The sequence below is a fragment of the Quercus suber genome, unplaced genomic scaffold, assembly GCF_002906115.3.
Source record: "Quercus suber isolate HL8 unplaced genomic scaffold, Cork oak 2.0 scaffold_85, whole genome shotgun sequence".
Taxonomy (NCBI): domain Eukaryota; kingdom Viridiplantae; phylum Streptophyta; class Magnoliopsida; order Fagales; family Fagaceae; genus Quercus; species Quercus suber.
Genome location: NW_027069550.1, coordinates 409,387 through 470,334, shown reverse-complemented (window position 1 = coordinate 470,334; position 60,948 = coordinate 409,387). Strand labels below are relative to the sequence as shown.

Genomic DNA, 60,948 nt, shown 5'->3' with positions numbered 1-60,948 from the left:
TATAAAAAAAAGTACAAAGGGCTACAATTAATCAGCACCTTACGGTGCCGGTTAACACAACCCTATTTGTTATGACATGGAACCTCCAACCCCACCTTTGGTGGCATGGGCACCGAGGTAAACCTTGGATACAGGCAACCACCCTTAAGCCACCTATATTAAGTAAGTGACGAATCAAACACTAGACCTCAAACTTGGTACACCAAGGCTTCACCATTAGAGCTAGCCCTTGCAAAAATTCAACCCTATTTCCACCAATCATGTCCTAAAAAATTACATTTTAAATCCTATACTTGAGGAGTCATTTCAAATTAGACCCTGAAGTTTAAGACTTACAAATTTAACACCGTAGTTTTAATAGTGTGAAATTAAACCTTGAACTTTTAAAATACTAGTCAAGTTCCCGTGCGATGCGCGGATAATGCTTTAAGTTATTATGTGAAAAACTTATATAGATTATCCAAAATATTTTAAAATAATAATATGAAGTAATGTTGCAATAACATGAAGAGATTTTTGTTAAATTAATGATGTAATACAAATTAAGGGGATGGAGAATTTAAACTATAGAGAAAAAGTTACATAAATTAGAAATTAGTTAGTATGTGGTGTAATATCTTCTCAAAAAAAAGAAAAATGTGGTGTAATAAGTTGATTGTTTATTTGATCATTTATTTTTTTGCTGAAATTTTTAATCATAATTTTTGTTTCTACATTGGCTTGGAGTTAGTAGCAAAAATTTGTAATTTCATGTAAATGTTATTTTTTTTATTTTTATTTTTTTGGTTGAGAAAAATGTAAATGTTTAGTTGGTTTATGGAAATATCATCTAAAATTTATGATGTCATGTTTATGTTATTGAAGTATGATAGTGGCAAGTTAAACATTCAGTGAAAATAGTGATATCCTATTAATAGAATTTTATTATAATCCAAATATGTAAAGAATTTGAGGTGTAAAGCTAAATGAAAAATTACTCTTATAATGCACCTCATGACAAAATTGCATGGTCTCTCACGTGATGTTTTTTTTTCTTTCTTAATTTTTTTTTTTAAAAAAAAAACCATATGAAATTCTTATATATATATATATATATATAAAATTAGTGCATACTTATAGATAATTAATGTGTATTAACTTCATTAGCATATTCAATGAATTAAAAGTTTTACATAAATGTAAACTTTGATAAGGTGGAAGCCTAAATGAGAGAAGCTTAACGAATGTGCCACTTGGCAAAACCTCAAGCTCTCTCACATGAGGTCTCTGATTTTATATATATATTTTGATTGATTGATGATTGATTGATTGATTGATGATATCAATTTAAACCCTTAATCAAACCCAAAAGTCCAAAGTTCTATTTGAAACTAGTGAAACTGTAAGGTTTAATCTGTATCAATTTTAAACTTTAAGGTTTAATATTACTTTTGAAATTATAGGGTTTACTTTTGAAATACAAAGGTAATCCCTTTGAAACCTTTGGCTTGTAAGTTGTAAACAACATTCGGGTTTTGTACTGTTAGGTTCAAGAATCAAGATGGAAGAAGAGTTTTGAAGGAATAAAGTCTGTGGCCCTACACACGATTAGTCTTTACAATGGAATATTGAAAATATGTGTTTGTTGGAAGGAATTATTCGAAAGTCGAAAGTCAAAAGTTGTGGAGGAGGCATTATTCACTCTATTGCCTAGCAATCCTTTTGAGTTCCTCGATCATCTTGCAACTCTTCTCTTCATTATAATTAGACCGGAATGTACTGATCTATCCTCCCATTCTTTAGATCTTTGCAACCTTGCTTTCTCCCTCATAGATTGAGATTGCGATGTCTTTCTCTACCAATGAAGGATCCTCCTTTTCTTCTTCCACTTACCACTGGAACTATGATGTCTTCTTGAGTTTTAGAGGCGAAGATACCCACAATGGTTTTGCTGGTCATTTATACAAGATTTTGTATGACAAAAGTTTCAAGATCTTCATTGATAATGATCTCCAAAGAGGTGAAGAAATTTCAATGGAACTTATCAAAGCCATTAAATCGTCAATGATTTCAATTATCATATTCTCTCAAAATTATGCATTTTCCACTTGGTGCTTGGAAGAACTTGCTGAGATTCTTGAGTGTAAGAAAAATGGACAAGTAGTTTTACCTGTTTTTAACAAAGTGAATCCATCTGAAATACGTAAGCAAGAAGGTAATTTTGGAGTAGCACTAACTCAACAAGAAAAAAAATTCAAGAATAACATAAAGAAAGTGCTGAGGTGGAGGGCAGCTCTAAAGGAAGTGGCCAATTTGTCTACATGGCATTATGAAGATGGGTATGTATCATCTAATCACTAATCTTGTGTCTTTTTATAGCTTTCAAACCTCTAAGTTTAGTAATGACTACTACATACCAAATTATGAAAATACAAATATTAAAATACAAATATATTTTTATGACTAAGGTCAATACAAATATATATAAAGAATGTATTAAAATCAAAGTTGTGAATAGAGTATCGGAGTACTGTTTCAAGGTTACATATATTTTTATGACATATACACATTCAAAAACTCAAAAGTGAAAATTAGTTTATATAACTTATCATCGTTATATAAAGAAACAAACTACATCTCAATGCATAAAAAATGAAAAATAAAAACTAATTAAGGTTTCTTAGCGTCAACATAACGTCCTAATTTTCACTACATAGTAAGAGAACAAATAAAATAAATCGAAATAAAAATTAAATAACGTCACTCACAATGAAAATAAAAAATAGGATCTAAGTCAGGACGAGGGAATTCACTCATTCTAACATTTGTCAATTTAATTCAAGATTGTTAGAGATATTGTATATCGGTTTATTGTGTAAGAGCCCCATAGAGGTCAACTTGCAGTGCAATGACTCCTACCTTGATTGTGTAAACACACAGAAGTGGGAGAAAATATCTCTACACATTGAAGGGAGATCACCTCTTATAAACACATCTCATGTGCTTCCTAGGTGATGTGAGACTCTAGGATTGCTTCTTCCTTTATTCCTTCATAATCACTCCCTTATGGGCACACATGTCGCAGTGGGAGAAAATGTCTCTAGACATTAAAGGGAGACCACCCCTTATGAGCACATCCCCTATGCTTCCCTAGGTGATGTGAGACTCAGGATTGCTTCTCCCTTTAGTCTTTCACAATCACCCCCCCTTATGGGCACACACATTATCATTCATGGCTAGCTCTTATAAAATTTGTAACAACCCAAGGAAAGTGCTAACCACATCTACACTATACCTTAAAAGAACTAGTAACAATTGAGACTTATTGTAGCTGTTAATAAAACCCAAATCAACCTAGTATATGCTTGATGTGTGACTCATCACACACCTACACAACATACACTCAATCAATCAATTTGGGGCATCACATTCTCCCCAACTTAAATCCCTAGTGCCTTCATTAGGGCCCACTTTGTAAGGTAGTATCTTTGAACCCAAACGGGGTTACCAGACCTGCATTAATACTATTTGTAACGATCTAATGAAAAACGTGAGTCACATTTGCGTTATATGCCCTATGTGGCACTCTTTACACACCTGCACGATTTACACTCAATCAACTATTTTGGGGCATCACATGTGGTGTAAAGTTCACCTACGCCTAATTGTAATCCCTTAGCATCTATATGTACCCTACTAGGGTCCTATGTATTGTTGTACTTGATCATTTAGTAACAATGTAGCCATCAAGGACTTCCTTCGTGAACTTCTTTCTCTTTCTCTCTCTCATTCTTTCTGCTCACTACAAGTTTCCTACAACTATTTTCTTTTCTCTTTAGATTTCAAAATGGTATCAAAGCCACTTTCCTGTAGTGTTTGATTGTTGTGTTATTTTTCTTGTTTCAAAGACCATGTCTAGCTTTCCGGATCCCGCAATACGCCCAATTGCATCCTCCAAGCCTCACTGGCTTCTTTTGGCAAATTCTCAAAGCTTCCCAAGCTCCAAAACACTCTCTACACTCTGAATAGGTGTGGGTTGTGTTTGGGTACAAATCTCCTCTCAAGGTATGACAATGAGAGAGGGAAGGAGAAGAAGCTACAAAGATTTCTCTCTAAGGATGAGTAGCTCTCTCTCTAAAAGATGGGTGTGTGTTGTAGAAAACCTACCTAGGGTTTTTCTCTCTGAATGGCCTCATTTATATTTGTGGGTAATGAGGGTATATATAGTATGGGTGAAGGGTAAGAAAGTCACTCTCAAAAATCCTCCAGGCAGAATGTTTTGTGACTACCTCACAGGAAGGCCTTACCCGTGAGACACTCACAAAAACGACAGTCTGGCACAACTCTTTAGCTTCCAGTTATGTGCTTCTCACATGCTTTTTTCGTGGGAAGCCTTCTCGCGATCTTCTTGCGAGCTAGTCGTGAAATGCACTGATTCTTCAATTAAGCTTGAGTCTTCACCAACTTAATACTAAACCCAATACAATAAAATCCCACAAAATACAAGGAACAAAATTAAAGCAATTTACAACACTTTTTGTCATGGAATGAAGCCAACATAAAACATAGTTGTAAATCACAACTTTACAGACCGCAATTATTGAATCTTGCTATATTTAATCTTCTTTTTCCTTGAGCTCTTTCTTGTCCTCATCATGGACTAATGTTTGAATTGAAATGCTTTCAAGGGGGTTCCTTATACTAAATCTCCCATACCGATGTGGTCAATATTGGCCCTACCAACCAATATGGAACGTTCACAACTGATTGATTAAAATAATTATAGTCTCAAATCTATGAGTTACATGAACATGTACTTTATTTAAAAAATGTGTCATTGTAAGTCATACAACTAGTCATCTTGAATTATTTTCATTTTAGTATTTATATTTCCTGCTAGTCTAACTCATTATATGTTTCCTCTGCTCTACAATTGGCAGTTATCCTAAATATCAATTTATCCAAGGAATTATCAAAGAGGTATCAAGTACTAAATTAAATCGCACAAGGTTGTTTGTTGCTAAATACCCAATTGGAGTAGACTCTCATGCAAAGGCCGTAGAATTGCTTTTAGATACTAAGTTAAATGGTGTTCACATAGTAGGGATTCATGGACTTGGAGGAGTAGGAAAGACTACAATTGCAAAAGTTGTTTATAATAGAGTTACTGATTATTTTGAAGGAAGTAGCTTCCTAATGAATTTTAGGGAAAACTCAAGAACAATTCGTGGCATTATCAAACTACAAGAGAAATTTCTTTTTGAGATCTTAGGGGACAAACAATCTAAGGTGTGCAATATATCTAAAGGAATCAATGTGATAAAAGAAAGACTTTCTTGTAAAAAGGTTCTTTTGATTCTTGATGATGTAGATAAATTGGACCAAATAGAAAATTTGCTTGGAAAATGTGATTGGCTTGCTAATGGAAGTAGAGTTATTATAACAACAAGAGACAAGCATGTGCTAACCACTCTTGAAAATGATCCTTTAATCTACAAGGTTGTAGACTTAGACCGACATGAAGCTCTCCAACTCTTTAGTAAGCATGCGTTCAGCAATAACGAACCTGAGGCAAATTATATACAACTTACAAATCAGTTCATAAGTTATGCTAGTGGCCTTCCATTAGCTCTACAAGTAATAGGTTCTGATTTGTGTGAAGGAAACATTTGTCAATGGGAAAGTGAATGAGAGACGTACAAGAATATTCCTAACAAAGAAATTCAAAAAACACTTAAAGTAAGTTTTGAAGGATTGGACGAAAATGAACGGGATATTTTCCTTGATATTGCATGTTTCTTCAAAGGATGGTTCGTAAATCATGTTGTGGATATATTATATGCTTGCAATTTATATACGAATTTTGGTATTTCAAAACTTATAGATAAGTGTCTCATAAAGGTTGAATTTAATGAGTTATGGATGCATGACTTGCTTCAACAAATGGGTAGAGAAATTGCTTAACAAGAATCAAAAGTTCCTGGAAAATGTACAAGGCTATGGTGTTATAATGATGCTCTAGAAGTTCTTACAAAAAATATGGTATTACTTCTTTTTCTTCACATTGGTTTTTTAGCCAAACTTTTTTCTTTCTAATGTTGAGGAAAATCTAAGTTTATCATTAACCTATTTTGTTTAAAATTTCAAATCGTTATACTATTGAAAATTTCTTTTGGGTAATGTATTCCACTCAATACTCTATTCAAACAGGGTTCAAATAAAATTCGAGGCATAATGTTGTGCTCCCATAAACCAATAATCATGAAATTGGAAGCTGATGCTTTCAAAAGGATGGAAAATCTCAAATTTCTTATAGTTGACAATGTGCAAATTTGTGAAGAACTCAAATATCTTCCCAACGGAATAATATTGCTTGATTGGAGTTATTATTCATTTCCCTTGCCATCTACTTTTTGCCCTAAAAAACTTGTTGCACTCAAGATGCCATGTAACCACATTAGGTTAGAGAAGTTACTTAAGCAGGTATAGTTATGTCTTTTCCAAATTATGATTTGTTCAAAATTTTAATTTAAAGTTTGGTGAAGATAATTTTTTATTTTTTTATTCAGGAGTTCCAATTCCAGAATTTGAAACGTATTGACGCCAGTGGATGTGAGTCCATTACGAAATTACCTGATTTGTGCACCCTAAACTTGGAGGAATTGGACCTTTCTTATTGTACAAATTTAGTTGAGTTTCATGAGTCCATTGGATCTCTTGATAAGCTTCAAGAATTGCGGCTTATAAATTGTGAAAAAATTCATTATTTTCCAAGCCATCTCATGTGGAAATCTCTCCAAATTTTGGATATTTCATCCTGCTTGAGTCTTGATGATTTTTCTTTCTTATTCCACTGCAACTACAACATTCTTAATGGTTTATACCAATATTGCTGCAAAAATCTTATGGATCTTTCAGATATCATTTATAAATTAAGACTGCCCAAGGCATTATCTATATCTTCTGGCAAATTGAGATCATGCAGAGAGTTTACTTGCTTTAAGGTATATGTGTTTCTAATGTTGGAACAACTAGATTTGAGCAATGTTGGAAATCTAATCGAATTAGATTTTTTGATGAAGCCTGATTATTTCCCTGTATTAGAATATCTTTATTTAAATGAAATCAATATTACTTTTTTTTTTGGTCAACTGGAATTATAAAACAGAGCTAAAGCTCCAACAAAGAAACAGGACAGAGCCTATTCAAGTACAAGCCATTGAGATCAAAATCTAACAAACTAGAAATATCCACAGGAGGACTTTCAAATACAGAAAACTCAGCTTCTTGAAGACCTCCCATCCTGGCTAAGGCATCCGCACAACGGTTTGCTTCTCGGAAACAATGCTTGAAACGAATTTGAGGGATTTGCTGTAACAAGTGTCTACAATCATCCAAAAGAGCAGAAGCACAGATATTAGAATACTTGGGGTTCACAACAGCATCCACGACAGACTTAGCATCCAACTCTACTTCTACTGCTAATATGCTGTGATTAACACAAAGATTAAGACCGTCTCTAAGTGCCCAGAGTTCAGCAAGAAAACTAGTTGTAATTCCTATTTTGCGAGCAAACCCAACCACCCATCCACCCTCTTCATTACGAATCAAACCCCTTCCACTTGCCAAACCCGGGTTTCCAAGGGAAGAACCATCTGTGTTCAATTTCAACCAACTTGCTACAGGTTTAGACCATCGGATTGGCCTAACAATTCTAACGACGGGCTCCTTGGCTGGCGCAGCACAGAAGTTGTACTCAAATGCCCTTTGGACTATTTCCTTTGCCAAATGGGGATTCGGCTCAAGACTCCTGAAGACCTTATGGTTCCTATGCTTCCAAATTAACCAAACAGCAAAAAGAAATTGAATATTCCAAGGAATGTGTAGCTGACCTGTGTGTTTCTTTATTGTACTATTGACTTTTAACCATTCCTGAATATCTCTTTCAAAGAAAAGATTGTCCACATCACACACTCCCAATTGACTCCAGATATGCTTCACAACTTTACAATCCCTTAGCGCATGCAAAATGGACTCATTGGTTGAATGACACAAAGGGCAGGAACTCTCAGGAACAATACCCCTTGAAAAGAGACAATCTTTTACTCCTATACTATTATGCAAGCAAAGCCAAACAAAGGATTGAATCCTGGGCAGAATCTTTACTTTCCAAGTCCAGCTCCCCTCAAACTGAGCACCATGACCCACCCTAGTAGCTACCTTATAGGCAGACCCAATATTGAAAGTACCATGCTCTGAATCTATCCAAGTTAACTTATCCACTCCTCTCGACGCCAAAGCAATAGGAATTGCCTAAAGCTCAAGTTTTGTTGGCTCCGGAAAAACAAAAGGGATTTTTGTCCAGTCCCATCCACCAACAGATACAACTTCCCTCACTCTTAGCTCCATCGCTTCTCGGGTCAGTGGGCCCATCTTAGTCTAGCTATCATTCCAAAGACTAAGATTACTATCCCTTCCAATGGTCCATCTAACTCCTTTTTGAAACACCTCAGCTCCCTTTTTCATTGCAGACCACACCCTAGAGCAAGGCAATCTGTCTCTATTACTTGAACTAATTCTTTTGGTACTACAATATTTACCTTTAAGAACCTGCACCCATAAAGAACTTCCTTCTGTCTGAAATCTCCAGTTAAGTTTTGCTAGAAGGGCCAAATTTCTTCCCTTAGCCGACTGGATCCCTAAGCCACCCTCCTCTTTAGTCTTAGTAACCTTTTCCCAGTTCACCTAATGAGTCTTTTTTGCAGTTTCCGAAGAACCCCAAACAAAATTCCTATTAACTCTATCAATGCCCTCAGAGATTTTACCAGGTAAATAAGCACATTGCATCACATAATTAGGGATAGTAGAGGAAACATGCTTGACCAAAACAGCTCTACCTGCCAAGGAAAGGAGATTTGCCTTCCATCCTGCAAGCTTCTGCTTAACCCGATCCAAAACAAAGTTGAAATCATTAGCTGAAGGGCCAGAATGTTTAATGGGAATGCCAAGATACTTTCCAATATTTGGTGTAGATTGAAACCCCAAAATATTACAAAGAGAACCTCTCATTTCCCTATCCACATTTGGTAGAGATTTTACCAGGTAAATAAGCACATTGCATCACATAATTAGGGATAGTAGAGGAAACATGCTTGACCAAAACAGCTCTACCTGCCAAGGAAAGGAGATTTGCCTTCCATCCTGCAAGCTTCTGCTTAACCCGATCCAAAACAAAGTTGAAATCATTAGCTGAAGGGCCAGAATGTTTAATGGGAATGCCAAGATACTTTCCAATATTTGGTGTAGATTGAAACCCCAAAATATTACAAAGAGAACCTCTCATTTCCCTATCCACATTTGGCGAAAAATATACTCTGGATTTCGCCTCACTCACTGTTTGCCCCGATCGATCACAGAACTCATTCAACACCTCTCGGACAATAGTGCAATTCGCATGGTCAGCTTTAGAAAATAGCACTAAGTCATCCGCAAAGAAGAGGTGAGAGAACGCCAAACCTCCTCTATTTGATTTCACAGGGATCCAGTTTTTAGAAATACACTGTGCTTCAATAAGGTGGCCAAGCAATTCCATACATATAATGAAGATGTACGGAGATAAAGGGTCTCCTTGCCTAATTCCTCTGGAGGGAAGAATTTGATCCAACCTCGCTCCATTTACTAAAATAGAGGTATTTACTGACGAAATACAGCTCATGATAAGCTTTATAAGCCCTTGAGGAAGATTTATTCTGATAAGCATCTCCCTAACAAAGCTCCATTCGAGCTGGTCGTAAGCTTTCTCCAAATCTATTTTGATTTCCATATACCCAACCTTTCCCTTCTTTCTACTCACAGAATGGATAAGTTCTTGGACTAAAATGGCATTGTCCGTACCTCTTCTACCCGGAACAAAAGCAGTCTGAAGAGGAGAGATAAATTGATTAAGCAGCGGTCTCAATCTTGAAACTATTACTTTCGACACAATCTTATACACCGTGTTGCAAAGACTGATTGGGCGGTAGTTGCTTAGGGTTTCCGGGCCAGGAATTTTGGGAATGAGAGATATGAGAGTACTATTTAAGAACTCCGAAACTTCTTTCAACAGGAAAACCTTCTTAACTTCCTTCATTATAGACTTGCCTACTACAAGCCAAAACCAATGGAAGAAGCCAGCGTGGAGGCCATCAGGTCCAGGGGCCTTGAAAGCTTTCAAGGACCAAAGGCCAACTCTAATTTCCTCATCAGTAACATCTGCATCAAGACTGTCCCGGTCCTCATCAGTGATACGAGCATGCTAGGTGCTATCAGGCTGAATATGACGAGGAGCAGAACAAAGAGACATACTATACAACTTAGCAAACCCATTACGGATCACCTCCTTCACCTCGTTCTCATCATGCACCCATTCTCCAGTGTTAGACATGATAGCACTAATAGTGTTTCTCTTCCTTTGTACCAAGGTTGAAATATGGTAGAAGGAAGTGTTACGATCACCGAACATCATCCAGTTCACTCTAGATTTCAAAGCCCAAAGCTCCTCTTCTTGGCTGAGAACACAAGCCAGGTCAGCTTGGAGCTGCCTTTCCAAAATAACAAGATTCTGAGACGGCCTAAGAGCTAAGCTATTCTGGGCTCCATTCAACCTAGCCATAATCCTTCTCTTTTTTGCAAAGATATTACCAAAATGAACTTTATTCCAGTTTGAGGCATCCCGCGAGAATTTAGTAATAGCACCCTGGAGGTGAAGGCCCTGACTCCAAGCTTGCTGGACAATCCTAGGGAAGGAAGGGTCTGAGAGCCAAAAACTCTGGAACATGAAAGACACATTAGGTCTAGACCACTCAGAAGGCTTGGTTTCTAGCAGAACCGGACAGTGGTCCGAGTGACAACGAGTTAGGTGAGTAATTTTAGCTTCAGGGTAGAGAGTGCACCAATTAGGATTTACAAAAAGCCTATCTATTCTTTCTTGGATGAGAATGTGAGCATCTCTACGATTAGCCCAAGTAAACCTTGAACCCGAGAACCCCAGATCAATCATATTGCATCTGTCCAGACAATCCTTTAGAAGAAGAGACCTCTTGATGCTAACATCTCTACCTCCTAACTTATCAGCACTAGAAAGAGGCTCGTTAAAATCCCCTGCAATAACCTAGGGCATGCTATGCAACTCCGCAACATTTATTAGATTATTCCACAAAATAGACCTTTCAGCAAACCTAGGACTAGCATAAATAGCTGAGAATAACCAAGAAAGATTGGAAGTTCGTACCTTGATGGTAACATGAATTTCTTGCTCTGTTTTTTCCATAAGGTTAACTTCTACTTTGTTAGAATTCCATAGAAGCCATAATCCCCCCGTACGGCCAATCGTATCCGTATGAATCGCTCCATCAAAAGGCAATCTGTCTGTAATGCCTTTTGCTCTCTCCCCTCCCAAATGAGTTTCCATAACCACAAACACAGCCGGATCATGAACACGAGCCAACTCCTTAACATGACTTTGAAAATTGGGTTTTAACGCACCCCTACTATTCCAGATGATGAAATTCATTAATAACAAAAACAAGAAAAATCGGACAAGCACCAAGCGGAGAGGGAAACTTATCAACAGGAAATAAAGGCATGACCTTCTTCCTTAAGCTCTATACACTCTGTTTCAGCAACTCCATGCTCTGCCCCTCCCCTGAGCACCACATCACAATCCGTTGACCCAATCCCAACCAGCTCTCTTGCCGATTCCCCAAAAGCTTCACTGCACAACTTATTACCATCGGTGCCTCCATCTAAATTGCTAGACCCACGAATCTTCGAGCTTCCACCCTCACACTCTTCTCCACCACAACTCCCTTTGAACTTAAAACCCACCTCCAGCCAAGGCTTTGTTGATGGCAGCGACTCTCTACCCAGATCTGGCTTGCTCGTGCTATCACCTTGTTGCTGATTTTCCTGAGGAGAACAACTCACGGACTGAATTGAATGGGAAAGGGCTTGGCAGCTACTTGTCTTAGTCTGAGGATTTATTATATAAGCCTTAGCTCGTGCAAGGGCTTTCTTGCTTTTGACCGAAACTTTGTGGTCCACTTTACTCAACGGGCCATCCTTACCTTTGATCCCATCATGAAAGTTTGGGCTTCTTCCCAACGCAACATAGGCCTGGTGAGAAACACTACTACTAGCTTTTAGTTCCACATCTGCTAAATGGGCTTCAGTGGCGGGCTTTGAAGACAACAGCTTCCTTTTAAACTCCCTGGCCGGCCCATCACTAGCCTTAAACTTCCCCACAATGTTGTTGAACCTTGCCTCATTCACATTCCTTCTCAGCTTATGCTTAAGTCGACCGTTATCCAAACCATTGTAGGCCCCTCCACTACCCTGGAGCTTAGTCCCATTCTTCCTGTGTGATACAACAGTCCACGGACCGTATGTACCTGACTATACCTCCTCACGCACACCCTCATGCATGATCTTGCTAGGCTCCACCTCGGGTCCCACATTGTCAGGCACACGCTCATCGCATGGCTGGCTATCCGAGGTCCCATTCTCCTTCTTTCCAGGCGTCGACGACGATGACTCAGCTCGGATTGTATACGGGCAATTTTCTTTACGGTGTCCGATTCTTCCGCAAGAAAAACACAAGCTCTGTAATCCTTCGTAACAGATGGTTTGCTCGCATTTCCCAATTAACACTGCAGTGGGCAGTGGTTTATCCACATCAACTTGAACACATATCCTCGCATATCTACCTCTCGTTTCCATGGCAGTGTGAGAATCTACCCGCAAAACATTTCCAATGGACTTACCAATATGAATGAGAACCTCAGGATTATAGTATTCAATTGGTAGCTCTTTTAGCCGTATCCAAACAGCTATAGATGTGACATTCGCCGACGCTGGCCGAAAGTCTGGTTCCCAAGGTCTAATGGAGAGGAAGTTTTCCCCAATGAACCAAGGGCCTTTTTTAAGAATGGCTTCATAATCGTCTTTAAGAGAAAAACGAGTGAGATAGAAACCATGCTCCAAATCGACGCAGTCCAACCTCCCAGCCAGTTTCCATAAGGAAAGAAGCCTATTATGCAGAAAGTTGAGCCCCACCGATCTGCCGTACACCTTGACTATAAGAGCTTTAGACCATGGCGTTCGAGTACGCTTCTTAAAGTCTCCTGAGAACTTTACAGCGACAAGCCCCTCACGCAGGTTCTCTACTTCATCATCCAAGTCCGCTTCATCTTCCATAAGCTCACAAAAACAGAAAGCCTGCATGAAAGCACCAGGAATTTCTCCAATAAGTTTATCTCTGAATGTAGCCGAACCATTCCATGGCCCCTGACCATGGGTTGGTGATGACGGAGCCGACCCCCTTTCTTCCCTGAAACCAGCATGCTTCACGTCTTTTACTTTTTTATTACTACGAGCTAGCTCATCTTGTTCTTCTTTCGAGAGTGACAGAGAAGGAGAGCAAATATGCATTGCTCTGTTTTTGAAAATCAAATCCCAGAAAGCATCAGTAAGTTTACTAGATTAAAAACACTTGAAATTAAAAGCTGCAAGTATCTTCCGGAAATTCCAAGGCTTCCACAATCTATAAGAGAAGTGTTTATACTAAACTCCCAGTTGCTACATCCACAATCGTCAAATAGATTGTTGAGTCAGGTGTTTCTCTCTTTTTCTCTCTCTGAATGTCAAATAGAGACACTATTTTTACCTTCTCGAAACTTCATTATTAGATTTGTTTAATTTCTTGAACTTGTTTATTGCAAACAGTTTGGAGAATTATGGTACCCGGAATCTGAGATTTCACTCTCACCACAAATTCCACGCAATGTCCTGCATTGTGAACTTATACTACCAGGATCTGAAATTTCAAAGTGGTTCAATCATCGAAGTGTTGGAAATTCCATTTCATTTTGGATTCGTAGGGGTTCTCCAACATTTTGTTGCTGTGTTGTTTTTGAATCAGGGGAACAGAGTGGCGAATATTATCTTGATGTCATCTTCAAATTTAATGGGACAAGGCATCGTATTTTCCAGGGCATATGGGTTGCAGATATGATGTGTAATCATGTATTGTTTTTTCATGTACCTTATGAGCAAGCATCTGGTCTGTTATATTGCTCCAGTCAATGTTATGATCATTATCAGAATCATGTTGAGGTTGTGTTTCAACCCTTTTCTTTCTATCCTGGGTCAAAAACTACTCCTACCATAAGAAGGTGTGGTATACATGTGAAATGCATCTGTCATCTTCAGAGATTTGGTGAAGCAAAGAAGCAGCACCAAGGTCACTCCACTGTCTCGCCTTTACTACCTCTTTTCCCCACCTCTTATGGTTCTGATATGGAAACAGCAAATAATGAGATTGACTCCTTTGAAGGACTTTCATGTTGATGGGAGTGATTTGAGTTTGTCACCATATGCTTATCCCACGGGAAGAAAATATCAGCCTCCACAGGTCCTTGTCCTGATGACGCTAGCCACATTTCTTTGCCATCTAGTATAAAGCTTCCAAATAATATGACATCATATGGGTCCAAATTGCGCTTGGGTCTGCCAGATTTGGGAATTGGCTCAAATGTTAGTGAGGGTTTTCATTTGGGTTCTTCTTCAATGGCCCATAACTTTGTCAATGATGATCATTCTGACTTCAATTTGTATCCACCATCCAAGAAAATGAGAACGTCTTGATTGAACTTGGAAGAAGAAATATGCCTCCATCTGAAAACTACTCAATTTCTTTTGCAATTGATGCCAAGGTATTTCTCGTTTTTTTAGTTGCATTGTTTCATTTTCATCTTTGGATGCTCATTCATTGTTTGGGTACCAACATAATTTGAATTGAAACTCGCACAAAGAAAATGCACAATTAATGAAAGAAATTAGTCATGTGATTTGTTGCTAAATTATTCTATAAAAAAACAATTAATTTGTAAAAGGCAGTAGAAAAGTAAAATATCGCTGCTAGTAACCATACAAAGATTCGGATCTGGGCCGAAAATGTTAATGTTAAAAAAGAAACCAATGGGTTACAGACCAAATGGAACCTCCTTCCACATAATTACAATATGGAAGATGAGGTCATGGTTCAAGATATGTGTGAATGTGGCAATATTTATCTTCAAAAAAGATTATAACTTTCAAAAAGAAAAGTCAGAGAATATTAGTACGCTGAAAAACCTCTTTCAATTGTTAGAAAAATTATAAAAATAAGCACTTACATGTTCATTGCATAATCTCTCTCTAATAATGAAGTTACTCATACTTCTTGATGGATTTAAACTTTTAGTTCTAATCTTTACTCCATTTTTGGAGGCTGTATTATTTAATTTTGACATAATATGTGAATATTAGGATTTTGTTCTATTAATCTATTAGGGGTTAAGCTACCTACCAATCACCTCTTTAGACCCTGTGAAAGTGGGAACTTTGTGCCCTAGTTACCAGTCAGCACCAATTCTGAAAATTCAAACTTCAGTAAGCATGACCATATGCTTATGTATCCTCAATTCCATAAAGCAGGAAGTTTTGAAATGGATTTGACTTTTCCAATAGTCATAGGTTCAAGGTCTTTGAACGTACCATTACAATTTAAATGCTTTCTTTTTCTTAATTTGTTGCTGATAGACTGTCTCAAACTTCATAATCTTGTAGAAATGTTGAGAATTTCAGATATTATCTAGTTTGCCATGAATGATCTCCTCTCCACTATGGTTGGATTTGATGGAAAACATATCTTAATCTAAAGAGTGCATGGAAAGGAGGATGATGTTACCTTCTAGATTGGTCAATCTGTGGATTTAGTACTTAGGAATGAATAGGGAGGTATCTAATCAAGGTGGCAACAACAATTTAACTTGTTAGGCTTATTCGTTATAATGTTCTGGATAAAGTTCTTTTTTTTTCCTCCTCACTTGGACATGTTATTTTGTAGCTTTGACTATGAATGAAATGTGTCTTTGCTATTGATTGTTGGACTGCAGTGGTGATTGAAAAAATTAATGAGTAGAACCAAGCTAAGTTACTGTGCGAAATCCTCCTAACAAGGTTCATTCTATCACTTAGAGTTGGACTCAACCTATGTCATAGTGGAATACTTTCTAGCATGCAAAAGTATGCCGATGCTTTTTTCCCATAAGTTAATGCAACTCATTATGTTTTAAATTTCAATTGAATTATGTTTGGTGTCTTTGGAAGTTGATTTAATTGTTTTCTTTATCAAGGTTTATAGGATTTTTATAAAAATTGATAACAAGACCCTATGATTTTAGTAGTTTTCTGACCATCTTAAGAAGTAAAGAATTTGATCATGCATATCATAGAGTTATCAGATTTGTTAGTTTTGTCCTGGACATATTATTGCAGGAATTCGCCAAAAAGATTTTTCTTTTGGGTGAGAGCTTTCTGATTAACCAATTCGTTGAGTCAATGTTCCAATTCAAGAATGGCCTTGTTAATTATGCCTTTGGATCTGCACTCAGGGCACTGCTTTTGGTAGTTTCTCTGTGTTGTAAGTCTTGTGATTATTCATTGTCAGTTTGTTATTGACGCAAGTGTGTTTAATTTAATTTGCAACTGAAAATTTGAAATGTCATTGTTGTTGCCATCTATTTTTTTGCTGTTGAATTATTATAGGTTTAAACAGCCAAGTTTGACCCCAATTTATATATATATATATATATTTATCGATATCTTCCAACATAGAAAATTAATGACATGCAAAATACACCATTAACGGAATTCAATTTGTAAAACAAAATTTTACATGGGAGAAAGGAAGAATGACAATAAAGAATAAAATGGAGTCCCTTAACATGTTTAAGTACTAATTAGAGAAACAAACAACAAAACCAAGACATGTATAACTTCCATTTCACTTATGGTTTCTACACAAGATTTGAAATGATCATAAGTGTATAGAACATCCTTCTTTCAATGCAATCCTACATCTACCTACTAAGCAGTTGCATTTGGTTGTGGATGGATATCATATCAACACAAATTGCTCAGTTACTTACTAGTGTTTGAAGTAGATAATAGGAAAATTTCTATCAATGAGAAATTTACTATTTCGGTCACATTGGGATGTTTTGATATGAACCTTTCAAGTCCATGAAATTTTAGGGTATTTTCTTTTCCTGGAACAATACTCCATTAGGTTAGTTGCTCATTTAAGACTTGCAGGCCAAAAATTAAGTTACTTCCATTCCTAAATGCCTTTGGATTGGATTTGTGGAAGAAATTAATTCATACTTTATCCCCTTTTTTTAATTTGGTGTCTTTTTCCCAAAAATGATCATTCTGTTCTGTAGGATAACCTGCTCTGTTATTATGTACTGAAGAATTTCACACTTGACGCAATTGAGTAGAGATGCTAGTCTTTTCTTTGGTATTTGATGCCCTTATTTTGTAGATATTAGAATAAATTTCTATACGGAAAAACAAAGGTTCTAACAGTATCTGCAACCATGAACAAGTCTTCTATCCCTTTGAAGACTATAGCTTTGTAACCATTTCTGTGAATAAATTAATAGGATTATCTCCAATTTTGTTTTGAAGATGGAATTTTTGAGGGTTCTTTGCCACCCTCTTACTGATTTCACATTGAGTTGCTGATTTATAGAAATACAATATTAAAAAAAATATTTTGTAATTACAAAATAGTAGCACCTTGACAATTAACCTTATTATTGGAATGCTTTGTAGTTGTAGTTGTAGATAAAAGTAAGCAATGTTTATGAGCAAATAGTTATGCTTTTATATCCTGTTCCAACAATATACATGTCTTTAACTGTCTTATACATAAAAATATTGCGGAGAAGATGTCACTTTTTTCATTTCCTTTCCCTTTTTGTTAATTTTGCACCTGTTGTAATCAGTGATTAAGTTAAAATATCAATTACATGCTAAGCAAAAAGAAAATATCTAGTCCATATCAGCTGAAGTTATGCTGACCAGTGATATTTTTTGAATGATTTGAATGAGGACATTATTGGGTTCTTTATCTGTTTGAGAAAATGCCTCAGAGAGTGTGATAATGTTGTGTTTTCGATTATTTTAAAGGCGTGTTGTGAATTGAGGAATATTAATGAGGGGAGGAAGGTACATTGTGAGATTATTAAGGTTGGGAGCCCTGATAGTTTTGTGTTGACGGCTCTTGTGGATATGTATGCAAAATGTGGAGAGGTTGGGAGTTATTGAGAGGTGTTTGATGAAATTCTTGATAGAAATGTAGTTTCGTGGATGTCAATGATTGTGGGGTATGTGCAGAACAATTGTCTGGAAGAAGGGTTGGTCTTGTTTAATAGAATGAGAAAAGGGTTAGTTGAAGGAAACGAGTTTACCTTAGGGAGCTTAGTCAATGCGTGTACAAAGTTAAGAGCTTTGCATCAGGGGAAGTGGGTTCATGGGTATGTGATTAAAAACAGTATTGAATTTAATTCTTTCTTGGTGACTGAACTTCTAGACATGTATGTTAAGTGTGGGGATGTTAGAGATGCTCATTCCGTCTTTGGCGAGCTTTCTGTTATTGATCTTGTTTCAAGGACAGCTATGATTGTTGGGTGCACACAGTGTGGTCATCCCAGTGAGGCAATAAAGTTGTTTATGGATGAGGAGTGGGATGATATATTACCGAATTTGGTTACAGCTTCAAGTGTGCTTTCAGCATGTGGGCAGCTAGGCAATTTGGATTTGGTAAGGTCAGTTCATGATCTTGGGATTAAGCTTGGGTTAGGTGATCCTACAGTGAGACATACTCATACAGATATGTATGCAAAATGCCATGCTGTCAGAGATGCTCGTTATATATTTGAAGCAGTTATGGTCAAGGATGTGATTACTTGGAACTCAATTATTTCAGGGTATTCCCAAGTTGGTTCTGCATATGAAGCTTTTGAACTCTTTCATCAAATGAGATCAGATTCTATCTCACCTGATGCGGTCACACTTGTTAGTGTTCTCTCAGCTTGTGCTTCCCTTAGTGCTCTTGGAGTCAGTTCTTCACTTCATGCTTTCTCCGTAAAGGGGGGCTTACAATCATCTAGTGTCTATGTGGGCACTGCACTTCTAAACTTCTATGGCAAGTGTGGGGATGTGAAGTCTGCTCGTATAGTCTTTGATGGGATGGTAGAGCAGAACAGGATAACATGGAGTGCAATGATTGGTGGTTATGAAATGCAGGGGGATGGTAGTGGGTCCCTTGCACTTATCAGTGATATTTTGAAAGAAAATTTAGAGCCGAATGAAGTGATCTTTACAACTATATTATCAGCCTGTAGCCAATGGGGAGGGCTGGAGGTGTTTCAATTTGATGAACCGGGACTATAATTTTGTTCCTTCCATGAAGCATTATGCATGTGTGGTAGATCTATTAGCTCATGCTGGCAGACTTGAAGAAGCCTTGGATTTTAATGAGAATATGCCAATTCAACCATAAGTTAGTTTATTTGGATCTTTTCTCCATGGAAGGTTTGATCTTGGAGAAGTGGCAATCCGTAAAATGCTATTACATCCTGATGAAGCTTGTTACTATGTACTCGTGTAACTTGTATGCTTCAGATGGAAGATGGAGTCAGGTTAAGCAGGTGAGGGAGCTGATGAAGCAAAGAGGATTGAGGAAGTCCCCTGGGCGTAGCCAAGTGGAGATGGATATCAGTGATGATATCTCACTTCCCAAAGTTGCATTGCTCTGGTAGTTATATGCTTCATCATAAATGCGCAACATAAGATGATAAGGAGTTTTCCAAACTGCGAGGCTCATTGTCACCAACTTGAATGCAATTTTGTGGGGTTGTAAAGGTTTAGTACTTTCAGAAACTGACATTGGACTGTTGCCAACTTCCTTGCTTCACTATTGTTGAAAATTATCTAAGGGATGGCTTGGAACAGTTACTTTACGATGCTCTAAAATGTACATACTTGATACTACTAACACCATGATGTGATAAAGCACAGGAACTCAAGGCACGGGTATCTATCTAAGAAATCCATTTTTTTGGCTGGGTATTAAATTATCAATGAAATTATTTATTAAAATTGTAATGATTGTAGGCTTTATATATATATATATATATTTTTTTTTAATTCTAATTTATAGATAATATGAGTAGATCCAGGACCTTGATGGGATGGTAAGTGTCCTCCCAAGTGATATGTTGTGTAAAAGCAACTACCTTTGAGAATTAGCTTCTTCAGAAATGGGGATGAATATGCCTACCAACTACCTTTCTTAGACCCCATAAAAGCAGGAGTTTCATGCACATTTTCTTAAGGTAACAAGGGTATCTTCTCTTGTAGGTGAGGCCATTTTCCTGGACACGTGGAAGCACATCTACCTACACGTGCCAAGTATACTTGTGAAGTCCTTCGGGGCTGGCTGTGATGGCCTGATGGGAGAAGTCGAGCTCGGGACCTCTGCTTTATTAGTTGGCTAAGTGTCAAATTCTTGTTGTGAAGACTCTTCCTGGTTTCTGCAACCTCAACATATAATAACCCTGGATATAACTTTCTGAGAGTCTTGAGCTTTTACAATACATGCATAACATGACTATGAAGAATGATACGTTTATTTCACAATACATCCATGGAAGTGTATATTAATTTGTGTAGAGGTGACAGTCAAGCCTTCAATGTCAGTGGTGACTTCAATGTGATATTGTGAGCCATTGTTCAAGAAGGGTAACACAGAATTGGCATTAGATGGTGGTAAGAGTTGACGGAAAATATCTATTTATGTGGAAACCTTTGTTTATTGAATAAGACTGGGCACAAACATTTTCCTCTTTGTTTGTTTTTTTTTGGAAATGTTCTAGGCATATTGTATCCCATACAATGATTAATTTAGGACTTTATAAATTGTATCTATTTGCTAATCCGTATTGCACATTAAATATATTTCTTATCAAGTTGTTTTCTCATTGAAAATGATTAAATTAGTAGGAAATTTATTTACATTGTACAGGATGTCTAGAAGAGAGTTCACTGACTTCTTAGCAACTCTGTCAAGAATTTTATGATTAAGTGGTTTTGTTCGATTTTCTCAATAATGAAAATTTGCAACATGTTTATGTACACAAATAATTTCACAAAAAAATTGACACTGCCTAGGTGGTAAGCTATTAATGGTAGGTATAAAAGTATTGTTAGTGGTGAGCCTAAATGAAAATCAATAAAAACTCGCTAATTTAATTGTCATGAAAAAGGTGGTAAAAATTGTTGGGCTTGTAGCATTGTGTAGAAAATTTGGATTTGAATCCCCCTCCTCCCACTTATAAAAACATTTTAAAAAATCATTGAGAACTCCTAAACAAAAACAAAAAGTAAGAGAATCAATATACGTCGGACAATCTTGTCAAGCTTTACCCAGCAAGTAGAAGTATTGGCTTCCTAAACATTATGCATGCGGAGGGATGCTCAGGAAAGAATAACATGTTTTAGATTTTGACTCTGGTACAATTCAAATAGTGAAAAATGTATATTCATACATGTCAGAATGATGTTAATATCAATCTTTTTCCTAAAACTATAAATTTGTATCATATGTAAAAAAGCATGAACTCTTTGAGACAAAAATTGTTTAACGAAACTTAAAAAATTAAGGAGCATGGAAAAAAAGGGATAGGAGAGCAAAAGAAAGGCAAAGGAAAAGTTAAATTCATTCTTCTTTGGAGGAATTGGTGAGAAAGGAACATGTTTTATAAATTCCAAAATACTTAAACAATTGAAACACTATTTCTTTCTTCCTTTCATTTCCTCCCAGATTCGGAGTAAGCAAAATGTATACAGTGCTCTATACATAAAACTAGCCTGTTTAATGTATTAATTTGTAAAAGAGCAACCATTTTACATGAAAAAAATGAAAGCAAATCAAGTTTTGTGAGATAGTCTCTCTGCCTTTGACTTGGCACAATGTTGATGAAAGAATGACTTTCTACAAACATTAGGGTTCTTTAAAATCTAGTGTTGTTCCTGGAGTGATATTGATTTATTCCAAATTCAATTGCTAACTTTGCATTGTGAACTGTAAAAAATACCTTGGAGAAAGATTAGATATTGATCTTATCTATATTCTTCATCACATCCTTGTTCAAGAGCCAAAGTTGGAAAATTATCCAAAATCCTGTATATTTCATTGGTTTGCAAATGAGAAGTGTCTCCAGCTCCAAATCTGTAGACTCTCTTATCGAGTTCAATTGTACTCCACCCAGGAACCTTTGTTAGACCTTTCATCATTGACCTCACCTTCCCAAATTCATCCCAGTCTCCCCCTTCTCCATATATATTAGATAACAAGGTGTAGTATCCAGTATCATCTGTCCTAATATCTACAAGGTCACTTTCAATGCTTTTAATCATGTCCATTCTCCTGTAGATTCGACACCCATTTAGCAGAGCACTCCAGATGCTAGCATCCACATGAAATGGCATTGATCTGATAATTTCATATGCACCACTGAGATCACCGGCTCGGCTCAGAAGGTCAACTACACTAGCAAAATGTTCTGTATTAGGCTTGATGCCAAAATCCCTCATTGAGCTAAAATATAACTTACCTTCTTCCACAGATCCTACATGACTACAAGCTGATATTATATTCATGAAGGTGACTTCATTTGGTTTTATTCCTGAATCTACCATCTGATTGAAGAGTGAGATGGCAGCATTGATCTGACCATGTATTCCATAGCCAGCAATCATGGCACTCCATGAAACCACGCTTCGCTCTGAGATGCTATCAAAAACTCCTTGGGCTGCTTGAAGATCTCCACACTTGGCATACATGTCAGTTAAAGCTGTATCTACATAAAGTGCTCGGCTCAGAAGGTCAACTACACTAGCAAAATGTTCTGTATTAGGCTTGATGCCAAAATCCCTCATTGAGCTAAAATATAACTTACCTTCTTCCACAGATCCTACATGACTACAAGCTGATATTATATTCATGAAGGTGACTTCATTTGGTTTTATTCCTGAATCTACCATCTGATTGAAGAGTGAGATGGCAGCATTGATCTGACCATGTATTCCATAGCCAGCAATCATGGCACTCCATGAAACCACGCTTCGCTCTGAGATGCTATCAAAAACTCCTTGGGCTGCTTGAAGATCTCCACACTTGGCATACATGTCAGTTAAAGCTGTATCTACATAAAGATCTTTCTTCAAACCACCAGTAATGAGCTTGTGGTGAACCCATTTTCCTTTTTCTAGATGACCCAAATGGGAGCATGCTTGAATTACACTTAAGAAAGTCACTTCATTCATCTCAATTCCACTCATATACATTTGATCAAACAACCTGATTGCCTCTTCTGAATTACCATTCTGAGAAAATCCACAAACCATAGAACTCCAAGTTATCACACTTCTCTGTTCAATTCTTTCAAATATCTTGTAGCCACAATTCACAAGGCCACATTTCGAGTACATGTCAATTAGTGAATTCTGGACAAACTCATCCAAAATACCCCTTTTGATAACATGACCATGAATCTGATATCCAAGCTGTATTGAACCCACACTTCCACAAGCTGAAAGAGAACTTGCCAGGCCATATGAATCTGGCATCAGTCCCTGTGTCTGCATCTGCACAAATGCCACTAATGCCTGCTTCAACAATCCTTTCCGAGCATAAAGAGATATTAGCATGTTCCATGAGACAATATTTCTCTCCCCAATTACACGAAGAACCTCCTCACAATAATTTAGTTTTCCACATTCAGCATATAATTCTATTAATGCTGGCCCAACAAAATCAAGGTCAGCATCTAACGCTTTTCTTGTTACAAAACAATGAACCGACTTCCCTTCTCTAAGCAAACCTAACCTAGCACAAGAACATATGACAACCATCATGGTTACTGAATTGGGTTCCACTTTAGACTCTTGCATCTCAAGAAAAACACCTATTGCTTCTTGGAAGCAACCAGTTTGGTTGTAGCATGTAATCATTGCAGTCCATGAAGCAGTATGCCGTTGAGTAACATTTTGAAAGATCTTCTCTGCACTATGTAAATCACCACATTTAGTATACATTACAATTAAAGAATTATCCAAAGACCCTTCACTTTTAATTGACCTTGTCACAACTTGACCATGAACTAACCTTGCTAGTCTTAGAAAACCTAAGTCACCACAAGCCTCAGCTACACTAAGCATTGTCACCGAATCTGCTTCAACACCTTGACAAATCATCCTATGAAACAAATCCAATCCCTCACTTGCCTCTTCATACTCAACATAACACGATATAATCGAACTCCACAAAACCACATCTTTCATCGGCATTCCATCGAATATCTTGCGCGCATTATATAAGCATCCCATTTCCCCATACATACTAAGCAATGAAGTTTCAACAATAGCATCAGTATCAAACCCACATTTGATTATCCTCCCATGGACCTTCCCACCAATACCCAGATCACCAAAACCAGAACAAGCCCTCAGAATGTTAGGATATATAAATCCATTGACATGGACTTGATGATACAACATTTTATGATACAATGAAATGGACTCTTCAAAGAAGTGGTTCCAAACATGACACTTAATAAGTACACCCCACATGAAAGAATCTGGGGAAGGGAAGGTCTCAAAGACAAGTCTTGAAGTTTGGAGGTCACCCATTTGAGAATAAGACTCAACCAGTTTGGTGGTGGCAAGAGGGTCTCTATGGAGGCCAGTGACAAAGAGATGGGCATGGAGTTGGGTTAGTGTTCTTAAAGTGGTACAAGACCTGAATAGAGGCATATAGAGTGTCATTATTCTTGTGTTTGAACAGCTTAAGAAGGTGTACTTATTTAGTTCTAGAGTCTAGTTGAACTTTTAACTCAATGTCGGAGCATGGAAGTGATGGGACAACAAAAAAGGGGTTTTAGGGAGATGGGTAGTGCACTGGAGACATAGGTAAAGAAAGAGAGAGAGAGAGATATGTTGTTAATCCAATCTCTCTATCTTTTGATCGTGCAATAAGCTGGCTTCGCAGGCTACTGCGGACCGTCTCAAAGCCATTTTTCTTCATCTGAGACACAGATGAGAGCCCTCGATAAAATAAAAGAAAGGGTTTGAATTTAGACCAAAAACGTTAACAAAATCTGAATGAAATAGGATTCAGAAACACAAAAACAAAAACAAAACAAAAACACTTTTCATTAAAAAGAAGGCCAAAACTTATATAATAAAACTCGTTTTTTATTTTTTATTATTTTATTCGCTGAATATAATAACTCGTGCTTGATTTTTATTAACGGGTTTGTTATACAACAACTACCCTTTATTCTCTTTTGGGGCTTGAATGGAGGGAAGTTGAATTGGGCTTGAAATATGGAAAGATTATACGGCCCACAAAACCTTTTTTATTCTTTGGTTTTGTATGGGCTGAAGTATTTTTGAAGTAGTGAACCAAAATTATATGCCTTCTATGGTATATTTAGGGTATTAGCAATAATTATATATAACCGCCCTAATTGACCGCCCCTTCTTAGCCTTGCGACACAAGCCGGACCCTTATATATATACATAGATTTTCTAAGTTTCTAACTTGTTCCTGAAAAAAAAGTTTCTAAACCTAATTCTGAGTTTGAGACTTCTTGCATTCATCAAAAAGTCTCATTAAAACTTTCTTACTTTCATCAAACAGTTTGAGACTATCAAACATTCATAAAAAAGTTCATAGAAAATTCTTTGAAACAATGGAGATGGTGGGGTTTCGATATGATCCTACAGATGAGGAGTTGATGAAGATTTTAATGAAGAAGGTCAACGATGTTGAACAAACTCACCTAAATCATCATTTTGATTATATTGTGAATGACTGTGAGATATATGGCAAAATTCCTCCATGGGAAATATATGATTCTCATGCTCACTATCATTTACACACTTTCCGCCGCAAACTCTACGTCTTCACCGACCTCAAAACAACAACCGGCAATCGTGTGTGCAGGGCTGCCGCTTGCGGAACCTGGCTTGAAAAAAGCAAGCCCAAAAGAATGTATGATTCTCAGGGCAATGTTATTGGGATCAACAGGATGCTCTCTTTTAAGGCCAAGGATCTCCAGTCGAGCAAATTCAATAAAACTAATTGGATAATGCACGAGTTCTCCTTGACAAAACAGGAATTTGGAAGAATAAACACAGTCCTCTGTGTCATCTATAAACTAAATAAAGGGTCAGGGTCAGATTGTGAGGAGACCAACGGAAGAGGTCTCAAAAGAGCTTTTTCTTCTACTACTGCTGGTGAAGAGTTCTCATGCTTCAATACAACTGCTGCTGCTATGATTTCACTTGAGCCTGAGCCTGAGCCTGAGCCTGAGCCTGAGATGCCTAGTGCTGATGATGAAGAGTTTGCTGCATGGGTTTATGGATGTTTTTCTTCTACTGCCGCTGTAGCTCAAGAGGACTCAACCTTCAATACAACTGGTGTGATGTCACATGGACAAGAAGATGACCAAGCCCAGGAACACAAAAAAAGACGGTTGGATGCTGTTGCTGATGCTGATGCTTCTACGGATAAAGAGTTTGCTGCATTGATAGCTGATCCCACATTCCCAGATGAACCATTGAGTCAAATATTTTCTGACCTACCACCCCTGGTTGAAGTATGCAGTCAATCCAAATCAGACCCTGTTGCTGATGCTGATTTTGATGCATTAATTACTTCATTAATTTCTGATCCAACACAATCCGATGAAGCATGGTGTAAAATCTTTTGTATATGAGAATTCTTTTTCTTCTCTTTTAGTCTTGCACAGATTTTTTGTTCTTCTCTTTGTCAGTTTATTGTTAGCATGTCTATAGTTAGAACTCTGGCAAATGGGTTGTTAGCAATGTAGCTATAGAATTGAAGGATTGTACAGAAAATTGTTTTGATGGTGAAGGAGCTATTTGTCAACTCAAAGTTATAAACTTCTTATGCTTTCTTCTCTTATTTGCAATCTTTATGTTTTGATATGTAAATGTGATGTGAAGGTTTAGATAGTGTGACTCATTATTTCTTGTTTTCATTTATCACATTTTTTTCATTCTCTTTCCCTCTCAGCAATACTTGGATGCTATTGGTTATTTATTTATTTATTTTTCAATGATTGATTTTAAGGTGCAATTCCAATTTCCCTTGTAACTAAAGATGATTTCTGGTCACTCTAAGCACCTTGTCAATTGAATGAATACATATGGAAGCTTGAAATTTAAACATTTTATGATTACATAATTATCTTGTTTGTGCTGCAATTTCTCATTGTTGGTGAAATCTCCATGTTTGACTTAAAAAAAGAAACATTATAAAATAAATTTAGAGAATTTCTAAAATATGATGCTTTATTATCTGTAAATATTTACTCTTTCGGGAATTATTTTAAAATCTACTCATAGTTTCATTGCCTAATAGTAGCTAGAAGAAGTTTCATAGCATGGGTATTATTCTAGAACTGTTTATGAAGGTTGCTCATAATTGTTTCAACATTATCATCATCATAGCATCATATTATGTGGCATTGTGAGTATTCTAGGGAATTATGGTATATGGGTTTGTGCCTATTTGGCGTGCAATGGGTTATGCCTTGCCGTGTAGTGGACTTGCTGGCTGGTTGGACAGGTCGGCGTGGTAAGTTCAGCAGGGGAGGCAATTGCTGGAAGGCCATTCCTTTGTGCCTTATGTGGATCATTTTGTGTGAACGGAACAATCGGGCTTTTGAAGGAATTAGAACAGAACGCAGAACAATGGAGCTCAAGATTCTTTTAAGATCTTTGTTTTGACTGGATGGCTGAAACATCTATGTACTTGAGATCCATTTTTTATTTATTTTCTAGACTTTTGTAATATGTCATAATTCTGCAGATCCAGTACGCAGCTTGTGTACTGGAGGTGCATTTCTTCATTCTAATTAATTTTCTTATTTACCTATAAAAAAAAAAAAAAAAAATTGGAATCTCCTTCCCTTTTTGTCTGTGTGTGCGCGCGCGTGATGAAAAAAATTATTTATGGTCTCTATAGTATCCGATGCTCTCTCACTCTTTTCTTCCTCAACTTCAGTCATGATGTTTATGAGAATCCTCACATCTCGTTATGTAGAAGAGGATTTCCTTGAGTCCTTGCCTAGAAAGATGATAATAGACCTTTCCACCCTTTTCTTCTCTATTACAGCCATGATGACAGCCTTTTCCGCTGCTCTTTTTCTTATGCTACATGAACAATCATGGATTTTCAAACCCTCTTTGTATTGATGCAGTTCCCCCTTCTTGTTGCCATGGCAATTTCAACTTACTGACCTAGCATCTTCGATAGGAAAATGAAGCATTAGTTTTAACATATTCATTATTTGTGTTTTACTTATATGATGTATTAGTGTCCTGTAAATAACTGGCATATACCAGCCAAACATGAAGATTTTTTTTTCTTTATTCTTTTTCTCAGTTATCCAAATAATGGGACATTCTCTCCTTTTCTTTGTTGAGATGTCTCTCAGCCTTCATTGGATAATCCCCACAATCACAAGACCCAATGAAATGTTGAGACCCAAGATGGTAAAAATCAGCTAAAACATCAAGAAAGTGCTGCTCAAAGTCTTCTTTGTAAACAGAAGAACCTAAATACGTTAGCATCTTTATAATATTCCTCATTAAATCCCTATTTATAACTTCACCATTCCTTTCTTGATGAACAAACTCAAAAGTGTATCCTGAAGCCTAGTCTGGGGAATGACAATATCTCTCCAGAACCCAAGCTCACGAATGGGAGTTTTGTGGGTGCTTGGGATGACAGTTTTTTCCATGTACATTATTACATCTCTGATCGTTTCCAATGCCTTCTTATAATCTGCCCATTTCCTGTTCAGTTCTTCCAATAATAACTCTCCTTAAGCATCTTGAATCAATTTAGATATTTCGCTTAGATAAGAAGTCATAGTCATCACAAGTCCAGAGTAGAGTTGCTCTCCAAATTTGTGCAGCACCAAACATCAGAAATATGAAGTTTTCTTATGTAAAAAATAATAATTTCAACATCTCACACATAGAATTCCAGTAGCTTTGCCACTTTAAAAACAAGTTTGTTTTCATTCTTAAACTTTAAAATTTTCTTTTTTCGTCCCAAAATTTTTGAAAATGTTACAATTTTTTATTATCCTTACATCCACTTCCATTGACTTTTATCATACATGTTTAATTAGGTTGCACTATCTTTTGCAGTGAAAAAGTTGACATGACATGAACCATTACATTATATATATATATATATATAAAAAAAAAAAAAAAAAAAAACACAAACACACACAAAAGGTGAACAAGTCACACGAAACTATTGGTCACATATGCTATATAATTTCTTTTTAAAGTTTAGGAAAATTTTTATTTTCAATAGTTTATGATTAAAAAAAAAAAAAGGCTTTATAAAGTTTAAGGACAAAAAATGTGATGTTCTCAATGGTAATGAGGGATTTTTTTTTTTTTTTATTATTATTATTAAGTTTAGGAAAGAGAAATGGACTTCATGGCTTCATGCAAATTTTTGGATAAAAAAAAAATGTAGCTATTTTTTATAACTAACAAATTTGAAAACTTTTAACTTTATGTACAAATTGTATGAATATATTCAAACTTTGAAATAACATGAAATGGGAAGCCTTGAGATTCAAAATGAAACATCTTGGTAATGTTAATGCTAGAGACACAAAATAATTTAAAATCTTTTCATAACTTTTTAGGATGAATGACACACCAACATGGCTTGAATTGAAAGGATTGGATTAGGGGTGTTCTGTCTACTCTTTAGGAGGGAAAATTCATGTAGGGTGAAAGCAAGGCATATCGAGGCTAATGTAAGTTAGAGGTATACTTATAATGTTTAATGAGGAAACTTCAACATTAACAGTATAATGATGAAAGAGAAAGGGAAGATACAATCGTAAGAATGTTAAAAGAGAGAGAAAACAAGTATTTTAGGGGATGATAACATAATATTTTATATGTAAAAAGCAAATTACACCAACATCCCTTAGGGGCTATCTAAATAACACTCTCCTCTAAATGTTTGTATAAATGACATTTCCTCCTGATGTTTCTAATAGGGTTTACACTTATTACATTTGTTGCATAACATTACTGTTTACAATTAGGCTGAAACACCAATGTGTTTCTTATTTGTGTAGATCTCAGATCAACGATCCCTTATTAAAGTGCAAAACTTTACCAATTAAACTAACTAAAATCACGTGGTACTAGTAATCAATGTAAGTAACCAAACTATTATAAGTTTAAGCTATAGCTACAATATACAAGGTTAGATCACAAGAATTTTCAATTTGTGTAAAATAAGTATAGCATGTAGTGTTTCGAGGTAACTCGACCATAAAATTCCTAAAATAATATTCATCCATTTCAAAATTACAGAATTTGGTTTTGTCACCTCATTAACATTTAAACTAAAGTTGATTATCATAGTATCATTTTGATTTCAACCCAACATGTTTCAATTGAAAGTACTAGGAAACCTGTACCTAACTAGTTGAAAATACTAAGAAGAGCTAACTAGTTGATTAACTATCAAACCTGTACCTAACTATTAGTGTATTTTGAATAGTCATGAAGCCCAAATTGCAATCCATTTTTTCCAGTATTTAAAGGACACCATAAGCTAACCCTGAGTAGGGTTTTCAAGGCTTTTAGAGAGAGATTAGAGTGCAACTTGTGCCTCTTTTGTAAATCTAGGGTTTTGTACCCAAAAGCTTTCTAAGATCTTTTGTGAGTTGTGTGTTGAATCTTTTGTGAGATCTAGAAGTGTTTACCTTTATAACCGCACTTAGGGTTATCAAGATCAAGATTCATGTCAAGAACTTGGTGATCTCTCACTATAAGAAAATGTATTTTTAGTGATGAAAATTTTCGTCACTAAAAGTCCAATTTTTCGTCACTAAGAACCTCTAGTGACGAAATTGGACTTTTAGTGACGAAATTCGTTTCGTCGCTGTAGCCCCGTCGCTAAAAGTCTTGGCGACTTTTAGCGACGAAAAATTTCGTCACTAAAAGTCCAATTTGGTAATAAAAAAAAACTTTTAGCGACGAAAACGTTTCGTCGCTAAATATTTTCCTCGCTAAAAACAGTATTTAGTGACGAAAATATTTCGTCACTAAAACCATTTCAGTTTATTAAATCATATTTAGTGACGAAAAATTTCGTCACTAAAACTATTTTCGGGTACATATAGTGACGAAAATATTCGTCACTAAAACTATTTTAAAAAATCCATGCACATATAGTGACGAAAATGTTCGTCACTAAAATCATTTCTTACAAAATTCCACTGTATTTAGTGATGAAATATTTCGTCACTAAAACAATTTTTTGTTGCCATATTTGTGACGAAAAAATTCATCACTAAAACATATTTTCTGTTTTTATTATTTTCATGATGTTGATATTAACCTGTAACCTATCATTACATTATTCAAACCTCAAATTTGATTAACACAATTATTTCAACAACACATTTATAAAAAATTGATCCATACATTCCACAAGTTAAAATTAAAACAAGTATCAAATTCAAACTCCTTCCATACAATAATTGTTTGCAACACGTACAATAACTTAAAATGTTTTGTAACAATACAAGAAATGTAGCATAATATAATTAGAACCCCTAGAGCCAAAAGATGTCCTCATATGTCTTCAAATAATGCCAAAAGTAATCCCCTAAAGCCACCAATAAGAAATCTGCACAAATATAAAAATACTATTACATTAAAATCATAAAGTAAAAACATTAACTATGTTATAAAAAATTTCTAACAATGAGTTTCAAATGATACATAAAAAAATGAAGTGTTACCTATAAGTGATTTAACTTGAAGATGAACTACCCCCATAGTTAAAACCGTCATCATAACCCTTGCTCCTCAAAAAAATAAGAATATTCTTTTGGATCTCATCTTGCTTAGCTCGTGCCTCTTGCTCCTTAGCTTGCGCCTCTTGCTCCTTAGCTCGCTCCTCTTCATCCCTAACTCTTGCCTCTTTGAGCTCAATTATCTCATTTTCTAACCGATGAATATACTCTACCGAGGCACTAGATGAGGCAGTGGTTACTGGAGAAGAAGAAGGTCTCATGCCAAGTCCTTTTACAATACCAGATTTTTCTTAAAAACCAAGTTTGAGATTTCCTCTTGTGTAAGGGGAATTGCATTAGGATCTTGACAATGATCCTCTTGCACTTTGAGAATAGTTTCCTACCATTTGAGAGAGGATAAAAAAAAAAAAAACAACAACAACAACAATCACAACATTAATACTACATATGTAATAACTTTACAAACATGATAAGAATGAAATAATATGGATGAAATGATACACATACATATGTCGCTTCATCGTCATGGTGTATCCACTTATTTGTGTTTGGATTAAAATGAACATCTTTGTAAACTTTTGCCTATTCAAGAACTTGACCGCCATTATTATTTGTCTAATTAATTAACATTCGAATGTTAGTTATTTATAGTTAATTAATCACAACATGTAATATACTAAGGTTTAAGAAAATGAAAAAACACGCACCTCCTCATCAACCCTAACAACAAGTGCCTTTGTCCCGCATCTATGTTTGCCTGAAGTTTTGCTTCTATTTTTAGAATTAACTAGTTGCAGACCCGCGTGTTGCGCGTGATAATTTTTTAAGTAAAATACTATTTTAGTTCCTAGAATTTATAAAGATTTAAATATATATATATATATATATATAGTTTTATCATATTTTTCATAATCTTGTCTATAATGTTTTTTTACCATTATCACATATTTATTGGTTGATGATTTGCATAACATAGATATTAAATAAGAGGAAGAAATATTCGTTAGATCTTTTTAAGTCATGGTGTATGAAGATTATGATTATATATATATATAAGGTTAATGAAATGTCAAAAAATAAGATTATAAAATTTTCCAACTTTATTTCTAATATAATTTCTAAATTACTGAAGAACATCTTATTTTTAGTTATGATAGGAATTATAATTTCTCTAGTTAGAGTTTGATTAGTTTAAGTTTAAATTTTGTATTATATTTTTTTTATTGTTGATTATTGATTTAATTAAGTGAATGTAATGGTTGATTTTATTGCACTACAAAGTTTTCAATGTCTATTGTATAACCATCTCTATTTTATTTCTTACTCCTCTTGACCACCTTTTTATAATTGTGACTGCAAAAACTGTAAAGATGTTCACCTACAAATATCATAATGATCAAAATAAATAAAACCCATTATACAAAATTTAACATCTAAATAAATAAAATAAATAAAAAAGCAGCACCTAGTGTTGCATTCAATTCTTAAAAGTTTAATTTTTGATGTGGATACCTAAAGTGAATCATTGAATATTCAGCTTTTTGATTCTTTGAAACCATAAAAGACGGGAAGAACAAAAGGAGGAGACAGGAAATTACTTTTGGGGGGGGGGTTGGAACATAAAATTAGTCGACTAACTTTTCACTATAAAATCTAAAATAGTAATGTACATACAATTTAATAATTCAATATATGATCCAATAAATGCTAATAAAATTATTGAATCAAAATTGACAAAAAGATTTAATATCTTTAATCAACTATGAAATGGGCAAAGTATAATGACTAAGATTAAAAAAAATGCTAATAATTTAAAAACAATCATTCAAACTTCAATGAATAAAAATCATCTAATAAAATACAAGTACAACCAAATACATGTTATATTATTTTTATCTATAAATTAATTAAATGATAAATAGAAGTAAATTTTAATCAGGTACATTTATAAATTATAATGTTATATGATATGTTGATTAATTTAAAAACAAATAAATATATGATAATAAAAGAATGAAAAAAAAAAAGAAGCAGAAGAAAACCTCTGTACTTAGGAAAGTGGGAATGCCTGAATATGCTTCACAATCAAAGGGCCTACACGGCTACAACAAACACAATTGCTTTTGTAGAAAAAATTTTAACCATACACGTGGGTGGTTGTCTCTAGTTTGCTTTAATATTTATTCACTGTTCACACAGAACAAAAGCAATGTTACACTTTACATTGTAAATGACGAAACATAGAGGAAACTCAGGAAAGTAAAACAGGAAAAGAAAGAAAAAGAAGGAGGCAGAGTTGAGCTGTTGAGAGAATGAGAGTTGAGGTGCCATGCCAGAGATAGAAGCAGTCGGACAAGAAAGCGAGAGAGAGAGAGAGAGAGAGAGAGAGAGAGAGGGAGAGAAGGCAAATAACTGATAGACCTCAGAGTCGTTGAGGGAGCGGCCATTCAGCTGAGTCACAAACCAGAGTATTTTTCCTTCTTTTATTTTTTTTGTTTTATTGAAAGTAGAAAACACTAATTTTTTAAAATAGTGCCTTTTGCACTGACTTGCATAATAACATTAATAATGGTATATACCATATGGTAAAGGGCATTGCAATTATACAACAATATAACCTTAGAATAGTATTTGTCAATGACATGTTTGGATATCCCAGGAAGACAAAATCCTTACATTTTTTTTTCTTTGGATCATCTTCAAGGCAATAATTTAATTCCCTACAAGACAAGTCTAGAATAATGCTATTTCAAGCAATTATGAGGATAGAACCTACACATGCAGCCATATAGTCTCAAAGTTCAAAGTGGCGTGAAAAGGAGAGAGAGTTACTTGTGTAGAAAAATGTCTGCAACTGTGTGGTGATGCAGTGCCTCCAGCCTTCAATCTTACTACTGCTATGGGGCAAGTAAGCCTTAAAAGTGTTAAAATAGTTGTGCATCTCAAAATTCTGTATGTCTAATTATTTATTTATCATTAATTAGATTAGAAAGCCAAAGGTTTGAAGTTTTGAAACTGTCTTTGGAAGAAAGCCAAAGGCTTGAAGTTTTGATTGGCGTTAGCAAGCTGAAGGGCTAAAGTTTTGAAACCATGAAACACAGGGAGAGGAAAAGGAGGGGAGACAGAAAGGATTGCCGTTAAAGAGTAAAGACTATTTGGATTGGGTTTGGGCTTATGGATTGGTGGACGTATAGCATTAACATGAGGAATTTCTTTTTAGCAATATTTTTAAAATTTAGGAAAAGTATTTTAAAATTATTGGAAAAATAATGGTAATGACATGGCTGCTGATGTGGCTCAATGTGAGTGTAGCAACATTAAATGCTACGCTTCAGCTTTTAGTAATATATAGATTCTTGATTTTTCCTAATAAAGAACATTCAAGATATTTATTAGATCATTAATAAATTAAGTATACATTTACTTCATTTAAGTATTAATCTAATCATTTGACAACATAATATAATAAATATCAGATAATAATAATATACGCATAAATAATTTACCAGCCAATCCTTATTGGTCCATCTCCCTTCAATGAGTCCAGTCTATTGCTCAAGTGTGACATTCTTTGGCGGGTGGCTTTTAGCATAGTCTTCATCATGAGATTGTACAAGCTTCTTATAAGTTTGATACAACTTGTTAGAGCCGCTACTCTATAATCTTCCACATTTTGTATTTACTGTTTTCGTTACTAAGTTAGAATCTCCTTCAAGCTCAAACTGATCCTGTAAAATGAAGTATATATGTATTATAAAAAAATTATTATATGAATTAATATACTTAGTAACAACAAATACGAGTTAGACGTTATTAATATAAATTTACCGCGATATTTTGAAGCATTACATCTCTAGTAGCAGTATCAACACTTTTCCAATTTTTTACGTTGTAACTGGCAAATTACTTCGCACTTGTATGCCAATTTGATTGACAAGCTTGCACGCATTCTTCCCAATAGGAGCATCATACTTTGCAGCTATACGTACTGGTAGTTTACCACTTTTTTCAACAAGTGTCCGTACTGCTATACCACGTGTTGTTCCACGGGTATTTCTGCTAGCAGATCCTATTTAAAAATTATCAATGTTATAAAATTATACATTCTATGTACATTAAGTATAATCTCAATAGTAAAGACAAGGTGCAGTTGCAATTAAGTATGTTCTATGTAATTACCAGTCGTGCTAGTTAATGCATCGGTAGCCTCCACACTCGAAGAACTTTGGACAGGAGGATTTGTTTCAAGAGGTGTTTCCGTAGACTGAACCGTAGATTGGACCACCGGGATAGATGCCTCACCTCGCGAGCGTGTAAGTCGTCCTGGTGCCATCTGTAACTAAAAACATACATATAATGGAACAACAAAGTCATTACAAATAATAAAACAACAAAGTTATTATCTATTGTACCCTATGGAACATCTATTGTACCTTATGGATTAAAGAGTTAGATGACTCAACATCATTCTCATCGTCACCAATAGGTGGTACATAATCATCATCTACCACAACACTAGCTCTACTTCTTTTTCCTTTTGCACAATTAGACTGAGTAGAATCCTTTAGAGAAGTTGAGATGTGCTTCAATCTCAAAGCATCAATTATCTCTTGGTTTTGCCTCATTCTATCCAATCTTGCCATCTCATACCTCGGTATATTATGAGTGTATTTGGCCTTTTTGGGCATTTTTTGAAACTATGTATTGACATGAAATGACCACATCATATCTCTTGCTAAATTTGAACACAATTGCTAAATGACATGAAATGACATGACATGAAACTAACTCAACACAAGTCATATCTATGAAATGAAATAAAATGACATGAAATGACATGTATTGACATCCCAAGTCATATCTCTTGCTAAATTTGAACACAATTGCTACTAACTCAATACAACAAATGACCACATCAATATCCATATCAAGTTTAAGATAAGCACAAAACATCTCAATAACAATTGCTACGTAGACAAGCATAAAACTTTAAGACAAGTATAAAACTTTAAGACAATCACATAACGTTTAAGACAATTGTTATGAATTCTACATATCATAATCCACATCAAGATCAACATTAGGTATGTCATGCTCTTCATTTTGATTAGCGTCTCTTGAAGTTCCACCTTCAGGAATAACCTCAATTTCAACATCACCCATATAATACTCAATAATATTGTCTTCAACATTGATAGGGACAATATCAACGATTGCTTCTTGTTAGAATGCGTCACTATTTTCTGTATTATCATTGGATTCTCCGCCCCCTACTTCTGGGACATCAAACACTCCCCTATGTTGGATGCATTGCACAATTTTGCAAGGGTCACGTAATTTCGTATCTTGAAGGTAGAAAACTTGTTTCGCTTGACTAGGAAGTATAAATGGGTCATTTTGATACCATCGACTTGTAACATTAATGCTCGTGCAGTGTGCATCGGTTCTTATCGTTCTCCTTCGACCATTGGTACTAGTATTATACCATTCACACTGGAACAAAACAACTTTATGGCGAAACATATACTCTAATTCCCAAATTTTGCACACATGACCATAGAAGTCGTGCATTTCTCCCTCATGGTCCCCTTCGGTAGATACACCACTGTTTTGGGTTACACGACGATTGTCTAGGTCCCTTGTATGGAACTTTACACCATTGACCATACAAACGGTGTACTCCTTCACATACGGCTTAGGACCATTTGCTAATGACTATAACTGTCTAGTAGCTTCTGATGACTCGTTAACTTTCAATCTATTCATCTATAATGACATACAACAAATGATATCCTATTAGTAATAAGCAATGACGAATAAATTTAAATGTTTAAATTTATTAGTGTGTGATTAAATTTCAAATGTCTTACACGTTCTCTGAACCACTTGGGAAACTCTTGTCGTTGGATTTGAGTTATAGCTTCTCCAGTAAGATTATGCAATATGTTTTTGTGTTCGCTGTTAAAAATAAAGTGATTTATTTTCAGTTAAGCATTGCAAATAATATTCAAAACTTGATTAAACAATATATGCATATGAAATCATATACTTTAAATAAGGCTCTAGCTCAGGACTATTATACAGCAAGTACCAATGAGCAGTATCAAGCAATGCACGAGACAAGTCGCCATCATTCCACCTACCACCTGTAGGTCGAGCAATCTATGAAAAAACTATCAATCCTTCGCTAGATTCACCAAAATCTTCATTTCTTTCTCTTCGGTTATGCATAGTTTCGATCCCATCAATATACAAAGACCAGTTGTTAATACATTCTTTAAGAATGTAAGCCTCTGCAATCAAACCTTCTGGTCGAGCTCGGTTGGAAACGTATCTTTTCAATTTTCCAAGGTACCTACGAGGAAAAAATACACACAGAATGTGATTTTATACCATGTGGGAAAAATGCAATTGATGAATGTATCAAAAGACCTAGTTACCTTTCAATTGAATACATCCACCGATATTGTACCGGGCCTCCTAGAATTGCTTCTCGAGGCAAGTGAACAGCAAGATGGATCATAACATCAAAGAATGCTGAAGGAAAGAATCTCTCAAGCTTGCATAGTATAAGAACTATACATTCTTCTAGTTTTTCCAATTCACTTCGCTTTAAGGTCCTTGAGCATAAGTCTTGGAAGAAGTTGCCTAACTCAAACAATACAATACTAATGTCTTTATTTGCAAACCCTCACAATCCAATTGGAAGAATTCGTTGTAGTAGCACATGACAGTCATGACTTTTCAAACCAGATAATCTACCATTTTTTGCATTCACTGACCTTGATATGTTGGTTGCATAGCCATCCGAATACTTGACTGATTTCAAAAAGTCATAAAAATCATCATTTTCATTGGGACTTAATGAAAAGAAAACTCGAGGCTTGTCATATGATCCATGAGGACGTTGTTTCAAATGCAACGTGTGCTTGAAGTTCATATTTTGCAAGTTTATCCGAGCCTTGTCAGTGTCCTTGTTTTTCCCCTCAATGCCCAACAAAGTACTATAAGTACTCTCACTAATGTTCTTCTCCACATGCATGACATCAATGTTGTGCTTAAGTTTCTTATTTTTCCAATATGGAAGCTTATACAAAATACTTGTCTTTGACCAATTTGGCTCCCCAATAAGTTGTTTCTTCTTGTTACTTAGATGCTTTCCTAAAATTATATTTGGCATTCTATCTAGCTACTCTTGTATCTTTTCCACTTGTAACTCTAAAGATCTCTTCCGTTTCTCTGGTAAACCATTACGCAAACGACTATGTCTCCAACGATGTTCCATAGGTAAATAAACTCGATGGTTAATGAATCCAATTTTACTTTCCAAAGCTTCTGAATATGGTTGATCATTGCAAGTGTAACAAGAATGATAACCCTTTGTCCTCCACCCAGACACGTTACCAAATCCAAGATAGTCATGTATTGTCCACAACAAAGTTGCACGCATCTGAAAATGCTCTTTACTATAAGCATCATAAGTTTCTACACCTTCTTCCCACAACTCCTTCAACTCATCAACCAATGGTTTCAAATAAATATCAATCTCATTCCCCGATTGATGGGGACCGGGAATAAACAAGGACAACATAAAATACGGCTCCTTCATAACCAACCAAGGTGGTAGATTATAAGGGATAAGTATGACAGGCCACATACTATAGTTGTTGTTCATATTCCCAAAAGGATTAAATCTATCTGTAGCTAACCCCAACCTTACATTGCGAGGTTCAAGGGCAAAATCAGGATGTTGCAAATCAAACTCCTTCCACTCCTCACTATCAGGCGGATGCCTCATTATCCCATCATCCACACGTTTGTCTATATACCATCTCATGTCCTTAGCTCTTTGGCCTAACATGTACAATCTCCTCAGTCTCGGTGTCAACGGGAAGTAACGCAATACCTTGTGAGGAATCTTCTTACCTTGAGTACGTGTATCTTTGTACCTAGGCACCTCACACACCAGACATTTATCAAGGTTTTCATTTTCTTTTCAAAATAGTGCACAATCATTTTTACATGCATCTATATGCTCGTATAACATGCCCAAGTCACGTAATATCTTCTTTGCTTCATAAGTTGACCTTGGAACCAAGTTACCTTTCGGTAAAACCTTCGTCAACAATTCTAACATCATATCAAGTCCCTTATTACTCAAGTTGGTCATTACTTTTACATTCAACATCTCAATAACAAACTTCAAAATACTATAATCAGTGCAACCCGGATACAACTCATGCTTTGCATCTTCCTCAAGTTTGTCAAAATGACGCACTTCCTCATCTTCGGTTGCATTTCTTGGTTCCCCTCTAATTCGGTTATCTACCAAGGCATCGATACCATCCATATGATCACCATCCGACATTTCATTATCATGAATGTTCTCGTTCAATACACGAGCCTCTCCATGATTATACCAATTAATGTAAGATTGCATAATTCCACGATGAAGCAAATGGATACGCATAGTTTGAAAAGATTGTCGATAGCAATTCACACAATGAATACACGGACATGGAATATTACCACTCAAGTCCACAACCGCTCTTGCGAAATTAATAAATGCATTGACCCCTTCAATATATCCATGACTTAATCTGCCATCGGGTGTCTTACCTATTGTCATCCAACTTTTATCCATGTTTGACTACAATTACAAGATGAATGCTGCTTTAGTAATACAAGGACAACTCATGCATAATGTATTCTAACATCTAAATCTATAAGATAAAGTTCTATCCTATTCATGAATGCACAAGTTTATATTAATATTTAAATAAATATACATTGCACACACAAATATACACTCCCAATATGAATTTAAACCACCTTATAACACCATGCAAGCCACCCACTTGCTCCAACACAACAAACCACCACAAAAATAAATTTCCAACATCACAACTATAATGCTTACAAGTATTGAAATTGAATAAAGGAACACAATTGCTCCTAATCAACAAATTTCATTCACATTTGCAAGAAATTAAAAACACTCCCAATATGAATTTAAACCACCTTATAACACCATGCAAGCATCTCGCTTGCTCCAACACAACAAACCACCACAAAACAAATTTCTAACATCACAACTATAATGCTTACAAGTATTGAAATTGAATAAAGGAACACAATTGCTACTAATCAACAAATTTCATTCACATTTGCAAGAAATTAAAAACACTCCCAATATGAATTTAAGCCACCTTATAACACCATGCAAGCCACCCGCTTGCTCCAACACAACAACCCACCACAAAACAAATTTCCAACATCACAACTATAATGCTTACAAGTATTGAAATTGAATAAAGGAACACAATTGCTACTAATCAACAAATTTCATTCACATTTGCAAGAAATTAAAAACACTCCCAATATGAATTTAAGCCACCTTATAACACCATGCAAGCCACCCGCTTGCTCCAACACAACAACCCACCACAAAACAAATTTCCAACATCACAACTATAATGCTTACAAGTATTGAAATTGAATAAAGGAACACAATTGCTACTAATCAACAAATTTCATTCACATTTGCAAGAAATTAAAAACACTCCCAATATGAATTTAAGCCACCTTATAACACCATGCAAGCCACCCGCTTGCTCCAACACAACAACCCACCACAAAACAAATTTCCAACATCACAACTATAATGCTTACAAGTATTGAAATTGAATAAAGGAACACAATTGCTACTAATCAACAAATTTCATTCACATTTGCAAGAAATTAAAAACACTCCCAATATGAATTTAAGCCACCTTATAACACCATGCAAGCCACCCGCTTGCTCCAACACAACAACCCACCACAAAACAAATTTCCAACATCACAACTATAATGCTTACAAGTATTGAAATTGAATAAAGGAACACAATTGCTACTAATCAACAAATTTCATTCACATTTGCAAGAAATTAAAAACACTCCCAATATGAATTTAAGCCACCTTATAACACCATGCAAGCCACCCGCTTGCTCCAACACAACAACCCACCACAAAACAAATTTCCAACATCACAACTATAATGCTTACAAGTATTGAAATTGAATAAAGGAACACAATTGCTACTAATCAACAAATTTCATTCACATTTGCAAGAAATTAAAAACACTCCCAATATGAATTTAAGCCACCTTATAACACCATGCAAGCCACCCGCTTGCTCCAACACAACAACCCACCACAAAACAAATTTCCAACATCACAACTATAATGCTTACAAGTATTGAAATTGAATAAAGGAACACAATTGCTACTAATCAACAAATTTCATTCACATTTGCAAGAAATTAAAAACACTCCCAATATGAATTTAAGCCACCTTATAACACCATGCAAGCCACCCGCTTGCTCCAACACAACAACCCACCACAAAACAAATTTCCAACATCACAACTATAATGCTTACAAGTATTGAAATTGAATAAAGGAACACAATTGCTACTAATCAACAAATTTCATTCACATTTGCAAGAAATTAAAAACACTCCCAATATGAATTTAAGCCACCTTATAACACCATGCAAGCCACCCGCTTGCTCCAACACAACAACCCACCACAAAACAAATTTCCAACATCACAACTATAATGCTTACAAGTATTGAAATTGAATAAAGGAACACAATTGCTACTAATCAACAAATTTCATTCACATTTGCAAGAAATTAAAAACACTCCCAATATGAATTTAAGCCACCTTATAACACCATGCAAGCCACCCGCTTGCTCCAACACAACAACCCACCACAAAACAAATTTCCAACATCACAACTATAATGCTTACAAGTATTGAAATTGAATAAAGGAACACAATTGCTACTAATCAACAAATTTCATTCACATTTGCAAGAAATTAAAAACACTCCCAATATGAATTTAAGCCACCTTATAACACCATGCAAGCCACCCGCTTGCTCCAACACAACAACCCACCACAAAACAAATTTCCAACATCACAACTATAATGCTTACAAGTATTGAAATTGAATAAAGGAACACAATTGCTACTAATCAACAAATTTCATTCACATTTGCAAGAAATTAAAAACACTCCCAATATGAATTTAAGCCACCTTATAACACCATGCAAGCCACCCGCTTGCTCCAACACAACAACCCACCACAAAACAAATTTCCAACATCACAACTATAATGCTTACAAGTATTGAAATTGAATAAAGGAACACAATTGCTACTAATCAACAAATTTCATTCACATTTGCAAGAAATTAAAAACACTCCCAATATGAATTTAAGCCACCTTATAACACCATGCAAGCCACCCGCTTGCTCCAACACAACAACCCACCACAAAACAAATTTCCAACATCACAACTATAATGCTTACAAGTATTGAAATTGAATAAAGGAACACAATTGCTACTAATCAACAAATTTCATTCACATTTGCAAGAAATTAAAAACACTCCCAATATGAATTTAAGCCACCTTATAACACCATGCAAGCCACCCGCTTGCTCCAACACAACAACCCACCACAAAACAAATTTCCAACATCACAACTATAATGCTTACAAGTATTGAAATTGAATAAAGGAACACAATTGCTACTAATCAACAAATTTCATTCACATTTGCAAGAAATTAAAAACACTCCCAATATGAATTTAAGCCACCTTATAACATCATGCAAGCCACCCGCTTGCTCCAACACAACAACCCACCACAAAATAAATTTCCAACATCACAAGTATATATAGAGTTTTATAAGTTTTTAACTAGAATATACTTACTTTGCTCAAGCTAAGTTTACAACTTTTAGAAAAAATCCAAAGTTAACTTGTGTTCTTCACCTTGTTCCTCACAATTTCTTCAGCCACAAACGAGAGAGCTGAAAATAAAAGAAAGATAGCTTTTAGTGAACAGTTAAGTAGACCCAATGATAAGCACAAAAAGATGAGTGAAGCTTTACCTGCATGCAACACATAGATAAGTGCAAGTTTACCTCTTGATGGAGACAATGTAAGAATTTCAATAAAGAAGGAAACACAATGTTATAGTAACTAAAGGTGTTAAACTACCCTCCTATCAAGAAGTTCTACAAATATAAACACACAAGGAAATCAATCTAAACTTTTCCTTTTACTTGGGAAAAAAAGAATGTTTCAAAGATGAGAATAGTGGTCAAAGAAGAGAAGAATCATTAATGATCATCTAAGGCATAAAAGTGGCCAAGAAAAACAACTAAGTAATTAAATAGATGTAAAAAAAGAGCACTTTCAACACAAAGAAAATGACTCTATGTTACTGGCTTGCTTCAAGATTGATGTTTCCTGTTTTTCTTTTTTTTCCTTTGGTTAGAATGAAGAAAATTTTATATCATGCCGGAGAGAGTGTTATTATTATCAAGGAATGAAACAGGGAGGAAATAAGCTCATGCATTGCTATGCCAATCATTTGCTTTAACAACCCATCTAAATGGCATAGCAATGCATCAAAGCCTTGAGTAGAAATGATTGCGAACAAGTTACAATCATGATTAAACTTACTAAAAGGTACTTCCAATTATATATGTTCGACACAAAAGTTTCACTGAACTAAAAAATGGTATAATGATGTTGCAAACAATTATCTAAAATTAACAAACACATCCACAAACACCCCCCCCCCCTCCAACACACACACACACACACACACATCTTTCATCTTTAAGCTATATTAACAAGTACTATATTAACAAACCCAAAAATTAACATCACAAAAATTAATAAAATAGTTTCACAACAAAAGCTTGAAGAAAGTCAAAACAACCTGAATGAAATCCAATTCTTTATAGTTCCAAGATAATTTCCAAGGTGAAATCCAGACACTAGTCTCTTCCTGTAAAACAAAAAAGTTCAAAATTGAATTTCATTAAAAAAAAAAAAAAAAAAAAACTCAGATATTTGTTTTTTGGGTAATAATCAGTCATAACCAATAAGTATAAAACTAAGAAATCAATTTAAAAAGAGAAGTCACAACTCCTGCAATTACTATAAGAGAAACACCCAAAACAATAATCAGTCATGTTTCCAAGCATTTCATCTAACCGTGACATTATCAATAACACAAAAAGAAACTTGTATCTATGTGGTTCTTTTTTCCTTTCTAAATTTTTAATTTTCTCTCTTATGATGATTCAAACATAGGGTGATAATGATATGATTAGCATTGGACTCAAAAGGAGAAAGAAAAAAAACAAAAAAAAAGACCTGAATTGGTGAACCGTCGCCGAAGCGTTGCTGGTGGGAGCTGAGTGCGACGCTGGGATCGTCGCCGAAGCGTCGCCGGTGGGCCGCTGAGCGCGACGTTGAGTGCGACGCTTGGATCATCGCCAAAGCGTCGCCAGTGGACCGCTGAGCGCGAAGTTTAGTGCGACGCTGGGATCGTCGCCGAAGCGTCGCCGCTGAGCGCGACACTTAGCGGATCATCGCCACTGAGCGCGACGCTTAGCGGATCGTCGCCGGTATGCGTTGCTGAAAAGAAAATGTTGGGAAAGTTTATGTGGGTATGCGTTGCTGAAAGTGTTGGGAAAGTTTTTTTTTGCGGGTATGTGTTGGGGAAAGACCAGAAAAGCGAAGTGAAAAACTAGAAAAGATTAAAAAAAAAAAGGGGGGCTGAAGCGTTGTCACTAACAGCTTTAGTGACGAACGTTTTTGTTGCAAAAAATTAATCTTTTAGCGACGAAACGGTTCGTCGCTGTAGCTTAATTGAGTTTGGTGTAACTTCTTTTTATTGGCACCTAATGAGTTCATATATGTACCAAAGCTTTTAGTGACGAAATATGGTTTTGTCACTAAAAAAATCTATTATTGTTTTTAGTGACGACATTCATATTTCGTCACTAAAGCATACTTTTAGTGACGAAATATGATTTCGTCACTAAAAAATCTATTATTGTTTTTAGTGACGAAATTAATATTTCGTCACTAAAGCATACTTTTAGTGACAAAATGTTATTTCGTCGCTAAAAACATATAAGTGCAAAACCTTTATTTTTTTAGTGACGACTATTTTTCGTCACTAATACTTACTTATAGTGACGAAAGTATTTTCGTCACTAAAACTATCCACAGCAATACTTACAGTGACGAAATATTTCGTCACTAAAAATTTCAACTTTTAGCGACGAAATATTTCGTCACTATAGATTAATTAAGTTGGCGCCAAAGTTTCCCTTCATGGCGCTTATTTTTCATATCACAATAGCGACGAAATTTATTTTTCGTCACTAAATGTAATAATTTTTTTCATTATTAGTGACGAAATTAATATTTCATCACTAAAGCTGTATTTTTAGCGGCGAAAAATATTTCCTCACTAATTTTCGTCACTAAAAGTACATTTTGTTGTAGTGTCTTCAGTTGCTGCACAAAGAACTTTAAAGAAGATCTAAAACCTTTGAGTGGAGTCTCAAAGTCACAAGTAGGAGAACTTGTGGTTGCTGCAAATCAAAGAAAGAAGTAGTCCGTGGACTCGGAGTTGTCATGTGGTTTGGTAGTAAGTTTTCTACACGAGGAAGCTATAGGATGTTAGTGGTCTAAGTTCTATTGTACAAACTTCAATTCTTTTATAGTAGATCTGTTTTACCTTGAGGGTAGCTAGGTTAAATCTTCCCCAGGTTTTTTACGGATTTGGTTTTCCTGGGTTATCATATCGTGTGTTCTTTATATTTTCGCATTATTTACATGATATGTTTTGCTTGTGTTAACCTAGATCTGAATAATTTATCTAAGTAATCACTTTGCTAAATAACTAGGTTAAACAACTTGTGTTTTAAGGGGTCTAAAAACGTAAAATAACATAGCCAAATTCAAATTTTACATAACTGAAATATTTATTTTAAGTTCAAACTTCAGATTCAAAATCCACCAGGAAGAGACACACGTACATGTAACCATTAAAATGAAAGGCTATGCAAGCCTGGAATTGAATAACTTACGGTAATAAACCATAACAAAACAGTAGCAAGTGTCAATGCACACCTTAATGAGGTTAAACCACGCCCTACGCTAGTAAGGATTTATGTAGAGAACTGTAACAAGTCCCAACAACACTATTATGTAAACCACCACAAAGTTTATGTAGAAGACACCCATGTCCATGAAACTACTACCGTCTTCCCCATCATGATCCACTAGCATTGTAGACAATGGTCCGATTTTGGTGCAACCATGTAATGGAGGTCCACAAAAAAGAGGGTTACCCTCATAATTGCTTTCATCAAAAGTCATGAATTGATTTTTTTCCTTCTGGTGTTGTACCTGATAAGTCATTATCTGCCGCACTGAAGACGGCTAGAAAGGTAATTTCAGTCAACTCAGGTGGAATTTTACCACTTAAATTGTTGTAGGAAAGATCCAAACTCTTCATCAGATTCAAGTTTAAGAATGTTGTAGGAATTGGTCCAGTTAGATTGTTGTGTGATAAGTTCATTGCCCGGATGGTGCTCATCATTCCAAGTTCAGGTGGGATTTCACTTACTAACTTGTTGCATGAGAGGTCAATTACAAACATGTAGTTGAGAATGTCTCCATGATAGGAGTCAATTCTATTCTTTGTTATGAACTCTACTTCATCTTTCTGATATATAAATGTCTCAAAATAACCCATATCATAATTCTAGTCTTTCATATTTGTTGATTTTGTCTTCAAGTATGGCATTCTAATTTCGTACTTAGAAAACTGTAATGAGAAACCTCTTAAAATAGGCTCTTGGGTGGATGCCACGAAAGTAATGTTACTCAAGCAATGTGGTATTGTACCTGAAAATTTATTGTAGGAAAGATCCAACAAGTTTAAGTTTTGCAAAAGGCATAATTGATTTGGAATCCTACCTTCTAAATGATTTTCTCCCAATAGAAGAATGCTCAAGGATGACAGGTTGCCGATCCAATCAGCAAGAATGTTTCCAATTAGGAGGTTATCTCGAAGATTTAGTGAAACCAGATTAGAGTTTTTTTGGAACGCACGTGGAATTCTAAGTTGTGGCAGCCCATTCCAAAATGCATTGGTATTGTTCCTAATAAATGATTCTCAAACAAGTCTAGAATTCGTAAGAAAACCAATTTCCCAAAAGAAGAAGATATACTACCTTGAAATGCATTTTTAGACATGAACAACAAAAAATAATTTCAGTAGTAGATTTAAATTAGAATCAGTAACAACTTAATACATAGGATTTTTTTATGAAAATATTGTGAATACTTTTCACCAAAAAAAAAAAAAAAAAAAAAGATACCCAAAGAATTTCACATCATTTATCTCAACAGTTGAGTCAACAAACTTTTATTAGACTAGCACTGACATCTCTTATTTATTTACCACTACCAATCTGTCACATTAATAGCTATGAAAATTGTCAATTTTTTTGTCTATAGATTTTCCGAAGTAAAAAAAAATTTCTATGTGTTTAATTAGTAATTTTGTATCTAAAACAAGATAATAGAATTTTAAATAATATTAAATTTTTTTCACAAAAAAAGTCATATATATAGCTTGAAATCAGTTTTCGCCTAAGGCCTTCAAATACGTCAACACCCCCCCCCCCTCCTTTTGATCAAGAGGCACTTTACGGTACTAAGAACACTTCAACAAAATGGAAGGGCTAAGAAACTTAATAGAATGCTTGATTAAATAGCTAAATGAATAAGACTGAATGTTGGACTTCCTAATTGGTTTTGGATTCGTGTAAGACAAGACTATCACTTCCTACTCTAAATAGAATTAGGAAGCGCAAACTAGCCTAGCCTAATATGAATATATGGTTATGTGACTATGTTTATGTGTGTGAGAAAGAGTGGTGCTACAAGCTTTAGTACAAATACAATATAGTGTTCTTTATTCTTTGTGAGAGAAAATTAAGGGTGTATTTGGGGTTTTGGTATTGTGAGAGTGCATGTGTACCACTACTGTAATCTCCTTATTTTATAGTGAGAACTTTCTTTATTGCTGTCTATAAACATAGACAAATTGTCAAATCTCATAAATTCTCTATGTATAATTTTTTTTTTCTCTTTTCTTTAATCCTACTTAAACGATTTATTTTCACAGCACTTTTCTTTCTGTTATAATTTAGGAATTTGGTCCTACACAAAAAGACCTAAACTTAACAGGAAGCCAAAGACTTTTCCATCAATGGTGCTTTCTCAATTTTTTATCTAGTACTTTCTTAGAAAATATTATTTTGATGACTAACCCATACCCTTTGTATTATTCTATTTGTATTATTTGAGTAGACCTAAAATCAAGAAGAGACAAGAGATTTAGGCCTTAATGGTACTTTGGTAATTCACCTCTGGTAGATTCTTGGAAATTGTTTGGTAGGGATAACTAGCCCATCCCATTTTATGAGTTTTACTACTTTTGCATTATCTGAGATGATTTGGACTCAACAAAAGGCCTAAGATTTGGCATCAATTGTTCTTCACCAAGTCAACTTGTATTTAGTGCCTTCTTAAAAAGTATTTCAAAGTGAACACTAGTTCATAACACTGATATTATGAGCTTTGGTTTGAGAAGACAACATACTCAAGAAGAGGCTAGAGACTTTGGCTTTAATAGTGCTTTCGTAGTAAATGTTCCATAGTGATGACTAGCTCAAAATTAGCTCATAATATTGGTATAATGACTTTGCATTATTTGAGAATACCTAAAGTCCTAAACTCAAGAAGATGCCAAAAACTTTGGCGTCAATGGTGTTTTTGTAATTTAAATGTAATACGTTCTTTGCAAAATGCTTCGTAGTGATTGGCATCAATCAATTACACGGCTAGTAGTGATGTTGTACTTGACACCTTCCCACTCATAGCAATGACTATCTTTGTCGGCTAAGTCTCGTGGTGTAAAATAATGTTCATCCATTATTTGAGATGACTTGGACTAAGACTTCGTAGTTCACATCATGGTGTATTTCCACCCAGCTACGATGATGATCTTTTCTAAATGAAAAAGGTGCAAGAAGATAATTTATTTTCTTTTGATGAGTAAATACTTTGATTGAGGGAAGTAGACCTTACTGATATAATGAAATCAATGTAGAATTATAAGAAAAAGAGGCCAATATTTTTATAAAAGGGAGCCAAATATAAAATTGTGGAGAATATACTTTTTCTCTTTCAGCCCGAGCCCCTTTGGACTCCACCTGACTTCATCCCTAGACAAAGGAGCTTTCTCATATCATATTTGTGATTTTTTTTTAAAGCAAAAATGTTACATCCATTATTTGAGATGACCAAGACTTCTTTTATTTCTTTTTTCTTTTTATTTTTTTTATTTTTTTTTTGTGAGAAACATGATGACCAAGACTAAGTGTCTATTTGGGAACAGTTTATCTAATATTTTGTTGAAATTTTTTTATTGAAAATGTGTTAAAGTATACTTGTACCTTAAAAAAAATTGAAAATGTGAGAAAATGTGAGAAAAAAATTGAGATTTTAAAAAGTTGTACATAAAAGCTAAAAGTTAAAAACTAATACTAAAAGCTAATGTCAAACAAACTCTAAAACTCTGCATCGTGTTGTCTTTCCACCCACTACAATGGCAACCTTTTCTACTAAATAGAAAAGGTACTAGAAGATTTTTTTTTTTCTTTTAATGAATGAATACTTTCATTGAAGGAATAAAAAAAACCAATGGCCTTGCGGATACACTTTTATGAAAGAGATTTAACTTTAGGTTGATTTCAATATCATTTCATAATGTTTTTGCTTGAGTCCCAAGATATAAAATTATTTTCATCTGTGTATTTGATCATGGAAGATTTGAGTTGTAAGAGAGCTATTCTGTTTTCTCCCGCAACCAAAGCACCCATTAAAATCTAATTGAACAAAAATTAACACCACCAAAAAGCAAAAACATCTCAACTCATCTAATTTTTTTTTCTTGAATTTCCGTGACAAAAATAATACAAAGTTTTCTCCAAACAAAGTGGTCTTTAATTAAAATAGCCATAAGCATGCTTCATATATACTTGTATCATATTGCAGTTAGTCAAATAATGCAAAGCGTGTTCTTTGTAGTAATCATTATTCACTTATTTTCGTTATTTGTTTTTGTTGGGAAGATAATATTATGAACAGCCACTAATTGAGCATTTAATATAATATATAGAGACATTATCATATGATGTCACATTTGCATAGATAATAACATTTTATTGATTGAGAGGTTAGGGAGGACTATGTCAGCAACCCTCTTGATAGATCTAATAATTTCTCCCCAACATGAAGCCAAAGAATTTGTCAGTGTATTCAGTACTTTCTTCATAGATAATGTTTAGTGATGACTAGCCTATGCCCTTGGTATTATGAGCATTGCATTATATGAGAATACCTAAAACCAAGAAGATGCTAGAGATTTATGGCGCATTTGGATTGAGGGTGAGGGTGAGGGTGAGGGAGAGAGAGTGAAGTGGAGGAGAGTAGAGTAGAGTAGAGTTAGCAAAAAAATTAGGGTAATTTCTTGCTAACTTTATTCTACTCCTTTCTACTTGAGAAATTATTATTTACAACAGGAGGACTGTTGATGTAGTCCTCCCTGACCAATGAGACGATGTTATTTATGTAAATGTATGTGTGAGCTCCTTAATCAGTACAAAGAATAAAAAATAAAAAATGCCAGATGATGTCACATTTGCATAAATAATAACATTTTATTTGTTGGGAATTCAAAGAGGACCACATCAACAGTCCTGCTAGTGGACCTAATAATTTCTCTTTCTACTCTTTCATCTTCAATCCAAATGGGCTCTTAAGCATAAATGGTGCTAATATACTGTAATAATAATGCATAGTGCGTTTCCAAGAGTAAGTCTTTGAAGAGATATGTGTTAGTATTTCAAGGACTCTAACCATTCTATCCTTTTCCTCTCTATATCTTAATTAATTACACACTAGTTTTTGTTTTTTGGAAAGATAGTCTTCATTCAACAGACAAAAAAGTTGCATCCACCACTAGTAATATAAGAATTTTTCATTATTTAGGAAGACCTAAACAGCTAAACTTAACAAAGACGCCAAGGACTTGGGGTCAATGACGAGTTTTGCAATACATTTCTATTCACTTGATTAAATTTTTCAATTTGTTTTGGACGGTATTGTTACTTCCTTTTTTCTTTTTCCATTTTTCTTCAGTGTCAATCACTTTTTCCTTTTAGTTTTATTAGGGATCCTTTTAACAATGAATCGTATCAAAATCAATTATTATTTGAACTCTTCAATTAAAAAATGCATATGAATTTTATGAAAGTAATATTGAAATTTAATTAGTCAATAACTCTAATAAGGAATAAAGTAGTCTATATATATATTAATATGCAAAACTCAGAGAAAGTTCAATTATAATTTGAAATTAGAATCTAATTTTGTGCTATGTGTCTAAATTTATGTAGAAACCACATTATAATTATCTATTTAAGTTTATGCCATGTGTCCTCATAAGTGTTTTTTTTTTTTTAATCTTTGTGTCAAGTGAGTTAATGAGTGCAAAATACTAAGAAACTAATATTTATGTACTATAAAATTAAAAAAAAAAAAAAAACTAATCACATATACTTAATAAAAATCACCACACAACAAAGATAACCACACATTCTATCTCATTAAAAATTAGAAAAAAAGAAAAAAGAAAAAAAAAGATCATAAGTAGTATTAAATTTGGGTAAGAATTTTAATATGTGACTAATTATATTTACTTAAAAAAATTTTGGCTACTTATTTATATTTTTAAGGTAAAATTGTGCTTAATTTTAAATGTATCAATACATATGCATGTGTTACATGCTATTTTTTTTATTGATAATTTGACTAATTATTTATGTCATTATAATAAAAATTGTGTTCACTTTAATTTTTTTTTTTTTTTTTTGAGAATCTCGTTTGTATGATCTTATTAATCAACCGACAAATCAAAAATTACAAATGGACTAACATCTGGTGGAACATGCTCCATCTAGACTAATAAAGAAAAAGAAACAATTCCTCTCTTGGCCAAGGCATAAGCTGCATTATTGCCCTGCCGCCTAATGTGGGAGAAAGAGAAGGTTCTAAGCAAACCTACCATAGACACGGTGTCTTTTACAATTTCACCAATGGATGAGTGACGTCAATCTGTAGCTTGCAACGCCCTCTACACCACCTCCGAATTGCCTTCTAGTATCGAGGAAGATATGCCCAACTCCACAACAAATTTTGCTGCTCTTTATTTGCATGGGTTACATGATAGTAAACTATAATAAGGGGATTCATCATCAAATTTGATAGGGTCATAATTATGTATAATTATAAACTTATTAATCATCTAGACCATTGGATAGGTAAAACATATCTTTTATGATAATAAATAGACCGCCACCATCCTACTTGTATACTATTATAAAAACGCTCACATTTGCTCTAATAATGCAAAGCACGTTCCTTAAAGCTATTCCCAGTCCCAGATTCCAACTATATTGTATCTCGTGTGTTTTTTCCCAGATTGTATCTCGTGTTTTTTTTTATTTTTTCCAAAGTTTGCGTTATTTGAGGAGGGCTGGACTAAGACTTTGCATCAATGGTGTCTTTCCACCCACGATCATTATCTTCTTTTTATATGGCCAATATAAAATAAAAAGGTGGAAGAAGATGATCCATTTTCTCTTGGTCAATAAATAGTTTAGTTGACTTAACCCTATCATATGTATTCTTTCGGAGAAATGCTATGTCTACAACATTTTTACAACAATTTTACAACAAATCCTAAGTGGCAGGTTGTTACTGGTTATTATTGTTGGGGCAAAAAAATAATCTTACTATTAGTTTCAAATTTGAACCAATAATAACTAACCACCTATGATTTGTTGTAAAAATATTGTAAAATTGTTGTAGACGTAGCATCTCTCATTCTTTCGCCTTTAGTTTTGCCTAAACTCAAGAGAGGCTAACAACTTTAGCATCAATGGTGTTTTCCCAATTTTGTATCTAGTACTTTCTTGGAAAATATTTAGTGGTGACTAACCCATACCACTGGTTTATGAGCTTTGCGTTGTTTAAGAAAAACCTGAACTGAAGAAGAGGCCAAAGACCTTGGTGTCAACGTTAGTTGTTTTTCTTTTTTTCTTTTTTTGGTTAGTTAAGGGTAAGGGGGATTTCAATGTTGGTTTGGTTGTCTATATTGGAAACACCAATAAATGTCAATAAATGTCTGCTTATGGGGTCACTCTCTCTCTCATATTGCTGCTGTGTTTAGCTAATGTGGTCAACTACAGTGAAGCCCATGTGAGTATATATTGTCAAATTAATGTCTTTTTTATTTTTTTACTCAAAAACCCCAAGGCTTGATTTTTCATAGATCCCTTAAGTTTTATTGTGAAATTTGTTATGTTTTTTTGTGGGTATTGTTTGAATTGAAAAGTTTGTTTCTTGATTTTGGAGATTAATGGGTTTGAGACTGAGATGATGGTGCCAATGGTGGAGTCAGGAAGGCTGGAGAAGATGATGATGGTGATGAATGATAGCAGAAGGAGGTTAGGGAGCTTCCAGATATGTGCTCTATGCACTTGCTGTGGTGGGGCCAAAGGTCTTTGCTTGCCATCTCCTTGTTGCTATGTCATCAATTGCAACATTCCCAACAGGCCTTTTGGCTTTTGCTCTTTCACTCCCAAGACCTGTAACTGCTTTGGATGCCATCTCTAACTCTCTTCCTCTCTCATTCCATTCTATATAATTTTATAATTTAGTTACAATCTTTAATTTAAGGCTCAAGTTGATGCTGTTGGGAGTGTGGATGGGAAGAATATCTGTTCTTCATTTAAGGCTCTTGGCTTGTCAATAGTGTTTTTTGTTTTTGTTTTTGTTTTTAGTTAAGGGTATGAGAGATTTTAACTTTGGATGTTTATATTGGAAATACTAGAAAGTGGCAACTAATTGAATTACAATGCTCTTGGCATTTCAATTTGGTGTGTCAATTGTGCTTTCTTATTTCATATCTAACACACTATTTGAAAATGTTTCATAGTAATGATTAGCGTATACCATTGATTCTTCTAGCTTTACATTATTTGATGGGTAAAAGCCATTAGATGGGTATATTTTGAAGTTGACAAGATATCTGGAAAAAGCCAATGAGTTCAAGCTCAAATGGCACAGGTACATGATGATATTAAAGAACCTTTAGAGTAGAAAAAATCAAATAACAAAATAGCATTAAATTTTGTTAGGATCAATGTATTAGAGTTGGCGAATTCCATGACTTTGTAATTGGCAAATTGAGTATGTAATGAGTCTATGAAGTTCAGATCAAGTTCAAGATAAATAGTGCAAGAAACAGCTCAAATTGGCCATATGGATAAAAATGTGGTGAAACTTTTACAAAGGTAAATCTTATTCAATTGGTTTCTGCTGGGCTTATCAGTGTCTAATAAAAGAAGTGCTTGTTTTTGCAATTTCCTGAAATGGGCGATAGGATTCGATGTGCCTATCTTCTGGTTTTGAACATATTGTAAATTCTTGAGCATGTCACATTTTGGCATGTGTTTATGTGTTTACTACACAGAGCATTTTTTTTTTTTTTTTTTCCCCCCCCCCCCCCCCCCCCCCCCCCCCGCCTCTTTTTTTATTTTATTTTTTAGTCCTCTTACGCTTTGGCAATAAAGCCCTTTCATTCAATTGAATTACTAGACTAGAGGGAATGCAGACCTTACAATCCTGTGGTCCAATACAATAATAGGGAAATGTTAACGGATGTCTTAAGAGCATTTGTTAACGAACCATTTTAGGAAAGAAATGATTAAATCCACTAGGACTACTGTTGGAGTGATTCTCTCAACCAATAAAATGATGTTACTTATACAAATGTTTGAGTCAAAATAAAAAACCACTAGGTATCCGTTTGAGATCTACTTATTTTGCTGAAATCGAATTTTTTTTTGAAATTACTGTAGATAAAGTAAAAATTAACTAAAATAGTATAGTGGAGTTCATGAATGATACTAAAAAGTGTAGTAAGATCTATAAATAGTAGCAAAAATAAGCTGAATAATAAAATAAGTTGATAAAAATAATCTTTGTCATACGGACACTAGGGGATATTACATTTTTGTAAATGATAGTGTTTTATTGGTTAGAAGGACTAGGAGAACCACTTCAGCAATCCTCCAAGTAAACCTGCTAATTTTTATATTTTAAGAAAGTTTTTATGGAAAAAAATAATTAATTAACGTTTTGATAGTTTTATTTTTTATTTTTTATAAAAGTAATGTCAAAACTTTTTAAAATGGGTTGTTAATAATTGCGCACTGCTAACATGACCCATAAAATTATTGTGATTTTGTAATATTACTTTTATACAGGACCAACATTAATTTATTGTATACTGCTCACTACTTCGGTTATGAAATTTGTTGGCGCATTATAGTTGCAACATGCAGACTGGTTACAACTCAAATTTTACTGATTTGGGTCCTGCCGAACATCTTGCAGATCTTCTATTTTTATGGTGGTCCTTGAATATAATAAATGGGGCACACCTCTGAGAGAGAGTGATAGTTAGCTCTCTTGAATTACCTTAAATGGTTCAGAGTGCTAAATATTGATGGAAAGGCCATATATAGATGAGTTTTAGTTGTTGGCGATAAGATTGATGCTATGATATTAATGAATGCAGGTGTAGCCAACCCAAAATATTATTAGGTCGGTGGTAGTTGGACAGAGGCAATTAAGCCTTAGATAGTAAATAGATACACTTGTCAAAGTTGGTGGTTTTAGTTTATACTTTCGTATTTATGTTACTAATTTTTTTTCCCCGCATGATTTACCTATCCTTTTGAATTTCTATACCATGAGATTCTTGTGGAGTTTGTGAATAAATAAGTAAAGTTCTTTTATTTTTATTTTTAATGAGCAGTGTTAGGTTATATATATATATATATATATATAAAATTCGAATTTGGTAAGGATGGGGTGTAAAATCCATGATTTATACTATTTAATAAGACATTTTCACGTCAGCATTTTACTTAAAATTCAATACATCCTATTATACCTAATAACATCTCAATAAACTTCTAATTTGGTTGGATTTATATATGGGTATTAGAATTTATTGGATGTGGTTGAGCTTATTCTTAAATATGTGATAAGATAATGTGACATGTTGAGATTTGAGGGGTAAAACATGGTTATGTGGGATCAGGCATAGCAGGGGGAGTTAGAGCCAAATTTGCAATTAGTGTATTGAGAAGAGTGTTTTGGGAATCTCTCATTGACTTGAATAGGGAGATGATGGAAAATTTGGAGGATAGGAAACATTTTAGTTTTCATTTGCATTGCAAACAACCCATGTGGTGTTCAAAGGACATAAACAATTAGAATCAGATGGTGGGCGATTTTCTTGTCATGAACTCAAATTATTGTTCTTTCTTCTTTTCCTTCTCCTTCTCTAGTAGTGTGGATTGTGAGGTCATGCTTTATTATTTAATTATTATTATTATTATTATTGACTTATTAATTGTTTGTACCAACACTTGCTATACAGCAAACCCTTTTGCAGGAGTCCAAATCTTTTCTCACTTTTCCCGCTCCGCTCTATGTTCCACAAATAAAAATGTGCCAAGTGTCCAATTATTCAACTAAACCCTAATTTAATGCCTCTTACTTATTTCAGTTATATAAATAAAATAAAAAGAAACCCAACAAATTCCCACCACCACAACTTTTTCCGGCGCCACTACAAGAGATCAACGACAACAGCAACCCCGTCATTCACGGCCACCACCTCCAAGTCCACCATTGCCTCATTTTCAAATTTAAATATGTTAGTGTTTGTTTGGTTAGAGGAGTGGAAAAGTAGAAGGACAGAAAATAGGGAGATGATGGAAAATTTGGAGGATAGGAAACATTTTAGTTTTTTTGCATGTTGTTTGGTTTGGAGTAGAAAAGTGGAGAGATAGAAAATGTAATTTATATAAATTTACTTTTATGTCCCTACTAGATTAAAGAGAGAGAGAGAGAGAGAGAGAGAGAGAGAGAGAGAGACAAATTAGAAAAAATTAAAAAAAAAAAAAAAAAAAAAAAAAAAGAAGAGGTGAACCCCAAAAAAAAAAAGCATATAAAAAAAAAGACAAATGAACACGACCAAAAAAAAAAAAAAACCAAAGAAGTAAATTAAAAAAAGAAAAAAAAAAAGTAGTAGTCGAACTAAAAATGACAAAATGAAAATAGAAAACCAAAGGAAAAAGAAAAAAAAAAGGCACCAAAGAATAAACCAAGCTAAACCCAGTTTACATATCAAAAGAAAAAAAAATGGAAAGCAAAACCCAGTAACGTTGGGGCAACAACACAGGGGTGCTTTAGTCCATATTTGTTCTCTCAAGTTCTCTTTCCAATTTGGAGAGAAAATATTTTGGTGGCTCCGGAGAGAAAACAACCAGGCCTCACAAGTTATTTTTTCTCCCCTTCCTTCAACCAAACACCCACCAAAAAAGTTTTCTCTCTCTCTCTCTCTCTCTCTCTCTCTCTCTCTCTCTCTCATATTTTTTTTTCATCCTCCCTAAAATCTACCCAACCAAACGTACCCTAAATGTTACCCTTAAAAATCCAAGCAATCTAGAAAAAGACACTTTTCTCTTAATCTCTTCCCTTCAAAGCGACCAAGAGATTGCCTCCTTATTTTGTAATCACACGTTGCTTTCTTTCTTGCCAATTGGTCTCAAACAAACAAAACAATGGGCTAAGAATTTTGTTCCAATTTCAAACTTCATTGTCCGCGAGTCAAATGTCCACTATCCCATATGAATGATTTATGGACAATGGGTCTAAGCCATGGCAATTTCTTTTATGGAATTTTGACAGGTGATTTTGTGGATGACAAATAATAATACTCATTCAAGGATTTGAAATCAAGGTGGAGGTGGTGTGGACCCAGCGGTGTTGGATAGCCGTGACTGGTGGCGTTGATGGGGCCGACAAAGGCTGGTGATCATGACTGGTGGTGGTTGTAGATGCCCAAAAAAAGGGGAAAAAAAGCTAGTTTAGGGCTTTTGCCTATTTCTTTTGATTTATCAAACATTGGGCCTTTGGCAACGTGAATCTTTGTGTGCTTGTGTCTCTAGGTGGGGGGGGGGGGTTGTGTGTGTGTGAGTCCCTTTTTTCTTATTTTTATTTTTGGAGTCGCCACCAACCATTGGTTTTTGTGATAGGTGTGATTGGTCACCTATTTGTCTAATTTATTTTAAGTTACCTAATTAACTAAACCGATTTTAAAGGGTTTGTTAATTAAGGCAAACCAAATGTCCTAAACCAAAGATTTTGGACTCGAAAGTTCGATTACGTGTAGGGAAGATGTTAAGCACCCTACAACGCCTATCCAAAGGATAGTACCTTATTTTAATTTAATTCAAGCGTTATCTTTCTAGTGAAGAAATAAGATACTTGACATTTTGATTTTTGAAAGAGTTTTACAATATATATATATATATATAGACACACACACGCACGCACACACATGTGAATATTTAAGTCAAAGAATATTTACAATCAAAGCATGTGGGATATATACATAAATAACATGGAAGGAAGCATGCAATTAGGGGTATAGTATACAATAGCATGTGAGTATTTACTTACTACATAGCTTGCATGTGAATACTAAATAATATATAAAAATAAATTATATCGTAAAACTAAAAGAGGGAGTTGGATGGGTAGTACCTTGTTGTCATTCACAAATTTTCTCATTTTTACCATGCAAAAAAGATGATAATAGAAATATGATAGTGCCAAAGGAAATAAAGTAACAATGTATGCTTGATTAGTGCCTATGGGCACAAATCCTCAAATATGCTATTCTAAGGGAAAGTTTTAAATAACAATGCATGAGCAAGTTTGAAAAATGAATTCTTTTCTAGAGAACATTAGTCTTATTATTATTATTTTTAAAGAAAAGTTTGGAAATAACACATTTTTTGAAGAGAGATTTTTTTTGAAAAGAGGAAGTTTTAGAAAAAGTTACTTTCATCATTTTTTTGAAAGAAAGGAGAAAATATATATATATTTTTAATACCTCATTTCCAATTTTTTTTTTTAAAGGGAAAATATATGTATTTTTAGAAAGAATATTTTTTTTAAAGGTAATAAAATATTTTGGGGTCAAAATATAAATTTGGAAAAATTTTGGGGTTGAAATGCAATTTTGGAAAAGTTTTGGGGTCGAAATACAATTTTGAAAAAGTTTTAGGGTCAAAATACAATTTTGGAAAATGGAATAAAGCTTTTTTAATTTTTAAAAAATCACTTCCTTAGAAAATCTTATTAAAGGAATTTGTTTACCCAAGCATATTGATCTTTGATGACATTATTGATGAGAAAAGTAAAGAGCAAAAATAATAAGGGTGCTATAAATTTAAAGACAAGTAAAATAAAGTGCTAGAAATTAAATGACAAAGAAAATAAATTGCTAGAATTTAAATGAAATTTGATAATGCACAGAAATTAGTAGGTTGAATGCTTTGGGCTACAATGACGGTTTGATGACCTTAAGAGAAAGAAAAAGATTGTCACGGGTGACCAGGGTGAACCGGCTAAGGACCCTCTGGCGGTTAAGTCACTTTTCTCTCTAGAACACAAGGATATTGAGTAGGTGAATAGTAGAACGTATCTTGGTTGAATGAGACTTGGTCCTTTTATAGAGATTTGAGAGTGGGTCTACTTTGTTAGGAGCCACTGACATCGTGGGAGACGTGTGGATTTAGTGGGAAGAGTGGAGAAAATGTTGGAGAATTCACCTTACGCTCCGAGATATGGGTTAGTAATCTAACCACTTAAAGTTGTAGAAAACACTCATAATTTTACTAAGTGTTTGTTGGTCATCCATACTTGAATATGGAATGGACAACTGTACTTTATCTAGACGATTGAATCTGTTATGGATGACCAGTGACATGCTTATGAGCTTTTGTTGTATGTTCATGATGTTTAGTTCATTTACCTTTCTAAGTACTATTTTGGGTGTTGTTGATATTGGACAACCATTATGGATGAAGAACACTTATTGTTGATCATCATCAATTGCCCCTTGTCCATAGGTCGTCTATGCCTTCGTCATACTTGTTTCCTCTCGCTCTTTCTTCTTCTTTCCTTCTTTTT

At 34.8% G+C, this 60,948-nt stretch overlaps 4 protein-coding genes, 1 long non-coding RNA gene and 1 pseudogene across 5 annotated transcripts; 4 read left to right on the top strand and 2 right to left on the bottom strand.

Annotated features, from left to right (window-relative positions):
* Positions 1-1,824: 1,824 nt before the first annotated feature.
* LOC112008505 (disease resistance protein RPV1-like) lies at positions 1,825-5,670 on the top strand. The gene is made up of 2 exons (XM_024040830.1): positions 1,825-2,318; positions 4,920-5,670. Exons 1-2 carry the CDS (start codon positions 1,825-1,827, stop codon positions 5,668-5,670), a joined length of 1,245 nt encoding a protein of 414 aa, XP_023896598.1.
* A 12,267-nt stretch (positions 5,671-17,937) lies between these two features.
* LOC112008543 (pentatricopeptide repeat-containing protein At2g03380, mitochondrial-like) lies at positions 17,938-20,888 on the top strand (annotated as a pseudogene).
* Positions 20,889-21,601: 713 nt separating this feature from the next.
* LOC112024660 (putative pentatricopeptide repeat-containing protein At1g69350, mitochondrial) lies at positions 21,602-25,108 on the bottom strand. Its single transcript, XM_065774020.1, has 2 exons — positions 22,869-25,108; positions 21,602-22,523 (listed from the first exon to the last, which is right to left on the bottom strand). The coding sequence occupies exons 1-2, from the start codon at positions 24,733-24,735 to the stop codon at positions 22,030-22,032; spliced, it is 2,361 nt and encodes a 786-aa protein (XP_065630092.1). The 5' UTR covers positions 24,736-25,108; the 3' UTR covers positions 21,602-22,029.
* Positions 25,109-25,664: 556 nt separating this feature from the next.
* On the top strand, positions 25,665-26,693 carry LOC112008503 (NAC domain-containing protein JA2). Its single transcript, XM_024040829.2, has one exon. It carries the CDS (start codon positions 25,665-25,667, stop codon positions 26,691-26,693), a length of 1,029 nt encoding a protein of 342 aa, XP_023896597.2.
* A 7,168-nt stretch (positions 26,694-33,861) lies between these two features.
* Positions 33,862-35,102, bottom strand: LOC136067792 (uncharacterized). The gene is made up of 3 exons (XR_010629209.1): positions 34,647-35,102; positions 34,491-34,534; positions 33,862-34,001 (listed from the first exon to the last, which is right to left on the bottom strand). It is a non-coding gene; the product is annotated as an uncharacterized LOC136067792 (long non-coding RNA).
* Positions 35,103-54,006: 18,904 nt separating this feature from the next.
* On the top strand, positions 54,007-54,743 carry LOC136067784 (uncharacterized). Its single transcript, XM_065774075.1, has 2 exons — positions 54,007-54,084; positions 54,241-54,743. The coding sequence occupies exons 1-2, from the start codon at positions 54,007-54,009 to the stop codon at positions 54,499-54,501; spliced, it is 339 nt and encodes a 112-aa protein (XP_065630147.1). The 3' UTR covers positions 54,502-54,743.
* Positions 54,744-60,948: the final 6,205 nt, after the last annotated feature.

Excerpts from the sequence above, each read along its gene's own strand:
- LOC112008505 (XM_024040830.1), top strand. The coding sequence starts at position 1,825 with ATGTCTTTCTCTACCAATGAAGGATCCTCCTTTTCTTCTTCCACTTAC. Across the intron at positions 2,319-4,919 it reads ACATGGCATTATGAAGATGG|TTATCCTAAATATCAATTTA; the intron begins GTATGTATCATC and ends TACAATTGGCAG.
- LOC112024660 (XM_065774020.1), bottom strand. The coding sequence starts at position 24,735 with ATGACACTCTATATGCCTCTATTCAGGTCTTGTACCACTTTAAGAACA. Across the intron at positions 22,524-22,868 it reads TGTAGGATCTGTGGAAGAAG|GTAAGTTATATTTTAGCTCA; the intron begins GTAAGTTATATT and ends CTGTGGAAGAAG.
- LOC112008503 (XM_024040829.2), top strand. The coding sequence starts at position 25,665 with ATGGAGATGGTGGGGTTTCGATATGATCCTACAGATGAGGAGTTGATG.
- LOC136067784 (XM_065774075.1), top strand. The coding sequence starts at position 54,007 with ATGTCTGCTTATGGGGTCACTCTCTCTCTCATATTGCTGCTGTGTTTA. Across the intron at positions 54,085-54,240 it reads TCAACTACAGTGAAGCCCAT|ATTAATGGGTTTGAGACTGA; the intron begins GTGAGTATATAT and ends TTGATTTTGGAG.